This window comes from Carex rostrata, chromosome 22, assembly GCF_964058835.1.
Source record: "Carex rostrata chromosome 22, lpCarRost1.2, whole genome shotgun sequence".
Lineage (NCBI taxonomy): Eukaryota > Viridiplantae > Streptophyta > Magnoliopsida > Poales > Cyperaceae > Carex > Carex rostrata.
Window position 1 is genome coordinate 1278153 of NC_135939.1, and position 72089 is coordinate 1350241.

A 72089-nucleotide genomic window follows, 5' to 3' on the forward strand; every position below is an offset into this window, starting at 1 on the left:
AAACTCAGCACCACTATTTCTAAGTGTTGAGTCTGATAGATCCTCTATCGCCCGATTTGTTTTAAAATTCATGTGTATCAGATCAGCACAGATATTGAAGTGATACATAGATCTGAAAGCATATTAGACGATAGAGGAATTCAACGGACTGAATAGTTACGTTTGTCAGATGATGGAAGAGATATCGCTAGCAATGGTACACGAATGAATTGGTGAAAGAAATCTTGTTTAATTAATGTGAGAAGGCCATTGTTAAATTTGCGGGACATGACTCGAAGTCTCTCGGTCTCTTGAGTTACTCGATGTAGCCTGTGTGGCACGATATTTTGTCTTAGCTTCTTTCAACTGCAGCCTGTAGCAGGATATTTTGTACGAGGGTATTTTGTCTTAGCTTCTTCCAGCTGGAGCCTATAGCAGGCTTGCTTGTGATGCACGGATGACTAGGACAATGCAGCAATCGATTATGTTTCTCAAAAAAAAAAAAAAAAAGCAATCGATTATGTTTCTAGAAAGAAGAAATTGAAATATCCTAATTCCTCTAAAATATGGCCATGACGACATGACGTGGGGTTGGCAAAAAAAACTCATAGCTCGTGATTCGCATCTAATTCACTTGTTAATAACTCGTTAGTTATTAAATCAAATTGTTAACAAATCAGCTTATTACTAGTTTGATCTAAAATTAACAAATTTAAGTTGAGACTTAACTTGCTTGTCAGCTCGGCTAGACATCAATTTGTGAATTTGTATGAATTTGTGTCTATTTTATACTATCCAGCTCGGTTAAAAAGCTTATAAAATTTATTTTCTTCTTAAAATAAGATCTAGTCAGATCCAGCAAATCAACTCAGTCCAACTCGTGACGATTTCAAACTAAAATTTCAATTCGGACCTCTAACCTCCAGCTCATTGCCATCCTAACATGACCCCTATGTTTTCTCAATAAAGAAATGAAAGATCTCCAAGGTCTGCGTGTCCACAAGTGCTTAGATCGAACGGTGCACAACACATCTGTTCCTGCAGTGGCCTGCGCGTGTGTGGCCTCAATGTGTGCACCGATTGCCTTCCAGGCTTCCATCACCCATTCAACCCAATATACCCGGTACGCACAGAACCACAAAATCAACGTTACGAGAAAAAAGATACAATAAAGGAAAGTCTAGCAGCCGTTTGATTCCGATTTCCCACAAATCTGAAAAAATCGAATGGTACAAAACCAAAGCTGGAAAGAGCATTTATTTTTGTTTTAGAAATTAAGAAAATGTAATTCTAAGAGAAAGGAAATGATATATTTTTTAACAAAAAAAAATTAGATAGAACCGTACTAATGATGTGGTTCTATGAGGTGTAATTGGTGCGGTTCCAGTTTTTTTTTTTTTTTTAAACGTAAAATTTCATCTTGATCAGTCTATTATTGTTAGGAATCATTTATTTTCCGAACATAAAAAATGCATTCAATCACTTTTTCAAAGATTTGATTTTTTAATTTCTAAAAAAAAAATCAAGAGCATTTCTCCTTTGCGACTTCTCTCGAGCTCCAAGTCTGATTTCGCCAACATTAAATTTTAATTTCTTTTAATATGCATCTCTCTCTACGAACACAAATCCTTATTTTATTAAAATTGTGATTGTATAGTATTTCAAACAAATATAAACAAATAAACAAAACGCGGTTAGAACACTACAACAGAAAGAAAAATAATATAACAGATCGCATGCCATGTAATCTTCAAACGATTTTCTATATTATTAATGAGTCCATCTAATATTTCTAATTACAAAATTGAGTAGAACTAGGGTGTTCTTAAGTTCATCAAGCTTTTTGGTGAACTTAAGTCTAAAACCTGTCAAATCGGTTTTAAATGACGAATCCAAACCATTGAAACCCGCCTACCCTACAACTGATGCATTTACGTGTGAAAATTTGAAACATTCGAATTAATTTAGTATAAAGTCAAGTGGTAAAAAAAACGTTCAAAAAATGAATGCATTAAAATTAATTTATTAACCTTCTAATTTTGACATATTGACTTTATACAAAATTAATTCGAATGTTTAAATTTTCACATTTAGACATATCACTCGTAAAGTATGCGAGTTTCAACGGTTTGGATTCGTCATTTGAAGTCAATTTGACGGGTTTTAGATTTGAGTTCACTAAGGGGCTTGGTGAACTTAAGAACACCCTAGCTCTACTCTATAAAATTGATTTGATAGACTTCAAATAATTAATCCAAGCCGCAAACCGATTTACTTATAAGTGCTGCGTTTACATGCAATTTTTTTTATATTCTCTAGGTATTTTAGTATCAAATCAAGCGGTCAAAAATGTTGAAAAATGAATGCATTAAAATTAACTTAAAAACTCACACATTTGACTGCTTGACTTGATACTAAATAAATTCAAAAAATTATAAATTGTGTATGTAAACGCACAACTAATGAAATATATAGATGGGTTTGAATGGTTTTAGAGTTGATGTTATATACGCTGAAATGACACTGATGTTATACTAACCAGATTCATTATTAATTTGTACATTTATCCGTAGAAAGAAAACAATCGTGAACCGCATACCATAATTAACACAAAAATAAGAGTGAGTCTATGGTACTATGCATATCACGGATTGTTACCGTGCTACGACTCTATATTCGAGTTTTCAAATCCTAACGGTCGATCCGAACTGTTCATCTTGTTCTCCATATTAATATGTCTTTGGAGACCAAATTTTACATTTTTTGAAATTTTTTTTACTATTTTTTTAGATATTTAGAAAATCACTTGATCTAAAAATTTTGGACCATCCAAAAACAGTGATTTTCAATAAATCTAAAAAAATAGTAAAAAAATTTCAAAAAATGTAAAATTTGGTCTCCAAACACATATTAATATGGAGAACAAGATGAATGGTTCGGATCAATCGTTACGATTTGAAAACTCAAATATAGAGCCGTAGCACGGTGCCAAATCGTAATATGCATAGTACCATAGACTCACTCAAAAAATAATGTACAAGCAAAAGATGAGCACAATTATTAATTTTTATAAAATAGAATTGCCTCAAAAAAATTTATAATTACCTTAATTCTGGGTACCTTTACTGCCAACTCAGGATTGTATGCCTTGGGAAAAATCTGAATTTATTTTATTTAGCTGTTGGCTGTATGGAGCTGATTTAGAAGAATTTTTTTTATAAACCATAATTAGAAAAATCATTTTTATCAAATTAAACATGATTACTTTTTTTTTTACAAAAATTACAAGGACCGAAATGGCATTTTGGTTCTGCATTTTTTTTGGGACCGAAATGACAATTCGGTCCCCATTGATTTCACAAATTTTCGTAAAAAATGGTATGGTCGTTGGTGTAATACACGGGACGTCAAGTGTTTTTTCAGCTACAATCGAATTGATATTTCGATCCCATGTATTTTTTTTTATAAATACCCTTCTTCTATAATTGGCATGGACGCAATGCATAATCAGGTTGGAACGATAATTGTCATGCAAAGAAAGTTTAACCAAAAATTTAATCAATAAATTTAAATCTAAACCGATATTAAACAAATATCCTCATATTCGCCAAGTATAATTTGTGTTATTCTTGAGGCAACGTCAATAAAGGTCCCGACTTATTAATGTCCAACTTATTAATGTAACCGTAACTGTAACTATAATTCATTGAAAACATCATAAATGTAACCATAATTCATTAAAAACATCAACAAAAACATAAAATACTTTATAACTACATTTTAGAATATTTGCATACATAATTCTTGATATATCTTTATGAATTTTGAAAAAATAAATAATAATTATCGTGTAAATGACATATATTGAACAACCATAGATAATTTAAATGATCTTTGAATAATAAATGAAACCGTAATCCATTAAAAAATAAGCAAACACACACAATAAATAGTAAAAGCATTTTAAAATAATTATATGGGTAATTCTTGAATAATCTCTTAGACTTTTGAAAAGAACTAATATCGGTCGTGGTATGTCTATTATTGATAGAAAACTTAAACTGAATTTTTGAGATACTAAACGACGTTCTTTTGCAATTTTGATTATGTCGAGTACCCGGGGGTCATATGCGCAAATATGACTTTCTTAGCCAAAGTTATGGTTGTTTAATTTTTTTTTTTTAAACGATGCTTCCGTGCAGAAACACTGATAATGTACCGATGCTTTATGCCCGGCTGAACGACAGCAGAAGTGCATCGATGTTTCATTGCCAAAATATCGATGAAGCACCCATGCTTTCCAAACGGCCATAACTTTATTATTGCCAAAACATCGATGACGTCAAAGGTCCTAACTCCTAAGGGTAGTTCATCATCCATTTTCCAACACGTGGCCACAGAAATCCAAAACCACAAGGGACCGAATTGCCAATTCGATCCATGGTGTTTTTGGATTTTCTGTGGCCGCGTGTTGGAAAAACTATGAAATTAGTGAGACTGAATTGGTATTTCGGTCCAAAAACTATGAAATCAGTGAGACTGAATTGGTATTTCGGTCCAAAAAAAATGCAGGACCGAAATGTCATTTCAGTCTTTATAATTTTTGTAAAAAAAAAAAAAGTAATCATGTTGGTTTGATAAAAATGAATTTTTTAATTATGGTTTATAAAAAAAAAAATCGATTTAGAACACCCGGATATTGGTCAACAATTATATTTTTGAGTCAAGGATGGTACTTTCACCCCACGCAAGCAGCTGATGTGGGAGGATGATCGTCATCGGTCATACGAACTAATTTTGACTGTTCTTTTTGTTAGGTAACTGAAATAAAAATGAATCTTTTTTCTTATACTAACTTTTTAAATCTTTTGGTTTGGTAACTGAAATAGAATGAAGTTTTTATTTTTATTTTTTTAACAATAATCTGCAGGGGTGTAAACGGAGCGGATAATGCAAATACTATATCTGTATCTATTTTTCAATGAGCGGATACGGATACAGATAATAAACGGATATCAGAATTTAAAACCATATCAGCCTTAAACGGATACGGATACGGAGTTGAATACGGATAAGAAATAAATAATTATCGAATAATTGAGTTATTGCAGGCTTGCAGTATCATCACCAGCAAAAAGATATTAAATTGAAAATCATATTGTATTATTATTTATACCACAATCAAAACTGAAATGAATATGAGATAATATGTAACAACTTCTATCTGGCGTAGTAAAGTTAAAACTGGTTAGAAGTAATTTCGGATCCGGATAATTACAGATACAGATACGAATATTCATTTTCATGAAATTATCAGTATCTGTATCCGCCATTTTTTTCACCATATGCAAAAATTATCCGTATTCGTATCTGTAATTATCCGTTTCTATTTAATTCGGATACAAATAATCTCCGAATATGAAACGAACGGAGCGGATTATCCATATCCGTTTACACCCTCGGTGAGCTTAATTTGACTCAAAAACATATTAAATTAATTCAAAAGACAAACCTCAAACAACTAACTTCTGGAGGGCGAGAGTGACCTTCCTGGGCAAGTTCATTCATTGACTCGAAAAAAAAGATAGGATAAATCATACTTCTAGGATCGTTTATGCAGATTGAAATACCATACTTTGTGTTCTATATCGTGGGATAAAAAGATTTTGTGAAAACACTGCGGATTTCATTATCTTTAACTCTTTTTAAAACCAGACTATTAGAAAGGACCAATGAAATATCCTGGAAAAACATCTATGGTTACAATTTAACAAACTTTACTACTTATACTACATCCTATTTCACGAGTGTTGCGATTACATACAAATTTTTAAAATTTTGAATTAATTTAATATACAATCAAGTGATAAAAAAAATATATTAACTTATAAACACTTTTTTTTTTAAATTATCGTTTGGAGTCTATTTCATAGATCTTAGAATTAAGCTTACAAAAGAATTTGATAAGCTGTTTAAGAATACCCTAGCTTTATTGTGTATATTTTTAAAATATGCATTCGTTTTATAATGATACAGCTGAAAAGCACTATTTTTTTTCTAACTAAAATGAAGCAAATTAAACACAGAACTCTAAACACATACTTTCAAAAATAAATTAATCACGTATACCAGAGATTTTCGAATTAAACATAGTTTTGTGTTAAGCTTGATTGCATCCCATTTTGTACCAACTTGCATAATAGTGCTGCTATTAGTTAGCATTATTTTCCTAACATTTTTTTCTCTCCGGAATAAATTAGTCAACGATATTTTACCAACACAATATTTTGTAGGAACAACATATTAGTATATTAGTATTGTTCAGATCAATATTCCAAATGAACACATCCTATATATTCAGTTCAATATCCTTCTTACATAATAATTTAAATAGCATTATCTTTGTAATGCTCCTTTGACTCGTCAAAGTCATCATTATCTTAATAATCTAAAAGTCGCAATTACCGGTGAAGTCAAACACAATTAACCGTGTGGAAAAACTGCCAACGACTATCTACTGATGACTACTGTATATGGTCTAGGAAATTTTTTTATCTACAGAAATTATTAAAATCACACGGAAACAGAAATAGTGTTTTGTTTTGAACAAATATATAAAGATTTGACTTAATGAATTTGATTCAAATATATAGATTGGACTTAATGGTCCAGATTCATCGATACATTTTATTTAAAAATAAATAGACGTTAATGGAAAAATATGAAATATAGATATCACAGAAAATCAAGTTAGAAATTGATCAGCCTCAATGATGAAGATCCAATTCTGAATTGATTAAATGTGACAGCTACCGATTCTTTTTTTCTACCAAATTTAAAAAAAAAAAATGAATCTTCATCATTGAGACCGATTTACTTAGAATATGATGAAATGTGGAACTTGTATTTATTCTTTTCAACCTTTCAAAAAAATATATATATATATCGATGAATCTAAATTATTGAGTCTGATTCATAAATTTGAATCAGACTTATTGAATTAGATTTTTTTTTTTATATTTGTTGTGAACGAGATGCTATTTATCTTTCCGTTAATAACTTCTATAGATAAAAAAATCTCTATGATTTACATCTTTCATGTGAAAATTTTGAAATTCATGACGAAATGCATTCCGAGAAATTTTCCATGTGATTAGCTAATTTATCTATTCTCCCAAGTCCCGAGTCCCGAGTCCCAACACAGATTTCATATTTTAAGCCACCAAATATGGGACATCTGTATCCTCGGGAAATAAACTTTGCACATGCTTCTCCCACTTAATTTGTGTCCCCATTCCCCAAGAAACGACATTAAGACTTTTAATCCCCAATTTGCTACAAAGATCTCGGTTTTGTCACAGTAATAAATCATTAAACAGTACACATTGAAAAGCCAGCATCTTTTTGTTCTAAAAACAGCATTCATAACGGACGAATTTCAATTTAATTATTTTTTATTACAGCGTAATATTTTAGTCCAAGTTAGATTTGTTAGTCATGAATCATGATATGTAAGACTTTATCATTAAATTTAACTCATTTTTTGGGAAGAAAATGGTTCGGACTCTTTGTTTATTATTTTGTATCTTTCACGGTTGTGTTTCGATCAAAATGGAATAAAAAATCTACACTTCGAGCTTCTACGATATTACACTTTTGACTCTAATTGGTTCCGCTTGGCTCAACTTCCTCCCATCTCTCTCATTCTCTTCTCCTCTTGTGAAGATAGAGACGAGAGAGTGGACAAAATATCGCTATGTGAAAGAAAAAAAATTAGAAATTAAACGAGTGGAATGGAGAGAAGTGAAGAAGGAAGAAGGAAGCGGGACAGCTGGGTTTTCACTTTTTTGTTCTTCTCAAATCTCAATTGAACTAAAGCTGAATTTGTGTCAGAATAAGTACTGCTTGTACAAAAAGATACTAAAGCTGAGTTTTTTTTTTTTGTCAATTTGAACTAAAGCTGAATTTGTGTCGAAATATGGACAGTACCTTGAAGCAAAGGTCCAAAAGACATTATTTTTCAATTAAAGTTGATTTTCTTTTACAATTTGAACAAAAAAGCTGAATTTGTGTTTCACATAAAAAAAATAATGTCTTTGTGGGATAGACATGGTTCTCTACAAATTAAACTTAACACCTGGAGACTTGGATTTGTTTACAAATTCTTTATTAAAATATTTTTTTTAGAAGAAATGTGGGAATCTAGCTCTCATATTCCATTAATAATGACACAAGAGATGTCACAGTTATAAAAGTGGAAATTAAAAATAAAATAAGAAAAAATCTATTAAAATATGATGATGTACTTTCAGGGGTGGAGCCAAATTTTCAGACTATAGAGTCAAATGTGAATGAAAGTCAAGTATATAAAATTTTTCTATTAAGAATGATATCAATTTCACACTATCCATAATATTTTAATTTAAACTATATTAAAATAAAATATAAATATAAAAAAAAATTTGAAAATGGGTGGGTCAATTGACCCCATTCATTACATATGGATGTCTACTTTTGTATTAACATTAACCAAGATAACATAACGTTATAAATTATTTAAAATATTAATTTGCATATAGCAATATTTGGTCGGTGAAAGAAAATAACGCGATTTTCAAAAAGAAAATAACGCATCTTTTTTTAATAAAAAAGAAAGAAAATATACGCGTTTTTTTTGTATACGTACATACCATTTTGATTTCATTATTAATAACAAATAAAGGCTCTTAGTCGCTTTCTTTGACCATTGTCGTTATTAATTTATTATGTAATTTCCCTTACAACTCAGCATTGATGCTTTACTGTCTATAAATAATATATACATTAATATGAGGGCAAGTGGGCAACGACCCTCGTGTTGCTCTTTCAAAAAAAATATATAGTTATACATACATACTACCCAACGGTTATATATATGTCATACACCAAGACACACCTAAACTCAACAACCAATTCCTCTCAATTACAAACAAATAATAGTGTCTATTACGCCTGAATTTAAACATGGACTTTGCACTGAGACCATTGCTGCTATTTATTTTTATTTCTTCCCTCTTCATAGCTTGTGTTCAAGCTAAAGTACATCACCATAAATGGGAGATCTCATACCAATTTAAATCCCCTGACTGTTTGAAAAAGCTTGCGGTTACGATCAATGGTCAGACGCCTGGCCCCACCATATACGCTTCGGAAGGCGACACTGTTGTTGTCGACGTGAAGAACGTCCTTCTGACTGAAAATGCAGCAATTCACTGGCATGGTATCAGACAGGTAAGCATCGGTTTTAATGAATCATATCAAAATATATATCTTGTTAATTATTTTTAGGATTGTATTTTCTGATCGGCATGTATATATATTCTGTCATGTTAAAGATTGGCACCCCATGGATGGATGGTACGGAAGGGGTCACGCAATGTCCGATACTTCCTGGCGACACATTCACCTACCGATTTGTAGTTGACAGAGTAAGTGTTTTTACATTCAAAAAGACTTTCATTTACTACCTTAACATATATTAAGCACTAGATATTGATACGAGCTAGTCGATCTTCCCGGTTAAAATTGTCAGGCTGGTACATATATGTACCATGCGCACTACGGCATGCAGAGATCGGGCGGTCTGAATGGCATGATTGTTGTGAGAGTACCGGAAGGATTCAAAGAACCGTTCACATATGACCGCGAGCATTCGATATTGCTAAACGACTGGTGGCACCAAAGCACGTATGAACAATCTGCCGGTTTGGTTCAGCCAGGGAAACAGTTCACCTGGGTTGGAGAACCTCAGGTATGTATGGTTTAAAATTTTTAAGTTTTGATATTCATGTTTAAAATTACTTGCAAATTTGCAATCACTGCACAAGTTTATAGATTGTTAACTTGTTGATTTTATCTGTCTAGTCTCTCTTGATTAATGGCCGAGGGAAGTTCAACTGTTCTCTTGCTGTCGGTGGCACGTGCAATTCGACAAATCCCGAGTGCGCGCCTTACATGCTAACAGTTGTACCGGGAAAGACGTACCGCCTCAGAATCGCAAGTCTTACCTCCCTTTCAGCACTTAATTTTGAAATAGAGGTACATTTCATAAACATTCTCTTTCGTAATAAGAACAAGTTACAATTTTGATTTTCTAGTTGACTTGTTTTAGGAAACAAAAATAGACTAATGGGAAGTTTGGAAACATAAAAACTCCTTATAGAAGTATACCACAAATTAATATTTTTCTTAACAGCAGTATCAAAACAGATACATTGTTAGGTTTAATTTAATCAGAATCGTATATGAATCGGCTTCCCAGAAATTAATATATATATATAAAGAAATTATGCATGAACTAGCTCTAAGCTGTATCAGATCTTACCAGCAAATGCTTGAACTAATATTTTAATATAGCTTCCCCCGATTAATGGAGGACTTAGTCAAGCCATCAATTAATTAATATCAAAAGTTATCATCGTATAAAATGAAATTACTTATCCATGCATAATAAAATAAGCAATTGCTACGTACAATTACAAATATGTTTCTTCATAAAGGAATCCAGGATCTCTGTTGCAAACTTTCTGACACAGAGATATTGTGTGGAAATTTGTGTAACAGAGAATCCGGATTCCTTTAAAATTCAAACAGGAGCTTTTTCCCATTTCAGGTCAAAGAGATTAGCTCAATGTTCTTGTTTTCTACTCCTCAACTCTATTTTTATAAATTAGAAAAACGCGTAAAACTGTGAATCTTGTCTTGTACTTTTTCTGATTTCCCACCAACTACGCTGTTACAGAGAAAACCAGCTATTGTCTTGTAGTATTTGTAACATGGTAAGTGCACTGAAAGTGATGTATTTTTATTTTTCAAATTGGGTAGACAACTACACATGATAACCAAAGTACGATTCTGTCATATTTTCTTTTCTTTTTGGGACGAAGTAGCCGCGTCATTATTCATAAAATAAGTACAATGCCAGAAAAAAAAGATGGAGCTTCTTTCCCGAAATATAGAGAATAACTTTCCCCTGAAATTTTGTACTAAGCGAAACTTGGTTTTTATTAAAATATCAGCTTCCTCGTTGCTTAGATTTCTTGGAAGTTAGATTATGTAATCAACTTTGCAATAATTCCTACCAAACTATTGATTCACCACCCAACTGTTGTTACAATTCGAATTTGCTTATACTACAAGCAAGTATACAAAGAGAATGCTTCATAATAGGAGAAGTGCTTTTACCTAACGCAACAAAAATCTAGTTTCTATTTTTAAATTTATTTGAATAATATAAATGGAATTTTTTTTGAAAAACTGAAAAATATCACACCCATATACATTTCTGGATAAGGTGAATAAACAAATGTCTTTGTCAATGGTTGTGAAAACTACTAAACAAAACCATGCTTACTATTTCAGGGGCACTCATTAACTGTTGTAGAAGCTGATGGTCACTATGTTGACCCATTTGTTGTGAAAAATCTCAACTTATATTCTGGAGAGACATACTCTGTCATTTTCAAGGCGGATCAAGACCCGACCCGCAACTACTGGCTAGCAAGCAATGTAGTTGCTCGAAAACCCGGTACACCAACAGGAACTGGAATCCTCCATTACTATCGGGTCCCGCGTGGAAGACTCCCTACCACTGCCCCACCAACCGGTCCCCTGTGGAATGATACCATGTACCGGTTTAAACAATCCTTAGCTTTACATGCGCACCCGAGTTTCAATGAACCGCCACCTTCCAAATCAGACCGGATGATCAACCTCTTAAACACCCAAAATAGGGTTAATGGTCTAACGAGGTGGTCAATTAACAACGTGTCATTCGACCTCCCGCATACGCCATATTTGATTGCTCTAAAGAACAACTTGCACCATGTCTTCGAGCAAAGACCGCCACCTGATACTTATGATGTGAAAACCTATGACATAAATACAGTTCCGATAAACCCTAATGCCACGAGGAGTAACTCGATCTACAATCTTGAATTTGGTTCAGTCGTTGATGTGATTTTGCAGAATGCTAATACACTGAACCCGAACAACAGCGAGCCGCACCCGTGGCACTTGCACGGGCATGACTTCTGGGTTCTGGGTTACGGGTTAGGAAAATTCAACCCGGAATTGGATGCAAAGAAGTACAATTTGAAGGATCCAATTTTGAAGAACACAGTTGTGGTCCACCCGCTTGGGTGGACCGCACTTAGGTTCAAGGCGGATAATCCCGGTGTATGGGCATTTCATTGCCACATTGAATCTCATTTCTTCATGGGCATGGGGATTGTGTTTCAAGAAGGTGTTGATAAATTGGGGAGATTACCAGAATTCATTATGGGTTGTGGAGAATCAAAACTAGGGAACTAATTGACGCAAGGTAGCCATTGAATCATTGAATTAATAGGTCGTGCCACTTCGACCCGTTTTACAGGAGAGAATTGGGTCTGGTAGCCATTGAATTAATTTTTGCGTGACATGAGCATGTCAGTATGCGAATTGGAGACTGTTCGATATCAGGTTAAAGCAGTCTGATTCGTATCACAATTTATACGAATTAAGTGTATATAAATTTTAATGCAGATCAGACGGTCTCGATTAGATATCAGACTTGGTCCGAATAAATAATTGACACTTTATAAATTTATTAAGATTTAAAAAAAAAATAAGACATACAAAATCACTGTCACTTTGGTTCATTAATTATTATTAATATTAATTGTATGTTTAAAAAATATTTATTTTTACTAAAAAATGTTCATTCATGTGTGAGGTATACTTTAAATGTACAAAAAATAATTAAATTATTATGTGATTATTTATATATTTAAAATTAATTTACTTCTCCGAATACGAACTTTTTTTTGAACAAAATCCAAAAAATTATCGTAGTTGTACATTCAAATCTTAAAAACATATTACTCAACACATATTGTTGCTTCAATTCCACAACTCCACGAACTCTCATCCTTTACCCAAAAATATATATTGCTACATTTATTCCGTATACTAAAAGATTAGTATAATATCGAATAATTGTAAGCTGTCTGCATACCATTGTTCAAATATGATACTTACTAGACTTGTATAGAAAGTGACACATTGAAATTTTCCAATACCAACGCACACCAATATTGCCTAACAATTAAACTTTTCCACAAGGACAGTGACCCATAGAAATTTGAAAGTTCCTCCAATAAAATGTCTAGAAGATTTTACGAAAGAAAAGTAGAGCGGAAATTTTTATTAATACCCTAAAAAAATAAAAATTTAAAAACTGCCCTTCGATTTCATTTTTTTTTTATAAATGTCATAACCGCTAAGTCCACGGGCGGCCCAGAAATGCCACCAGACTGCCAGGCCCACGGACAGGTCACAGCAGAAACGAACCCCCCCCCCCCCCCCCCCCAATGGGCTGTTCACTCTTTTTTTTAAGAGATCTTAGTATTTTGATTTAAATACTTTTGTGAAGAAAAAGTTTTCATGTTTAGAGTGTATGCCAAAAAATAAGACATTTGATATATTTATGAAGTGATGTCGTAACTCTTTATAACTTTGATTTGGTTTGTCAGTTAGATATCATAAGTTTAAAGATAACATTAATTAAGGACTTTGCCTTGATTCTAAAAAAATTATTTTATTCATACATAAGAAAATATAGTTAGATTGCCTCAATGATATACATATACATATATATACATATATTATACATATATACATAGCCCATGCGGCGCATGCGGCATTTGGCCTCTTTTGGTAAATCAGCAAGTCTGGACTGATACAGGGACCAAATTATAAAAATGATTATATCAGCATATAGAGCATTAAAAAATACACATAATTGACACAAATTTCAATTTATTTGGATTTTTCTACAGTTAGTTATGAATTTCTAAAATTCAGCTTTTCAAAAAAATTTAAACATTCATAACTTTAGATAGAAAAGTCGAACTTGGGCATATGACCACTTTTCAAAAAAGAGAGGACTAGACGGATCCAAATATCATCTCAGGGGATAACCCTTGGATATTCAAAGCATCATAATTTCAAAAAAAAACGTCGTTTAGTGTCTCAAAAACTCAGTTTAAGTTTTCGTTCAACGGTGGACATTAAAAAACAGCGATTTTCAAACCATCTTAATAAATAATAAAAAAATTCAAAAAAATGTAAAATTTGGTTTCCAGGCACATTTTAATATAGATTAAACATCTAACGGTTTGGATTGGCTATTTGAATTTCGAAACTACAGATATGGGCGCGAATTAAAACACCCCGTTTAATTCGCGAAGTATCGTAGCCTTACTCTACATGTATATATATGTATATTATATATAAAATATATAATATCTAATAGAGAAGGGTTCAAATGCACCCAAATTTTTGTGCACCCAAATGCACCCTATCTTTCAAATCATTTTCTCCGTTTTCAAAGTCCAAATAGTCAATCCGAACCGTTAGATGCAATCTATATATTAAGATGTGCTTGGAAACCAAATTTTACATTTTTTGGAATTTTTTTTACTATTTATTAAGCTACTTTGAAAATCGCTGATTTTACATTTTCTGGACCATTGGATCAGCGATTTTCAAAGTGGTTTAATAAATAGTGAAAAAATTCCAAAAAATATAAAATTTGGTCTCCAAGCACATCTTAATATATAGATCGCATCTAACGGTTCGGATTGACTATTCAGACTTTGAAAATGGAGAAAAAGAATTTGAAAGATAGGGTGTATTTGGGTGCATTTGAACCCTCCTCCTCTATAATATATGTTTATGACTTTATAAATATATACATATAGAGATATATTATAAAAAAATGAGTTTATAAAAAAAAAATTGTATATATGTATATGTGTATATGTGTATATGTGTATAGGAATATGCTACGCGTAGCATGCTAGCATATTCCTATGTATATATGTATATATATATGTATGTATCTATGTCTATGTCTATGTCTATGTCTATGTCTATGTCTATGTCTATGTATATGTATATGTATATGTATATGTATATGTATATGTATATGTGTATGTATATGTATATGTATATGTATATGTGTATGTGTATGTGTGTATGTGTGTATGTGTGTATGTGTGTATGTGTGTATGTGTGTATGTGTGTATGTGTGTATGTGTGTATGTGTGTATGTGTGTATGTGTATATATGGAGATAGGCTAGTGTGTTTTCGGTAGCATATGGGCCGAAATACACACGGTCCAAATTTGAAATTTCAAAATTCAAAAAGTCGATCTGAACCGTTCATCTTGTTCTCCATATTAATATGTGCTTGGAGACCAAATTTTATATTTTTCTGAATTTTTTTACTATTTATTAAGCCACTTTGAAAATCGCTAATCCAACGGTTTTACTGTTTTGTTAAGCCACCGTTGGATTAGCAATTTTCAAAGTGGCTTAATAAATAGTAAAAAAATTCAAAAAGGTAAAATTTGGTCTCCAAGCACATATTAATATGGAGAACAAAATGAACGGTTCAGATCGACTTTTTGAATTTTGAAATTTCAAATTTGTATTGTGTGTATTTCGGCCCATATGCTACCGAAAGCACATTAGCCTATCTCGTATATATGTATATGTAGATGTATATGTATATGTATATGTATATATGTATATATGTATATGTATATATGTATATGTATATATGTATATATGTATATATTTATATAGAGATGGGCTATGGTGCATTGCAATGCATAGGCCATAGTGTGCATTGGACCATAAATCACCGATTCAAAGTCCAAATGACCAATCCAAACCGTTCATCTTGTTCTCCATATTAATATGTGCTTGGAGACCAAATTTTATATTTTTTGGAATTTTTTTACTATTTATTAAGCCATTTTGAAAATCGCTGATCCAACGGTGGCTTCTGATTTTACTGTTCCAAACAGTCACCGTTGGATCAGTAATTTTCAAAGTGGCTTAATAAATAGTAAAAAAATTCCAAAAAATATAAAATTTGGTCTCCAAGCACATATTAATATGGAGAACAAGATGAACGGTTTGGATTGGTCATTTGGACTTTGAATCGGTGATTTATGGTCCAATGCACACCATGGCCTATGCATTGCAATGCACCATAGCCCATCTCTATTTATATATGTATATATGTATATTTATATGTATATATGTATATAGTATACATATATTATAAAAATCGAAAAAAGAAAAGAAGATCAATAAGCTGTCAGAACTTAGAAATTTTTAAATAAAGGCCAAGTCCTTAATTAGTGTTATGGCATGGCGGTCTGGTGGCATTTCTGGGCCGTCCGTGGGCCTGGTGGTCGAGGCATTTATAAAAAAAAATGAAATCGGAGGGCATTTTTAAAATTTTCTTTTTTTAGAGTATTAATAAAAATGACCTAAAGTAGAGCTTGTTTTGCAACTAAATTTTATTTTTAGAAATTTAAAAATCAAATTGTCAGAAACAAGATAGATTATTGGAGAGACCAATGGGTTGATTTTCACAATTTTACCACACTAATTGCTCCATAATTTGCAAATCAATAAGACTGAATAAAGAAATACCCCAAAAACACTGTAACTTACAAAAATTATTAGAACCGAACTAATAGCTCTATCTCAGTAGTTCTTAAGTTTTATGTGACAAACTCACTGCAATTTACACTAAACCATAAATTCGGTCGCAGGAAATACCCCAATAGATTGAATCATTGGTTCGGTCTTATCTTAAATAAGAAAAAATAAAAAAATCCATCTTGTTTTTATAATTTGATTTTGTTTTACTTCTACAAAATAAGAAAGATTGTTCTACAATTGGAGTAAGGGGGAACATTTTAGCTTAAGCCAACGCGCTATCATTTTGAAGTCTATCCTTTCCCCCCTCTATTAGGTATGAAATATTCTAAGTCAAGCTCGCGCTTGTTACTTTACCTGATCAGTTCAAGCCTTCAAGGGCTCCCTCAGTCCAGTTCAAACCCAACGCAGTCAATAAAAGAAGATACCCTTGGTTTCGTCCTTTACAGCTTGCTTTGGTCGATTATGGTAATTAAACGGAGACTTTTGCAAAGAGTTCAAGTATATGATTATAAATAACAGAAGCTTGATAATTTTGTTGGGTGTTCAACAGTTCAAGTATATGATTATTATTTATTACCTGCAAAATATGCACTGAACGCAAGCATATCATTGAAATAAATATCATAATTTCTTTTCTTTTTAGAGAAATTTAGATATATACCCATCATAACTTCATCAATTAGATATTTCCCCATCAACACTTCAAAATTAGTTATTTGCCCATCTAAAATTATCTATTTTGGATATATCCCCATTGAATGTTATAATTAATAAAAAAAACTAATATGACATTTTTGCCCTTCTCTTCAAATCTGATATGACGTTTCCCTTAATATTGGTACGCCTGATGACTCTAGTTGAAGAAAAGAGAAATATAATCCTTCTCAGCTCAACTAGTATTTCAAGATAGAGAAAATCATAATAACAAGTGTTGTAGCTCTTCTAAATACGCTACAATTACACACGCCCTTGCATTACATTTGCTGTTTTATTAGAATACTTTATTTCATGCACTATTAATAAATCATTCTTTTCCTTCATTCTCTTCTCTCTCTCTGTTCCTCGACAAAAGTTTTGGACTAAACAATGTCAGGTACAAGACCTGACGAAGCTCAGAAATACAAGAACTAAACAAACAATTCAACAATTTGAGTTAATTTCAAGAAAAACTGAAAACTGGTACAATGGCGTAAGAGTTGATTTGAGAGGTAAAAGCACACAAAGTCTTATTCAATAGCATAATCTCAATCCATACAACGTTTTGTCTTATATAGGCGATTCTAACGTAACATGAATGACTTAAAATCGTTTACTAGGTCTTCCTATTCAATGACGATACGACACCTCAGCGCCAACTCAGTGAAATAAAACTGAGATATCCGTTATTGATTCTTCAGCGTTTTCCTCACTGCTCTCGAGTTTTACCTGTTGCGCTCTACGAACCAGTCCCATTATTCAGTGACACTAACTTGTAAGTTGTAACAGTTGCAGGTAGAATTCAAGTAGTGGACCCTAGCGACAGCCTTATATTCTTCAAACGTTCCCTGACCGACCTGCCCTCTTAAACTCGTCTCCCTCTTCTATCCCTTTGACCGAGTCAAAATTGATTCCGTTTTTCTTCTAATTTGATTTGGGGACGTAGCAAACAATATCGAGAGCAGTAACTAAACTAAACTTTTTTTATGGTTTACCTTTTCAGAAAGGAGGTCGTGTTTAAATTTTACTAATTGCTCATCTCCTATGAGACTGGTAGAACAGAGTCGGATCAGGTCAGCTGGCTCTTCTTTTAACCCAATAAGCCCATCTCCCCATCTCCCGAAAAATTGTCACTAATTTCTCTAAGGAAAATCATGTGATGGTAACAAGGATAATTTCCATGCGTATGCTGCTGAGTTGTAGTAGCAATGATAAGTATTGTCACTTTTATGCTCCATATTTTGAATATGCTTTGATTATTAACTAAAAGTTGAGTTAGACCAATTAAAATGAAAAGTGGACAAAAAAAAGAGAGAGAGATTTTTTAGGCCATGGCATCGTTCTCATATTTCATTTCTTGTTTCTCTTTACTTATGATTGTCCAATCAATTGATATTCTTGCTTGCTTGATTCTTTGCGTGGGCTTATAACAATATTTAAATCGCACTAATGCATTCTTCAGTTCTGTGTTAAAGGTTTCATTACTAATGTAGGTCTTAGTCCACATTACTGGGACTCATGCTTGGAGAAGCAGTTGACAAAGTTTCTTTGCATTAGAGACGAATATTCTGAGGTATGAGAGGTAGAGGTAAGGGCAAAAATGACATATTATTTTTTTAATAATATTAATCACTTTTTTTAATTGATTAAAACATTCAATGGGGATATATCCAAAATAGATAAGTTTAGATGGGCAAATAACTAATTTTGAAGTGTTGATGGGGAAATATCTAATTGATGAAGTTATGATGGGCATATATCTAAATTTCTCTTCTTTTTATAACTTAACAATAGTCAGCTGTGCACATGTTAATTATTTGATAGGATACAGATTATAAAAATAAAAAAAATGATATATCCATTATTTTATATCTCAAGTAAATCAAATATGATTAAAAAAAACGTTAACCAATAAATTAAATTGGTAGAGAATGAAGGTTGGACATAAAAAGGATTTCATAAATGAGAGAGGATATATGAAGGTGAAATTTTATTAGTTAGAAATGGATGGATGATCTTGATGTAAATGATATAATTAATAGATTTGATCGTTTACATTAATTTTACTAAGAATTTTTTTTTTTAAATTTCGAAAGGCTTCTTTTTATAAAGTAAGAATAAAACAGCTGGCTGATGCCTCTATTTTAAAAAGCATAATAAAATAAGTATGAACATGGATAATCAGCAGCAGGTGCCAAGACAGAAAATATTCTTATGGGATCAATAATAAAGACCACCATAATTCTGATGTAAATATAGTAATATACTTTTTTTTTTTTTTTTTGGAATATAGAGGTCATAATAATCCATTTTTACTAAAATTATGGGGATCAATTTTAAATTTTTGTTCTATACACATTATGTTGAAAAAAAAAAGTACTACACAAGATAAAGCAATTTTGGAAAAAATAAATAGGATCACTTGACTCCACGCAGGGTTTCACATTTACTGTCATATTGGTTCTCTCCTGACCAATAAAACGCTTAAAAAGGTGTAAACGATATATTAGAGCCAGCCTTACTTGGTCCCTTTTGACTTTTCTTAAAAATGATTCTTACTTGGTCCTGTTATTACTCAGTACTGTTCTATGTACTTTTTTTTACTATATCATGGATGCAAACTTTTTGACTTTTCATTACTGTTCTCACCGTGAATTTCACACCATATATATAACCACCAGCACTTGTCCCCTAATCTCATACCAACTACACCTGAACCAATTACAAATAGAGAAAAGAACAAAGCATTACAACCAATTAAGACATGAACTTTAACAAGATATTGCTTGTGTTCATATTTTCCTCTTGCCTCTCATTAGCTTGTGTCCAAGCTAAGGTGCATTACCATAAATGGGATATTACATACCAGTACAAATCCCCTGATTGTTTCAACAAGCTTGTGATCGTTATTAATGGCCAGAGTCCCGGCCCAACAATATACGCATCACTAGGTGACACAATTGTGGTTGAGGTGAAGAATAACCTTCTGACAGAGAACACTGCAATCCACTGGCATGGTATCAGACAGGTACTGTAAAACAGAGGCCTATATATGTTAATGTATCAGTTGTGCTAGTTCTTTTTATTTTGTACTAACCTCAGATGTATCGATTTCTTATAGATTGGTACACCATGGATGGATGGTACCGAAGGAGTAACGCAGTGCCCCATTCTTCCCGGTGACACAATGACATACCGCTTCGTAGTTGATAGAGTGAGTGCTTTTACATGCAATTTCAGTACTGATAAGCACAAACTAAATTCATGTTCTCTAATTCTAACTTGCAAAAATTTTCTCATGACATGTCAGCCTGGCACTTATATCTACCATTCGCACTATGGTATGCAAAGATCAGCCGGTCTCAACGGCATGATCGTAGTGAAAGTACCAAAAGGTTTTCCAGAACCGTTTACATACGACCGTGAGTACAACATATTGCTAAATGATTGGTGGCACAACAGCACAAATGATCAGGCTGCCGGTCTTCTGATGCCAGAAGACCAGTTCAAATTTGTCGGTGAGCCTCAGGTATGTTTAAATCATTTTGCGGTTAAAACATCAACTTGTAAATTAAACTTAATGCTATATTTGTTCAATACAAGTGCTGTGATAATTACTTCGAAAATATTTTGAAATTCTATTGATATAATGAGCAATATTTCATCTCGGCTAACAAATACTCTCTCTAAATGAAATCGTGCAGTCTCTTTTGATGAACGGTCGTGGGTGGTTCAACTGCTCTCTGGCTGCAAGTGGGAACTGCAATGCTTCACATCCGGAGTGTGCACCACTCACACTTACAGTTGTACCTGGCAAAACTTACCTACTCCGAATCGCAAGCATAACATCCCTTTCTTCACTGAATTTTGAAATAGAGGTATTAATTATTCACCCATATTTTGTTCAATTGGCTCTCAAAATAAGAGACACTCAAGAACTGATAAACTAAATGTTACACTTTTCAGGGACACTCATTAACCGTGGTTGAAGCTGACAGTCACTACGTCGACCCCTTTGTCGTGAAAAATCTCTACATATATTCAGGGGAAACTTACTCAGTAATTCTGAAAGCGGATCAAGATCCTACCCGCAATTATTGGTTAGCAAGTAATGTCGTCGGTCGAAAACCAGCCACACCAACCGGAACTGGACTCCTCAATTATTATGGAATCCCTCGTGGAAGGCACCCTCCTACGACTCGCCCGACGGGTCCACTTTGGAACGATACCAATGATAGGATGCAGCAAAGCTGGGCCACACGTGCCCACCCTAATTTCATTGAACCGCCACCGGTAAAATCCGATCGAGTAATCATCCTTTTGAACACCCAAAACCGAATTGATGGAATCACAAGATGGTCCCTTAACAATGTGTCGCATGATTTACCGCATACACCATACCTAATTGCTCTAAAGAACAACTTGCATCATGTGTTTGAGCAGAAACCACCACCAGAGACATATGATATAAAAAACTATGACATCAATGTGCCTCCCCCAAACCGTAACGCTACAAGGAGCACTTCGATCTACAAACTCGAGTTCGGTTCAGTAGTTGATGTGGTACTGCAGAATGCTAACGCGTATAATCCCAACAATAGTGAGACGCACCCGTGGCACTTGCACGGTCACGATTTCTGGGTCTTGGGTTCCGGGTTGGGGAAATTCAACCCAGAAACCGATCCAAAGAATTACAATTTGAAGGATCCGATTTTGAAGAACAATGTTGCATTGCAATCATATGGATGGACAGCAATTAGATTCAAGGCAGATAATCCTGGTGTCTGGGCATTTCACTGCCACGTAGAATCTCATTTTTTCATGGGGATGGGGATTGTTTTTGAAGAAGGTGTTGACAGATTAGGGAAATTACCAGATTCAATCATGGGTTGTGGTAAATCAAGATTAGGAAATTAAACCTTCTGTAGTCTATATTAATGGTAGTTTACAGTGCTGCTGACAAAAATTAGCAGATTTGTTTTCTATTATTCTTTTTTTTATGGTTGTTTTCTACTATTCTTGTAACGTTTTATTTTATTTAATAAAAATTATTAGTTGTAAAGTTTCCTACTACATGAAATGAAAAATACCAATTTCCAATTACTGATGTGATCATGTGATCGAGCAGCATAGGAGGAAACAAGAATTGGTCAAAATTTAGATGAAATGATATTAAATTGAAAATTTAAAGAAGACGAGGAAAATAGTGTCATTCCAAATTTAAATGACACATGTCAAAATTGAGCAGCAGTACTTGCGTATTAAAGAATCTATTATAAAATTTAATTAGCTCAAGGGATTATGTGCTCTTCTTTTAAGGGGCTGCTATTTTGAGCACTCAATTTGCAATATTGAGGGCAAGAACCATTCTCTCCTTTTTATACCGATTATGCCCATACGTAATACCTTCTATTTTTGCTTTAAACTAAATTATACTTAAATGCACAATACACTTTAGGAAATATCTAATGCATAAAAGATAATAGCCTGGTTCTTTACTTTTATGAAATTCTAATTTAAGAATGCAATTTTACAATAGCATGTAGTGAACAAATACTAACATATGGATCGAACTTTACAAATAAATACATATTTCGTGTGTCATTTTCTTCTAGTGAATTTCAACATTATAAATTTCTTACTAGTTAAATACCATTGTACATCTAATTTTAAAAAGATAAAAAAATTCACCACACAACCAAAAAAATGACAGAAGTAAATATTATGTAAAGTACATAATATTTATGTATATTGTTGGAAGTGCATATAAATTTTCGATTATTGTTGTGCTCAAAAGACATACAGAAAATAATTTAAAATCAAGAATAACAAGAAAGAGCAAAATATGAGAAACTTGTAATAATTTGTGATCTCATGCATCCAAATTTTTTTTTTTGGGTCCGGACAATTCACTACTTGGCATAATTAATCAAAACAAATCCTTGGAATTGAAACTAGTATCTTTTCCCTATTTTTTTTTTTTTTGCAAAGATAATATTAATATACCATTATCAAATAAATCATAATCCTCAATAGGTTAACCCAATGGTTATGGTACATTAACAAATTTAAAAAAAAATATTAGAGTAATTACAGCGTACATTTTGAAAAAAAAAATTAAAATCGTTTTGATATTTGTATCAATTTGAAATTCAATTAGTAGTTTATCACTAATTCGTTAAAATTACACGGTTAAAAAATTAAAATTGTTAGATGGAATGGTAAACATAATTGAAATTGGTTATAATATAATACATATGATATTTAAGAAATGGAAATAAATCACAAATTTAGTTTTATAATATAAATAGCGTTTGATATTTTTCAAAATATCAAATAGATAGTATGTTGTATACTTTAATTTGAGGAGGGTTCAAATACTTTCATTTTTTGTGTCTTCATCATGCCTCCATTTTTAAAAACTTTAACAACTAAAAATTTAAAACTTAAAAGTCAAAATAAAACTGTTGGATATGATATACATCATTTTATCTATGCATGTGTAAAAAAATTATGACATTTCAATTTCGTTTTGGTTGTCATCAAGAGCTTGTAAAAATGTACTAATGTGGATAATTTCTAAATGTTGATTTTTCAACTTATTGATTCACATATAAACAAAACCGAAATGTGATAATTTTCTATGAGCACATAAAGAAAATAGCATTGATCACATCTAACGGTTTTATTTTGATATTTATAATTTAAATTTTGAGTTATTAACATTTTAAAAATTGAGACATGGTGGAGGCACAAGAAATGAAGGCAGTTGAACCCTCCTTTAATTTAGGGTCAGCTTAGTATTTTGTTTGTTAATGCATGATGATTTGTTTGTTACGAAGGATGCTGAATTATTTGATGTTAATATATTACTTTTCATGATAGATTATAGTTAACACCAAAATAATGTAACCATAAAAAATCAAATTTCAATTTTTACTTATTTCCATAAAAAAAAGAGAGGCTAAATTAGGGGTGAAAACGGAGCGGATACGAATACGGATACGGATAGTAAACGGATATCAAAATTCAAAACCAAATCCGCCTTAAACGGATACGGATACGGAACGGGTAGTTCACGGATACGTATTCGAATTCGGATATAAAACAAATAATAGTCGGATAATTGAACTTTAAGATACAAATACTAATTAACAAAATTTTAATATGAAAATAAATAATGTATATTAATTTATTTAAGTTTATAATTTAAATCTATGAAAAAAAACAAACTAAAACAAAAATTATAATTGTTTTAAAGTAGATTAGAACAGAGGTAAAGTTTAAGTTTATTTTTGGAGAACATTTATTTTCAGCCTTCTAACTCGGCACGGGTCTCAAAACACAAATAATATTGGTCTCCTGTGCTATCTCGAATAGGCACCAACAGAGAGTAATGGGTTATAGCCCATAATAGCCCATAATAGCATGTGAGTGCTAGAGCTATTCACGTGAAGTTTAATAATAAACTAATATAAAAGCTAGCTGCAATCACGTGAATCCCTTGGAGTCTGTTCGGTTCTGTGCTTCTCTTTAGTCCCAACACTTAAAATCAAAAGAAAGAATGTTTCTTAGAGCCTATAAAATAAGTCTCATGTTTTAGAGAAGATTTCACTTGACTGGATGTATATCCGGATGAGTTTATTGGGTTCTCAATTTTAAAAAAAATGATTCGGATACATGCGGATATCCGATCCGTTTATATATTTTTATCCGAATCCGTATCCGTATTTGGATACTGTTGCAACCTTTTAAAAATTATCCGAATCCGTATCCGGAATTATCCGGATCCGTTTAATCCGGATTCGGAGCGGATATCCGTCGGATAATCCGGCTCCGTTTTCAGCCCTAGGCTAAATAGCTGTGCAGCTATTCCTTTGATTCTGTTAATAGATGATTTTCTTTAGAAAAAAATAATTAACTCTAGAACAAGAAAATTAGAATAGCATTAATTAATTAGGGGCAAATGTGGTATAACAGTAAAAATATTGAGTTGTGCGCTGAATATTTCAAAACCAGCCCTGAAAATAGACTTTTTTAATTGAAGATTTGAAGTGACATCTGATATTCATATTAGGAATAAGGCAATCAGCAGAGCTTTCCATTTTACATATTTTATAAGATGAGAATCAATCTGTTACTTTTTGAAAGTCCTTAATAAAATGAAGAATCAGTACATATTAAAATAAAATAATTAATTAAGATTCAAGTATATTATATATTCTATATATATATAAGTATTTTACACATAACACAAAGGAGAACAGAAAAAGAACAGATAAGAAAGCCTTAAAGAAACTCCTCTATCTTCTATACAAAATCCTAACAGGAAACAGCAATTAAATTTGCCTCACACTCACAATTCACAGTTGTCTTTAAAGTACTGGAGACTCCAGTTCTCATTTGAACCTCTAGTTAGCCTGATCAAGCAGCTTCACATAACAGAGCAAGCGTTGGGGTTTTCATCACTGAACATGTTAGAGAGTTTATCCTCTTGCCTTTCCTCATAGCCAAAGACCGTGACGGCCTCCACATTTCTCACATAGCCAGGTGGGGCCTTCTTGTCATAGGCTTGTGCAGAGTATGGGTGTGCAACTAGATTGTATGGAATGTATGGCCATATCTCTGCTTTCTTTCCTGTAGCCTGTACCTTTCTGAGAACCTTGCCCGGTTCGATGTAACCCGTAACCGTCACCTTGTTTTGCTTCCTATTTATATCCACTGATTGAACTCCTGAAAATGGTACAACGAAACTCGGTCAGCTGTCAAGGTTAAAGAATAGAATGACAATGTATGTTACATTATTATTCTTATGTATGTCAGAAATGATGCAATAAGTTAATATTTGTTCCCTTTTGTTGATTGAATTTATTCTTTTTTAAAACAACCATCTTAAAGCTTCCTTCCTCGGGTTTCTATTTCATTATATATGAGCAAACAACTGTTCTAGATAGACATATTTTTATGTATCATAATTCGATTGAGAAAACAGGGCTCAAGAACTCAAAATTTTGATGGTTTTTACTAGACAAACTTTAGATAAAACATCGATAAACAAAATAGTGTAGTAGTTCAGCTGGACCACTCAATTTCATAAAAAAATAACCAAATCAGGGAAACTATATATGGAAATAACTAATGTTCATGAATCATGAGTAAACGAAATACAAAAAAATATTTGTATATATAATATACCTTTCATGTTGGACACAGCTTTTTTGACCTTAAGCACGCAACCATTACAATCCATCCTGACCTTCAATTCTACTGTTTGAAACTGCTTTCTCTTCTTCTTGTATCCATTGCCAAGTAATCCAGAGAAATACTCCATTGTTCCTTGTCCCATAACCCCTTTTACAATGCTATCTTATCTAAAAATGAAGGGGGATATTGCAAAATCCTTATTAGATATACCCAGTGATTATCGCCTCAGAAAGCAACTTAAAAAAGGTGCAAGAGAAGTTGCAAACAGATTTAGTTTGAATTAGGTAAACAAAACAGAGATACTCTGCAGTGATATGAGAACAGAGAAGAAGAGATAGGTACACAGATATATATAGAGTACAAGAAGCTTTACTAGGGTTTAGCAAGTGTAACTGTGAAGTTTCCTTAGATTCCTTGCCAACCATGCAAAGACTGGTGTACCGCTGTTTCCTTTAAATTTATAGCTCACCACTCGGTTTGCATTTCTTGCTGTTATGTACCGAAGTGCACAGTACCTTTTTATAATAGGAGTTCAGCCAAAGTATCGGCCGACCAAAAAGGTACTGTTAAAAAATTAACTGTGGTGGAACCGTGGAAGTCTTCTCAAGCAGCCAAAAAACAAAACACTTAAATTATACTTTGGTTGTGTACTTTGAAATCAACAGGCAACAGCTTGAGATGCAAGAAATCTGCTGGCGGCAGGGCTCTGTTAAGTTGCAATTCTTAGCATATATGAAGGTTTTAGTAGTTCAATTCGTAGCCAACAAGAGATCTTAATTTTGAGCATAATGAATTGTTTACCTGACAGAACTTATTAAACCTATCTTTGTGTGCAAAATACCGCCATCTCTTTATTCTTTTTATCACCTCATTCTTTCCTAATTAATACAGGGTTCAAATGCCTTCATTTTTGTACCTGTATCTCTATTTTCAAAAACTTTAATAACTCAAAATTTAAAACTTAAAAGTCAAAATAAAACCGTTGGATATGATCTACATCGTTTTATCTATGCACATGTTAAAAATTGTGACATTTAAACTTTATTTTGGTTGTCATCCAGAGCTTGTAAAAACGTACTTGTGGATAATTTCTAGACATTGATTTTCAAATGATCTATTCACATAAAAACAAAATTGAAATGTGATATTCTTTTATGATCAGATAGAAAAAATAGCATAGATCACATCTAACAGTTTTATTTTGACGTTTATGATTTAAATTTTGATTTAATTAACATTTTCAAAAATAGAGATAGTGGGGCACAAAAAATAGAGACATTTGACCCTCTTAATACAATCATAATTAAATTAATATAACTTCAAATATTATTAACTTAGTTATGTTAAATTAATATTAGAGGTTTAATATAACTACTAAATTAAGGTTAACATATGGAATTAACCTAAGGTAAAGAATAACTTTAGTAGTGTATATATGTTCAAAATAATATAAAATTAATTAACTTAGTAATAATGCTAATGCAATTATTATTAAATGTGTTAACTAACCTATTGTGTTAATTCATTAGCATGAATCCTTTGGTCAATCTTCTTATTCTTATGTAATTTTTATATTTGCTTATTCAAGATTCTAAATAGCGATTATAGCACTATAGCATTTAAAATCCAAAAACGCAACCATAATTAACTATTTAGATTATTATAAAAAAAAAAACGTTAATAACGTTATAACTTTTGAGACCCAAAAAAGCTATAGCACAACTATTGCATAGGCATAGCTAGCTACCTAGAACACTGATTCATACTGATAGAAGGGATATTTTGTCTTTCTAGAATATTATTTTATTGTACGAGAAAATGAAAAATCATACCTATACAGTAGGTGATTTGTTGTCCTTAGCTGTTTCATTTTGATTGACTAGTTGAACCATCTCTCTCCTCTAATGTAATCAATTGATTAATTAAGGACAATATGTTCTCTGTGGCAAATGCTTAATGCCGCATTTGTGGGGTTCAGCAGCCATTCACAAAATATGTATATGAAAACCCACTTTTTTGTTCACATAAGGATCTCTTATTAGTGCTTTCAATTTCGTACATAATGTTTCATTTTATTATCCACCTGTCAGCAACTCATCAACTACTGTTCGCGTATCAAAAGGCGGCCATAGAGAATCCTAACACTAAAAATGCCCCTCAAAGGAACCTAATAGTTCCAAAACAGAGCGAGCTAGGAAAGACTATCTTATTTTCACGGCTAGCTTTTACTTCTTGTATGTCAAAATAATTGAACGAATTTTTTAACTACAAGTGTCTAGGATTTATGGCTCATTATTTACATAATTCATTAATTCAAGATATTATGCGAGAAAAACAAGCACTGATAGATGCCTTTAATGATGAAAATGTTTAGTTATTATGCTCTAATGTCCTGACTTCACATGAATCAGTACATATTACAATAAAATCTTTAATTAAGATTCAAGTATATTATATATTTCTATATATTAGTATTTTACACATAACACAGGAGAACAGAAAAAAGAACAGACAAGAAAGCCTTAAAGAAACTCCTGTATCTTCTATACAAACCCCTAACAGGAAACAGCAACTAAATTTGCCTCACACTCATAATTCACAATTGTCTTTAAAGTACTGGAGACTCCAGTTCTTTTTGAAACTCTAGTTAGCCTAATCAAGCAGCTTCACATAACAGAGCAAGCATTGGGGTTTTCATCACTGAACATGTTAGAGAGTTTATCCTCTTGCCTTTCCTCATAGCTAAAGACCGTGACAGCCTCAACATTTCTCACATAGCCAGGTGGGGCCTTCTTGTCATAGGCTTGTGCAGAGTATGGGTGTGCAACTAGATTGTATGGAATGTATGGCCATGTCTCTGCTTTCTTTCCTGTAGCCTGTACCTTTCTGAGAACCTTGCCCGGTTCGATGTAACCCGTGACTGTCACCTTGTTTTGCTTCCTATTTATATCCACTGATTGAACTCCTGAAAATGGTACCAGAAAACTCGGTCAGCTACCCAGATTTATTCTTTTTTATAAAAGCCATCTTAAAGCTTCCTTCTTCGGGTTTCTGTTTCATTATATTTGAGCAAACGACTGTTCTAGATAGACATATTTTTATGTATCATAATTCGATTGAGAAAACAGGGCTCAAGAACTCAAATTTTTTTTTATTTTTAACTAGACAAACTTTAGTTAAATATCGTTAAACAATTGTTTTTTGAAAGCCGTGTAGGAGCTGCACAGAAGTTAAACAAAATTAGTGCAGCGTTTCATCTGAAACACTAAATTTCATACAAATAAACGAAAATCAGGGGAATTATATATGAAAATAACTAATTTTCATGAGTAATCGGAATACAAAAAATATATATATGTATACCTTTCATGTTGGACAGAGCTTTTTTGACCTTAAGCACACAACCATCACAATCCATCCTGACCTTCAATTCTACTGTTTGAAACTGCTTTCTCTTCTTGTATCCATTGCAAAGCAATCCAGAGAAATACTCCATTGTTCCTTGTCCCATAACCACTTTTACAAAGTTATCTTATCTAAAAATGAAGGGGATTATTGCCAAATCCTTATTAGATTAAAGCAACTTAAAAAAGGTGCAAGAGAATTTGCAAACAGATTTTGTTTGAATTAGGTAAACAAAACAGAGATACTCTGCAGAGGTATGAGAACAGAGAACAAGACAGGTACACAGATATATATATTAGTACAACAAGCGTTAAGGAATCAAGGATCTATACTAGGGTTTAGCAAGTGTAACTGAGAAGTTTCCTTGGATATATACCTTGCCAAGTGCCAACCATGTAAAGACTGTGTACGTGTACCGCTGTTTCCTTTTAATTTATAGCTTACCACTCGGTTTGCATTTCTTGCTGTATGTACCGAAGTGCATAGTACCTTTATATAATAGGAGTTCAGCCAAAGTATCGACCGACTAAAAAGGTACTGTTAAAAAATTAACTGAGGTGGAACCGTGGCAATGTTATAAAGCAGCCAAAAAAAAAAACACTTAAATTATATTTTGGTTGTGTACTTTGAAATCAACAGTTTGAGATGCAAGAAATCTGCTGGCGGCAGGGTTCTGTTAAGTTGCAATTCTTAGCATATATGAAGGTTTAGGTAGTTCAATTCGTAGCCAACAAGAGATCTTAATTCTGAGCATAATGAATTGTTTACCTGACAGAACTTCTTAAACCTAGCTAGCTTTGTGTGCAAAATACCGCCATCTCTTTATTCTTTTTATCACCTCATTATTTCCTAATTAGTACCATCATAATATATAAATTAATATAACTTGAAATACCACAGTATTAACTTAGTTATGTTAAATTAATATTAGAGGTTTAATATAACTATTAAATTAAGGTTGACATATAGAATTAACCTAAGGTAAAGAATAACTTTAGTAGTGTATATATGTTCAAAATAATATAAAATTAATTAACTTGGTAATAATGTTAGCTGTATTAACTAACCTATTGTGTTAATTCATTAGCATGAATCCTTTGGTCAATCTTTCTAGAATATTTTTTATTGTACGTGAAAATGTGGCAGGGAAACATAGATTATGTATTTTTGTGGTTCCCTGAGACTGTTGAGCATCTTTTTATTACATGCTCTTATATTTCTTCACTTTGGTTTTGAATTGAGAATCATAATAACTTTGTATTTAATTATTTTCGAGCAGTAGCAACTTTGTGGATAGTATGGTTAACAAGAAATAAAATTTATTTTCAAAACTCTTCGGTACCTGATATTAGAGTAGTAGCTTCTTCTATTATTGCTCTCATATTGATGTAAATCTTGATTAGATAATTCTTATTATAAGTTATCTTTGATTATGCCTTTTGATGTATTTTCTTTGACTCAGATAAGCCCTCTAATTGTACTATCGGACTCAGACATGTTGGACCAGGAACTGCTGGATTCTGACGAGAACCTTGGTCTTGGTTTAGAAAGGTCGGACCTAGCTGAGTATTTGAGTGACAGAGCAATTTATGATACTATTGATCATGCTGCTAGCATTCTGCCTAGTTTTTCATCTTCATCAGCTAGTGCCTCATCTTCTAGTGTTTTCGCCATTACTGATTCCATTTAGTATTACTTGTTCATCATATGATAGTTACATAGTATGTTTTTAGTTGTTAGACTATGATGTTAGTTGTTATTTTGGTGCTACTGTTATTTTGATATGTGGTTAAAGATTTAGTAGTTGTTAGATGTTGATGTTAGTTGAACTATATGTTAACATTTTATTTTGGATCGATTACATGAACTTTATGGTTTCGTAATGAATCAGGTCAATACCATTTTTGCAAAAAAAGAAAAAAAAATTGTACGAGAAAATGAAAAATCCCAGCTGTATAGTAGCTGTTTCATTTTGATTGACAAGTTGTACTTGTTCTCATCTCTGTCTCCTCTAATGTAATCAATTGATTAATTAGGGACAATATGTTCTCTGTGGCAAATACTTAATGCCGCATTTGTGGGGTTCAGCAGCCATTCACAAAAAATGTAAGAAAACCCATCCTTTTTGTTCACGTAAGGATCTTTTATTAGTGCTTTCAATTTAGTACATAATGTTTCATTTTATTATCCACCTGTCAGCAACTCATCAACTGTCGCATATCAAAAGGCGGTCATAGAGAATCATAATGCTAAATTTAAATTTAAATACCCCTCAAAGGAACCTAATAGTTCCAAAACATAGCTAGGAAAGACTATCTTCTTTTAACGGCTAGCTTTTACTTCTTGTATGTTAAAATAATTGAATAAATTTTTTAACTACAAATATCTAGGATTTATGGTTCATGATTTACATAATTCATTAATTCAAGATATTATGCGAGAAAAACAAGCACTGATTGATGCCTTTAATGATGAAAATGCATGTTTGGCCTATTATGCTCTAGTGTCCTGACTTCATATGAATCTGATTATCACATGCGAACAGGAAAATTCCGCCAACATGTTTCATTTGTTCATCTATCCATAATCTGAATTGTGTCTTTTTAAAACTCAAATACTCTTTATATTTCAATTTTTAATTCATTTTTCTTTCATTAAAGGCATCTATCATTCATCTAGTATAAAATTTACTCTAGTATAAAATTTACTCACTTCTGTTGTAAAATTTGTGCGGGGTTCATTTTTTAATTAAATGTACAAAGTTTATTTTCTTCAAGCGAAAAAAAAGGATAAATTTTATACTGAACAAAATCATTACCCTGATTTAAATAACTAAGAAAAAACCTAGATTCATAAAGCTACTTTACATATGTGCTCATTGTAGTTAAGTTATCAATGCTCAAAAGTTTTTTGGTGCTTCCATGAAGAAGAGCATCTCCTTTCCTTTTTGAGTTTTGATATTGCACCTCTTTTTCAATTCTCCCACTATGGTAAAGCAAGATGTTAACTTCTAAAGAGCAAGGGTTTTTCTTATTATTATTATTTTATTTTATTTTTTGGTACAAAAGCAGCCTAGCATTTCACATCTACATTCAATCAATTTATTAAAGCATAGAAATTACACAATTTTAAAATTGAACGTTGAACCAAACATATTTGTTTTTTTTCTATTCCATGGCAGTAGCTGCCAGGATCATTGCAAACAAACATATTTGAGATTGAACTTATTCTATGTCATGACCAATATATATCTCCATTGTCAAAAAAGTGTAAAGAGAGACATTATTTTTTTGCTAACATATCAAAAGATAATAAGCAACTCAAACCTCTGATAGCTTCCAATTAATTAATTTATTTATTTACTTCTTGACTTTATACAAAACAATCACACAATTTTACATATACTACAAAAAAACATAAATATCCGTAAGGTTATTGACACTAATAAGCACTTTTATTCTCACAGATGCAGATGCCCACACATTCTTGACGATATACTTTTATATGACTCTGCATTACTCAAGATATATAAACACAGTATGTGCTTAATTTATAACTCTCTTTATATAGATCATGGCTATTTGTTATTTTAAAGTACATACTTTTTTCTTTATTTCTAATGCTGTATATTTGCGATATATGTATGGGGATTGTCAGTTGCTGAGAAAAAACATCATTTAAGAAAATGTTTAATACATCATTTATTTCAATATTTAGATTGCTCTTTCCGTACGGTCTTTGTCACCCTTTAATCAAAGATTCTTCATATGGAATGCTTTGGAAAAAATAACTAATAGTACAAAATTTACTTGCATGCATAATATTCTCATGAACTTTTCCTGTGTTCGTGTCGGTCTCAGTCTATTTCATTTTTTATGCTAAAGGGTTTAGTCTTCTTTTGTTCCATTGGCAACAGAAACTTAGTCCCTAAGAAAAAATAAGAGGGGGGGGGATATCAAATCCTTTCCATGCTTAACATTCTTTATTTTTAATAATTTAAATACTTATTTTTATTAAAGCATATAATTGTATGATTTTTTTTTTAGTGAACAAGAACAAATCATTGTATTGCATGTCACGGCTGTTTCGAAAATCTCCTAAAATTTCTTTGATTTTCATCTTTTATTATGATTATGTCACAAAAATTCTGACAACTAAACGAACAATAGCAATGCTACCGTTCTTTTAAGACACATTTTATTTGCTTTATAAATTAATGTTATAGGTCATAATTATTCAGTTGAATTATTATTTCAGCTAATTAAATAAAATGACCTTTATTTTTTATGCATTTAATAATGCAGAACAATCCTATTGCTACTTAATTAGCAATTATATTTTTTTATAGTTATAGCATTAAGAGAGTTCCAATATCTTGTGCCTTCCATACCTCATCATGTATCATATTTTATATCTTCGTTTTCAAAGTACAAACTGTTGATATGATATTTGTACTAAAATATGTTTGGGGATGAAACTTTATATGATACGAACCGCTGAATATGATATATGTTCTAAAATATGCTTAGGATGAAATTTTATAATTTTTGGAATTTTATTACTATTTGTTAAGATAGGTAATCACTATTATTAAAATCGATAGTTTAGACTTTGAAAACAAAAATATAAAATATTGAAACTCTCCTCTAACATTAATTGTTAAGTTTTTTTTATTAATTTATTTGTTAAGTTGGTAATACCAATGTTATGGTTTCTATCTCTTATAACAATCATGTCCTCCACCTTATAGAATTTTTTTATTCCATATTTTATTTTTATTTGCATATTATTGTAGTGAATCTTACTGTATTGTATAATCAAAACAAAATGGAACTAAAATGGATTCCATATAGCTTGTTGTGTTGACCGTCTTAGATAAACTAATTTATTCTTCCTACTTTTTTGTAAAGGTCTCTGTCAGATATCTTGTCTTGGTATAAATTAGATCAAAATATTTATGCATCAGCATCATCTTATTTCAGAGGCGAATTTACAGTCTTGGTAAAAGTGCTCAACTATCTCTATGATTTTGAAAAAATTTAGTCATATGTATGGAAATTTAATTTAATTTTTTTTAAAAACAAATCTGTATAATTTAACTCTCATAAAATAGTAAATGTGTGTTTATAGTTTAGTGATAAGAATTTCAATATATAATTGTGAAAACTTGAATTTAAATTTCACTGTCACACATTATACATTTTGTGTTCAGCCACCAATCTAAATTTTGTAATCCTGCAACTGCATATTTGTGCTATATATGTTTCAAGGTGGTGGCAGTACATTTATTCCATCTAGGAAAATAAAAAAAATAAACAAAGCTGTTTTTATTTAAAAATAAAAGAAAAGCTCATAGATTAAAAGCACGAGGAGATGCTGCTAGCTGGATTGAAATTGGGTCCCTGGTCCCTGGTCCCTGATTCCCTGGGGAGAGAACTAGATTTTAAGTTTATTATCATGTTAAATTAACTTTTTAAAAGAAATCGAGCCAAAGAACCGCGTGAAAATGATTTAGTATGATTAATTTTGCGCAAATTGAGGAGAGATGCGCAGAAGGAATATATATATATTGGTTCAATAAAGACCTCGTACCAAACCAGCATTTTCTCCTCTCCAATCATTAAACAAAACCGGTTATGTATTAAGAGTTTAAGACTATATCTCGCCGCGTACACACAAAAAAAAGGTTCATTTTTAATGCCTTGTCAGGTGGTCTATATTTTGCTAATTAAACCCCTGGAAACTACGCTAAGCATTGTTAGAGTAAGTTATTATATGGAAATCCTTTTAACTAGATAAAATAATTTATTTTGTTAATAACTACATACTATGTAATCGTCAAGGAAAAAAATTACCATTATTTGGAAAGACCTATCAGTTATTTAACCATCTGATTAGTTGACAAACTTAATATTTGAATTGTTTTCTAAATAATTAACAAGCAGTGACAATAATTTATTGAATACATGTTGTTATTAACATTTACCGTAAAGAATATATATTTTTTTTAAAGTTTCATAGAATGCCATATTCTGATATTCATATTACAATGCAAGGTGACCGAGACCGACTACGTGAGAAAGTTTGGATCAAACTTTCAAATGAGGGGAAAGTTCATGAAAATTATTTGTTGAATCTACAGAAGCCCCAAAAAGCCCATTTATAGAATTAGATGGGTCATTACAGGCTCCAATCCACACATTCTCCTGCTCTATTACTATGGCCGGAACATTTTATTTTCTTTTCTTAGAAAAAAAAAAAGAAGAAGCTGAAAACAGCCCAATTTTATTTACCAGTGAAGAACAAAGGAGCTAACTTAATCAGCACAAAAAGAAAGAAAAATGACCCGCTATAAAACCCTGAGAAACCTTTATTGTCTCGGTCATACACACACTGGCATTCTTAACTAGCTACTGAATCTAACTAACACTCATTAGATGGCCCGGATCAATAACAAGAAGAGCCTACGAGCGTTTTATAAGAAGGCCCAAAATGCTTCTATCTAGGAGACTTAATTTTCCCTTAATTAATGAAGTAACTGAGCTCCCTAATAGAAATAAAGAGTTTTTTTTTTCTTTGAATTTGAGATGAGATTCATGTTCTAAATTTGTCATTGAATTTTGATGTTTATCTAAATTTGATCATTTCATTATTAATTGACCAAAACAATACCAGTATCGTTAATAGAGCTCCAAACAATAAATAAAAAATCTACCAAAAAGGAATAATTTTCTGTTATCCTCTTTCCAATTCACAAAATTGACATGGGTTCAGGAAACCTTAACCCGAAACGCTAAAGCCAAAATTCATGTGCATTCTTATCAGATTTCAACATAGAACATCTTTATCAGATCTCCATTCTTGTACTTATAAAAAGTCAAATACTAATTAAGACAACCAAAACTCTCTTAGTAATGCAAGTATGAAAAACGCCTCTATGCATTTCCAATCATTTTCATATCTTATCTTTCGACACGGAAAAGAGAACCCCGCACCTATGGAAACAAGAAATAAAAAAAGTTAGAATGAAACTCACTGTAATTTTATAATTTTTTTGAATGTAAAAAGTATATTCTAGAACAAAAATTAGAAAAACATAAAAATAGAAAGAAAAAAAAAAGTTTGCATCAGAAGGGACACTTGCGAATTGCGACCTTCTTGTAGTAAAATTATGCAGGTGAAAGAGAATCAATACACCACAAATTAAAGATTGTAATGGTTAAACAAGAGAAAAGTAGTACATAATAGAAGAAGAAAATCAAACACAGCATACTTACTTGGGAAAAAAAAAACATAGCAAAGAGAACAAAATTTAGGGAACAATTGTAATATTTATTTATTTACACGTATATAGAGGGAAGGTAACTTAATCGAGCCCAACTTACGTATAACTTGTACCAGCAACTGAAAGTAGGTGGTATCAAAACCAGCTTTTAGAGACAATATCTGTTTTCTTTCATCAGTTTGAGTATTAAAACACTGGAGAAGCATTTTTCGAAGAGCAGCCCATGCTGCATACCTAAGAAAAAAGAAGTGATCAATATATGGACTACACTTAATCAACTTCCATTGAAGTTAAATTTTGCATAGAGTCACTCCAATACTCAATTTTTGGTCCCAGAGAAACAGTTAATTAATATGCAAGATTGAGATTGCAATTTGGGTGCGAAATAGTACAAAATTAAATAGAAAATAGCATACCTCATCTGTCTTCTGACAAAGAAATGTACATGATCTTCCTTGATATAGCCTTTGTTAACACACCACCTTCAAACCATAACGACAAAAAAATTAGTAGGGGCATACTGCATAAATATGGATCACACTGCACATTTCAGCTCTTGGAGGGGTGTAAACGAAAAAGGAAGAGCTATGACATGAATTAGAAATATAGTAGGGTTGCATAGAGAAAACGCACAGCTTGCTGGTGGCGGCGTCGTCGTTGGTGGACTGAACAACAGCAGTTCTGCTGTGGGCCCCACCACCATGGCCTCGCTCCATTATCTTTCTCTCTTACTCTCTCTTCCCTCAACACTTCGAAGGGGTGTTCTAAATCATACCCATCACCTCGCTAGCTTTGCCTGGACCGCTCTTGGGAGGGAGAATCGGTCTTCAGGGGGTTGGATTCGACCGACTGGGTCTGGTGGATCTGCAACTGAAGATGTAGCAATCTGCCAAGCTGAAGAAATCTCTCAATGCTTCAAGTAAACCATTTAGGCAAACAGAGTAGCAAATCGCATTCCTCTTTGGATTGATTTACTTCAACAACAAAACAAAAAAAACACAGCACTATTGGTTAAATTTGGGAATCTTCGAAGAAGAGCAGAAATCCTGATAAGGCTTAAACTCGTTCAACCAATTTGAAAATTGGCCCTTCAATTTTTCCAACTCCTCTTGCTCAATTTTTCCCACCGCCATTTTTGACAAATCAAAAGCCATTCTTACTGGGCCAATATCAAACAACTCTGGCCCGGCCACATCCGGGTCAGGTTTTACCTGATCACATGATGACCTGGTATTGACCCCGCAGACAAAAGTCTCATAGTTCCCATCTCTACAACCACTTTTATCACCTCTTTTCATTTTTTTTGACCTAATAATATCGCAGTGAGGTTCATAAACAAAGAACGGTTTGTTTTCACTGGTTGCCTCGGTGTCAGCACTCAAATTGGCAGGAAAAATGCTATCATGAACCTCTATACATCTCTTGTCTACTATTGTACCATCTCCTTCAAACGAGAAACACGTACCATTTCTCTCTCTCTCTTCTAGTGTGAGAAGAACCGGCACGGGTAGAACAGGCCCCACAAGTTTATCTCTAGGTGCTTTTGTTTTTTTAGACCATCTCTGGCCTCTTCGGTACTGCTTTGTGACAATTAAAGGCTGTTGTTCACCAGAAGTCGAACTTCTAGAGACATCTAGAAGCTGAAAGTTTGTCTTTTTTTGGTTTGGAAATATGTCCGAGTATTTTGCGAAGGCAAGAGGAATGAGATCTGATTTGAGGCCATTCAATGTGCTCTTATATGCTATTTCAACTATACTGGACGGAGCAGTGGCATTGTCTATGAAGGGAGACAGTGAAGGTGTGTAATTCATGGAGTCACGTATTAAAGCCAACTGATCTTCACTGAGAGAAGCTTTGCATGATTGGCTGTTATCCATGGGAAGGATTTCTGATAGATCACCATGAACATATGCATTGAGATATCTCAAATCAAGCACATAACGCCTGATAGGTACTTCCTCTCTCATACAATCAGGGCATGTGGTTACAATATCACATGATCCTGACATACCTTCTTCTTTGGTGTACGTTTTGTGACCTGGCATTATTTCTGAATGGCCATAATTTTGCACCTCTAACCTTCCAAAAGACATTACCCGAATCACAGTAAACCCACTTGAATCGGGTTCGATCAAAGAGTGCTTCCGTGGAATCACAAGAAATCCCACAACCATTTCTCGTTTTCTGAGCCAAGAGATGTCGTTTACAAATGTACTCTTCTCAGAAAAGAGCTTGTCTACAAGCTGATTGCCAATCCCACTACACTGGCCAGATAGGTATATACCAGATGGAACCCCCCACGCACACAAGGAAGAATCACTGGATGCCTCCTGCTTATTTATCGATCCATAGTGAAACAGCTTAAACTCGCTGGTAGATAATGAACCAGCCAAGATGGAAAAACCTGATCCTGGTAATGGTTCATGCCCATTTGAAGGTTTCAATTCCTCTAAATTAAGCATGGTAATGTAATTAGGGTCATCAAGTCCATGTTCCCATGTCAGAATTGGGTGCAATGGCCGTCGCACATCAAGTAACATCAACTGATACTTGGTTATTACTGAGAAATGGTAATTACTGTAACTCGACTTACAGAAAACCAAAAAATTCTCCTTCCTTTGCTCCAAAAGATTCATATTGTAAGAACCCAATTTCTTGGGTTGAAACAAAATCCTAGTTTGTCCCTCTCCTGGATTCCTTAAATCAACCAAAATAATATATTTTGCACATGCAACAATAATTATCCATGGTTCAGCACCATACTCACAGCTTACAAACCGACCCGTCTTCTGACCATTGTTCAAGCTGACCCTAATTCTGCCAGATCGCTTTGAACAAATGTTAAACAAGTAAAGCTCGCCACTTTGTAGGAGAACCGCACTCTCCTCCTTGATATGCGGGCTGAAGCATGCATGTACTACCGGGTTTTCAAACCCGTGATTCGCCAATGGCACCAGAAAGGGTCTTTGCTTCTTTTCACAATCCAACTGAAAGGGCCCAGTCTCGATCCGAAACCAATTCACTGCATATAGTGTAGTAGCCAATAGAAATCCTTCAGAAACTCGATTACCCAATAAGGACAGACCTGGAACTGAACCCGCTTCAATGCCAGAACACGGTGACACGGAGAGGGAAGAAATTCGGTTGAGAGGATGCTTGAAGCCTTCGGTCTGTTTGAAAACATCTCCAGTGTGGTCGAGTGTAAGCTGGTAAGGATTTGGCGAGTTTGATATTACGGATGTAATGGAAAGGAAGCCAATGGCATGGGCGTTCTCTCCAGTTGGGAAGAAAAGGTGTAAGGTGCGGGGGAGGTAAGAAGGGAGGGAAACTAGGAGGTTAGAGGGAGGGGAGGGGCGGGAAGGTTGAAGGGAGGAGGGACTAGGGGAGGGGCGGGGGACTTCGGGGCGGAGGAAGGAATGTAGGGTGTAGAAATGGAGAGAGGTCGGAGTGGAGGAAGGGAGGTGAGGGAGGAGGGAAGGGGAGGAGAGGAGGGTGAGCGGAGGAGAGAGAGGGGTGAACGGAGGTAAAGAGGAGGAAGAGGGGAGGTTTGGAGGGTAGAAGAGAGAGTCAAGGGGAAAGACTGACCGAAATTCACCGGAGATATCCATGAAGTGAGGTGGTGGCGGCGGTGATTGGAACGCCACGGGAGGAGTTAAAATTTGGGATTTTCCGAGGGTTCTTTAGCTAACCTAAAATTCAAAATCATCACTATTTATAAGAGAAAGTTTTATATATGTCCATCGTAACTTCTAGATTTAGATATGTACCCATTGTAAATATCTCTATTTCTTAATTTATACTTATAAATAAAATTAATATTAATAACACATTAAAAAAGACAGTTTTACCCTACTTTCTCGAAGTCTTTAATCGAATAAATAAAGCAAAAACGTCAAAATTGAATTATTAAATCCACCTTCGATATTTTACCGTTCGGAGTGATAAACCACTCCGTTCCGTTCTTTCTATATTTTGATATTTTATTAAATTCCTCTTTTATTTTGATATTTATTTTTTATTTTTCTATTAATAAAATAATCGGTAAAGTTTCGCTTATATTTTTTAAAAGACAAATACACTGCAAAGTGTGTGTTTTTAATCATTTTTTGGTAATTTAATCAGATTTTTTTTTTTTAGAAATTTCATAAAATTCAGGAAATGGATGAAGTGTTTTAGTTTTCAAATTTCATAGAAGGAATCATAGCAAATTCATAGAGAATCCTTAAATTACGCTTAAAGGAACTAAATTATTGTTTTGGTTTTTTCTATATGAAATTGAATAACCAAAATTATCCATTCATTTTTCTATATTATTTTTGAAGAAATAAATTAAAAAATTCTGGAATAAAAAGATCTAAAAGTAATATTTTCACTAAATTTGAGGCGATTTTCATGTTCTTATAGTTTGTTATTGAATTTTGATGTTTATCTAATTTGATAACTTCATTATTAATAGATTAAAGGAATACTTGTATCGTTAATAGAACTCCAAACAATAAAAAAAAAATCAATTCTACAAAAAGGAAATAATATTCTGTTAACTCTTTTCCAACTTAAATCAATTTGCCTTCTCTCTATATGTTTAGGGGCTTTAGGTCATTGAACAATGCAGTATCTTAGAAAGAAAACATAAAGTCAGAAATAAATTTAATGAAACACAGACAGAGTAAAAAATGAATTGAAGTGTTGGGAAAATAATAGAGAGAGGTTAGGAGTTTCTAACAATATTGCAGTGGAATTGTCTCCCTTGTCTTGGTGATTCTTTCAATTAAGTGGAGGGTTCATCAAAAATTTCAATTAATGATTGGTTCTGATAATCAATCTAGAATGATTTTTTTTTCAATTAATGTGGTCATTTTACCTTTTTAGTAGTCATTATCAGTTATCAGTCAACTCAATTTCTTAAATGAGGCACAGTAATGACTACTTTAGACCAGTTACTTTAAGTAACTTATCTGCCACTCTATTTCTTAAATATTTTCCTTTTTATTCTAGAATATGTTATCTGATTGCTGTAGTGATTGTCCTACTCTAGTTATGCACAATTTTGACATATGTATTAACCGTTCTAGCTTCTTGTGTAGCTGAGAATTTTGTGAGCTTGACTTATTCTTTAATTATGAATTTACGATGTAGAAGTTCTAGTAATCAATCAGATAGACTTGCATTAATTCTTCTCATACTCATCCATATCATGTTCTCCAGCTTTCATACAAACTTTGAAATCCACGTGTTAACTAAATATGTTGTTGTTTTTAGATCGGTAAACTTAACAGAGGATTCAAATGTCTCATGTATTTCATACTTCATTGCATATCTTTTTTTTATTTTTTTTTAAAGTCTAAATAGTCGATTTGAATCGATCAACATGATGTCTATATTAAAATGTATTTGAGACAAAACTTTATATTTTTTTAGATAGGTACAAAATCGTTATTTTTGAATGGTTCGAAAATAGTGATTTTGTACCTATCTAAAAAATTGTAAACAATTTTGAAAAAAATATAAAATTTGGTCTCCAAGCACATTATAATATGGAGATCATGTTGATCGGTTCGTATCGGCTATTTGAACTTTGAAAATGAAAATAAAGCATATGAGACATAATAAGACATGAAAGACATAATGTGAACCGTCGTCAATTTCAAAATAAATTAGAACACAAATATTTAATTTATATTTGCTATGAGCAACTGTATGACAAAATTTGCAGTCATATTATCTTGATTAGATACCTCATAAGATACCTCATAATATGGTTATAATCCATCAAAATCGAAGTCAGTATACCGAATGATCTCAATTGTGCATACCTCCGCATGTCGTGGAGTAGCCTTTTAGCTATTGACCAATAATGATCCACCAAATATCATATTATTCGAATCAACAGTTTAGAGTAGTCTTTTGCTATACCCGAAACGGGTTAAACCCGTTTTACCCGGCCCGTACCCGTTACCCGTTTGACCCGTACCCGTTGCCCGGGTCAAACGGGTAGACGGATACGGGTAATATACGGGCCGGACAAGGCATTTGAAAAAAAAACCCGTTGTACCCGTACCCGTTTACCCGCCTACCCGTACCCGCCTACCCGTCTACCCGTACCCGTACCCGTACCCGTTACCCGTACCCGACCCATTACAAATTTGAATTTCAAATTTTTTTGGCGGCCTCCTTTTAAATTTCAGATCCAGTGCAATCCTAAGGGATTGTAGGGTCCCTCCAATTCCAAATCCAACCTTTTATTTAAATCTGCTACAATCCTAAGTAAATCTGGGCCGTTCGTTTCTATTAAACAGAAAAAAAAAAAAAAACCCGCCCGGACCGGACCCGTACCCGTGGTACCCGTACCCGTCAACCCGCAACGGGTACGGGTAATAAACGGACCGGATAGAGGTTTTGGGAAAATTACCCGTCTACCCGTCACGGGTTTTACCCGTACCCGGCCTACCCCTTTACCCGTCCTACCCGTTACCCCTAACGGGTTACCCGGAACGGGTCACGGGTAACCTGTTAGCAAACCACTAGTTTAGAGTTTAAAAATAAAAAAGTAAAATATGAAATATTATGAAGTATACAAAACATGGGATTCAAATCTGCTCATTTTCTTAAGAAAAGGAGCATCCTCTTATTCTTCCATCCGAGCTGTTCAAAATCAATCATACGACTTCAGTTATATCTGATTTATTTTAATATATTATATTGATATAAAAGAAAAAAGTAATTGAAGCCGTATGATTAATTTCAAACGGCTCGGATCAAAGAATAGGAGGGTACTTCTTTTCTTAAACAAGGTATTAAAACCGTCCTCATAAAATAAAATGAATTTCAACAAAAGATCTCACTTTGACGAGATGTTGTTGAAATCAATTCATTTTAAAATATACAAATACCTCTTATTCAAACTTAAAATGAAGCATTGAAAATACCTCTTATCCCTAAACCCTAAATCCTAAACTCTGATGGATTGAAAATGCCAGAAGCATATAAGTCAAAACCTAGAGAGATGCACTCTATAAAATTAAGAAGATCTTTATACGGACTAAAATAATCAGGTCGAATGTGGTATAATCGACTGAGTGAGTACCTTCTAAAATAAGGATATAAAAATAATATAATTAGTCCGTGTGTTTTCATTAAAAGATCAAATTTAGATTTCACAATCATTGTAGTGTATGTTGATGATTTAAACATTATTGGATCTCCTGAAGAGATTGAGAATACTGCAAAATTGTTAAAGAATGAGTTTGAGATGAAAGACCTTGGTGTAACAAAATTTTGTCTCAGCCTGTAGATCGAACATCTAAAGAATGGAATATTTATCCATCAATCAAATTATGTTGGAAAAGTATTAAAAAGATTCAATATGGATAAATCTCATCCTTTGAGCACACCAATGGCCGTACGATCGCTAAATGCAGAAAATGATCATTTTCGCCCACGAGAAAATAATGAAAAAGTGCTTGATCCTGAAGTATCATACTTAAGCGCAATCGGGGCATTATTATATATTGTAAATAATACAAGACCCGATATTGCATTTGCAATAAATGTGTTAGCGAGATATAGTAGTTCCAAACCAACCAGAAGACATTGGAATGGAATTAAACAAGTATTTGGTATCTCTGTGGAACTAGAGATATGGGGTTATACTATCAAAATGATAGAAAATCCAATTTAATTGGATATGCAGATGCTGGATATTTATCGGATCCAAATAAAGCACGATCCCAATCAGGATATGTATTCACCTATTGTGGAGCTGCAATTTCATGGCGATCGACAAAACAAACTCTTACGTCTACATCTTCAAATCACGCCGAACTGATCGCCTTATACGAGGCAGGTCGAGAATATGTTTGGTTACGATCAATGATTCAAAACATTCAAGAAGAATGTGGACTTGAAAACATCAAGGAAAATCCTACTCCGCTATATGAAGATAATGCAACATGCATTGCACAAATCAAAGAATGATATATCAAAGGAGACCGAACTAAACATATCACGCCAAAGTTCTTTTCGACACATGACCTACAAAAAGAAGGCATAATAGATGTTTGTCAAGTCCGATCAATCGACAATCTGGCAGACCTATTCACAAAATCTTTACTGACAAAAGTTTTTGTACAACTCACAAGGAAGATAGGTATACATCGATTGAAGAATATTCAATAATATCAAAATGAGGGGAAGCATTATACGCACTGTACTATTTTTCCCTTAACCGAGTTTTTATCCCAATGAGTTTTTCTTAGTAAGATTTTTAATGAGGCAGTACATGATTCTGAAACATCATGTTAATCCTGAAGTATCATATTAGTAGCGTATAATGAATAATGAACATCCAAGAGGAAGTGTTGTAAATCAAATTAATTATGATTTATGTGGATGTTCATAAGATTGTTTCCTGGTTTTCTCATAAGATTGTTATTTTTTTTCTCTATATATTTTTATCTCCCTCTCATGTAAAAGAGACATTAAAAAAAAAAATTATGAATGAAAGATAGCCATCTTATACATTCTCAATATCTTGTACATTTTTTTTTATATTTATTTTACAACAACAATATATTTATTTATTCTCAGATACACTTATCGGTAAGTAAACCATATTTGAACCAAAATTAAAGGTTTAAGCTGAAGAAACGATTAGGTGCAGCATTAACAGATTGACACAGATACCTTGGTCTAGGAGATTTGGACTTAGCGTTCTGAACTCTCTTGATGTGTCCAACACAAGTTTGAGACGCGCCAATTAATGTTTTTGGCTGTTTGCACAGTACAGGCAATGCATAACGGCAGAAAACCGAACCGGCGTTGCGCGGTCCACAAAGTTCGGCGTTGTCGCCAGTCTAGCCACGGAGCACAGGCTCCCTAAGAATCGCTATCCATGCGCGGTCTACGATTCGACCGGCGGATGGAAATGGCGCCGGTTCATACGCGGCTCACTGTCACTCGACACGAAAAAATGGAAAATTCACGCCGGTGTACTGGAATCCGTATCGGAGAGGTATTGCAGAGGATCGCCCTCACTTTACGGTTTCAGATTCAATTTCAACCGGTTTGGTTTTTGGGCTGCAAAGCCAGTATTTTTGGGCTTTGAGATTCGTGCCAAGTTAAAAAGAACGGTTCAGATCTAGTAATTGTAAAAGATTCCCTTATCAGGTATTGGAGAGGATGTGAATTCGGTGTACTGTGGTGTACCGTCAAATTTAGCGCCGAATGACTGGAACTATATCTGCTGTTATTGTGAGAGAATAACACGAACCTGTTATTCCGATCCCAACCGTTCGCATTTTTCCATGCGCGAATAACATATTTTCAAGCCCGAATTTCAATCAATATTAACGGTTGGGATTGAAATAACCGGTTGATGTTATTCGTTAAGAATAACATCAGATTTATTTCCCGAAGAAGTTACGAGATTCTAGTCTTTGGAAAATCTGAAATTATATCGTACGAACAGAGGTTCTAATATTTTTATTTTCTGTGTGTTTCACCGTGTTTTTTTTTTTTTTTTTTTACTTTCTACTAATATTTTTTAAAATTTTATAGATCAAGATAAAATTGTCATGCGTGATGTTATTATTTTTCTTTACGCGTACATAAAAAAGTATCGCTCTCAATTTTGTTTTTATATAAAACATTAAGTTAAAAAATCAATGTCATCCGTGTATTTTTGTTAATTCTCAGTACCAATTAAAATAAAGTCGAAATGTCGTAATCTTCTACATGTGTATAGAAAAAAATGATATAGATCATATCTAAACAGTTTTAAATTTTGATATTTTAATTTTAAATTTTAAATTATTAAAGTTTTTAAATTAGAGATATAATAGAGACATAAAAAATGAAATAATTTGAACATTCATATATACAAAATAAATTACTAAATAAATAAACAAAACAGAGTTACTCAAAATGTGCAAATAGAACATAAGTTGCATCAACATGACAACTAGGGTTGCTAATGATTAAGGTTCGGCTCAAATTCGGTTCGATTTAACGAGAGAAACAAAATGATTCAGCTCTAACTTAGCTCGTTTTTAAAAGAAAAAGCTCGACTCGACTCGCGAGGTGGCTCATATTTTTACTTATTTTCCTAGATTTATTTTTAGAATGTTGTTTTTTTGTTATTTTTCTAGATCAATCAAAACACACTTGCCTCCAAATTTCGTAACTGAATTCCATAAAGGATGACATTCACAAAAACTGCATCGATTCCACTCTGTCACATATTAATTGTCAGTTAATTTATAAGAGCTGGTTTCTCCGAAATTTTAGTATCCACGGTAGTATAAAATCCAGACTCAGCCTTTCAAAGATTGTTTTTTGTAGATGTCACCAGCAAAGAGCTGATTTTTCCACCGCTTTCACATTTTTTTTAACAATTTCAAATTTCAATTTTTTTTTTGTGGCAGCCCTCACGCTTGGGCTCCTGCTCAGCCGACTTGCTCCCGCTTTTGCGTGGCAGCCCCCACGCTCGGGATGAAATTTAAAATTTGAAAAAACATTGAAATTTAAAAAAAATGAAATTTGAAATTTGAAATCGGTGAAAAAAATGTGAAAGCAGTGGAAAAATTAGCTCTTTGCTGGTGACATCTGCAAAAAATAATCTTTAGAAGACTGAGTCTAGATTTTAACTGACAATTAATATGTGACAGAGTGGAATTGATGCAGTTTTTGTGAATGCCATTCTTTCTGGAATTCAGTTACGAAATTTGGAGGCAAGTGTGTTTTAATTGATATAGGAAAATAACAAAAGACAACAACCTGAAAATAAACTTAGAAAAATAGGTAAGAATATGAGCCAAAATTTGGAGGCAAGTGTGTTTTGATTGATATAGGAAAATAACAAAAGACAACAGCCTAAAAATAAACCTAGAAAAATAACAAAAGACAACAGCCTAAAAATAAACATAGAAAAATATGTAAGAATATGAGCCAGCTCACGAGTTAGCTTGTGAGTCGAGTCAAGCCAAGTGTTTACATGAGCCGAGCTGAGCTTTTTTCTTTCAAAAATTAACTGAGTCGAGTTCGAGCTTTTTTCAATTTCAAATCCGATTCGCTATAAAATATTGAGCTGCTCAACTCATTGATTTACGAGCCAGTTTGACTCATTAGCAACCCTAATGACAACATCCACTAAAAATGTTGACGATGAAGTCCAAAGAAAAGGAATGGGCCGAAGCCCATTTGGCATTACGAAAACTTACCGATTAAAAGTTTAGAAGCGAATTTGCTTCTGTTAAGTGTTAACCGTCGCTGACTCTCCCTCTTTAATTGAACTTGAACCAAACTGCGGGTCTCGTATCTTTCGATTCTCGACTCGAGCCAAGTGAAGTGAAGTGTCATCTCTGAGATACTTTCTCTAGAATTTTCTCTCTTATTTCAATACATCAAATACATTTGATAATCTCATAAATTGATGCATAAAATCGTAAGAGAGAGAGAGAGAGAGAGAGAGAGAGAGTTATTAGTTCTATTATATTCTTGTATTGTAAAGACTCTTTGTTGTAATGATTTTGTATCTTATTTCTGTGATTTTTCCGTAAAAGTTTATCCCTAAAATCTTGACTCTCTTTTATTTTTTGTATTCTATTGTTTACTGTGTTTGTTTTTCGTGTGTCTTTCATATTTCTTAATTTGATTGAATATTAGTGTATATCGATCGGCAACACATTTGACGAAGTTACTCACGGCGAACTTGCAACAGATGCACCCAACCAATCAATAGTTACACTACTATGCATGACAATGTGGGTTCCATATAAATAAATGCACCAACCAATCAATACTATGCATGTCACAATTGGCTGCCTCTACATAGGCAAAGGCTATGCTGCTACGTGTAAGGATTGAGTAAAAATTGAATCACTTGATTTTAAAGCATTTTGTTTTGGTTATTGTGGACAAATAGTGCAGTATTGGATGAATAAGTACTGCATAAAGAAATATAAAATATGATACTGACTATTTAGTATTACGTGTAATTAACATCAAAGCATATCACTACTAAATGTGCATTGTCACCAACTTGTGATTATTTTGTAGCTCTTGACAGAAGAATCTAATTTTTCACAACAGATTTAATGTCTTGTAGTGAAAAGGAAAGGGCGTTCAACGAGCCATTATTTTGAAGTCCTGCTATGCTGGTTATTTCACTGGATTAACATTACTTCACCTCACGGATCCCCTAAAGTAACATAATTTTTGGGTTTTAGATCGGGACCGTCCGATTCGAATTCGTCGCTCGAGATCGCTTTGAAATTCGGATTCATTGTTCGGGATGTGTGCGCTCCACTTCGGATAGATTATCACGGATTCGAATTAGACGGTTCCGATTTGAAATTCAAAAATTGAGTTACTTCACTGGATTTGAATTCACTTATATATTTATTTTTTCAAAATTTAAACGGTTAATTTAAATATTTAACGTTCTCCATATATTGAATGCAATTGTAAATCAAATTTTACATTTTTTTTATCATTTTTATTATTCTTTATATAGGCTGAAAATTACTTGATTTAAAAGTTTCAGAACATTCAAAATCATTGATCTTCTAATATCTAAAAAATAGTATTTTAAAAAAATATATATATATATAAAATTTGAGCTACAAATATATTTTGACACGGAAATCGTGTTTAATAGTTTGGATCGAACTATTTAATCCTCCTTGGTTTTGTTTGAACGCAGAAGTTTACGGTGTTTTTATTTAACTTCTCTGGAGAGGAACTAAAGAACTTGTAAAATGGAGAATTATTCATATCAAAATTGCAAAGTATGCATTTGACTTAAAATGAAATCGAGATTTATAATATATTTACGTGGACGTATAAAAAATGACATAACTCACACTGATATTTTTAAGGAGAAATTTTATGTATATCCCTATTTTTTTTTTAAATTATACGTTCCTCTCTAAATTATTATATCATACTTCTTCTAAAGTTTAAAAATTCACAAATTTATCCAATTTTATTGACTCTTTTTTTATTAAAACTCATTTTAATTTATAAAATACTTATTTTACCTGTATTCAAAAATAAAAATACGGAGTTTGGGTAAGAGATATATTCCGTCTTTTAATTGATCGAGGACAAATGATTTATTTCTCTAGTCAAGCATGCAACACAAGCAAGAAAATAAACCACTTGCCCTCACAACAGACTAATTAGAAAAATAAATATTTTTTTTGAACAAACTACATATATATTTTTTTTTTAATAAGATGTAACATAAGTATTTAATACATTTAAAACGAATTTTGATAGAAAAATTAATAAATTAAGTAAATTTGTGATTTTTTAAAATTTAGAAGGATAAATACGATATTATGAATTATAGATTAAAAAAATTATAATTTTGATTTATTAAAGGGTATACATGAACCCTTTTTTCTTAAATTTCAAATTATTAAAATTTCAAAATGAACGCAAAATGAAAATACCAAAATAGAATCACTTCAAAGTTCAAACCTTGTATATATTTGGTTAATAGGAAAAGTAAATAACGGGAGGAGCAATCTATATTTTAGGGCTAGTTACGTACTTTCTCTATTCCAGTTTCGATCGCGCGAGAGGGGATACGAGTTACAAAGAAAGGAGAAGAAAGAGAGAGGGAAAACCCAGAAAAAGGGGGAGGAAAATAGAAGGGGAAAAAATCGAATATATTCGCGCCTCTCAAATCCTTCGATCCGACTTCTACTCCTACCCCGTTCAAGCTTCTGTGCAAATCCTTCGGTAAGGCGTCTCAATCTTTGTCGAAATTCCACCTTCGCTCTCTGTCTAAAGGATTTCACTTTTCAGATCTAATTCCATGCATTTTTTAACTCTAAATCTTGTTTCTTTGAGGTTTTGGAGGCTTTCTTCCAAATGGGTTTGTTGTTTTTAGATTCGAATTAGAAAGGGAAAAGTGATTTTTGCAATTGTTCTTTGTTTTCTTTCCAGTGTCTAATTGATTGTCGAGGCTATTTCCCACCTTTCTTCTCTCTTTCGCCTTGCTCGGCGATTTCTTCTGAATTCCATGAAGAGAAGAGAGAACAGAGCAGAGTACTGCCTCTTCCGCCGCTCCTTGTCTCTTGGGCGTTTCCAGTTAGACGAGCTCTACGTCCTCGTATCTTCGCCTTCCTACCTGGGATTTTAAAAACCCTAGATCTTAACACTCACCTCCTCGCCTAAGCAGGTCTCTCTCTCTCTGTCTTGACTTGACTTAGTCTTCTTTGTCGTACTAGTTAAGCCCTTATTCATTTAAAATCATGCATTTTTGGAAAGTGTCGAGTTTAGGGGGGAGTTCTAGAAATGCATTTTTTTTTCTGATTAAGTCCTTAAACTATATCTTATTATTGTTATTGCTAAATTTTGTGTACTGTTTAAATACATCCTGTACTTGATAATCGGATAATGTATTAAGTATATGACAATGGATTCAAATTCGGAGTGGTTCTAGAATTTGTTCAATCAACTTAGATTTGCCTTTTTCATTAGGAGCTGAACCAAGATCTACTTTTCACCTTCCCGAAAGCCTCAAAGCCCTAATTATAATGTTTCAAACCTTTTTGTGTTCTTTTTGCTAGCCTGCTGATTATAGGGCAGTGCAAACTGACCCTCCTTTTGTAAGTTAAAATGTATTGCATTCTCTATGCATCTTTTTAGTTGCCTTCTTTCGCTGAATAATTGATTCTTTTTTCCACTGTTTGTTCCAGTGAAGGCATATAATCATGGCATCTACAAGGAAAACAAGAAAAGTGCATAAAAAGTTTGCTAAGGTTAATGATGAATGGCCTGAGAAGGAAGGGCCTAGTGCAGCTAACAAAAGCAAGAATAAGGTAAACTTATCCTGCACAATTTAGCAGTATTACACTTTTAGGCATAGAACCTTGATCTGTTTGTACCTATTTCTTGTGACCTAGTTAAGTTTATTATGAGTTTTGTTTTATTCGACTGGAGCTATGAATTTGAATTTCTCCCATGCTTGAGAAGTGAGTGATATATTTTGAAGGTTGGCAGTCTTGCCATTCGTGGTGAAAATGACATGTCTAGATGGGTGTATTTCACACTTTATTTTAAAATAAATCAACGTCATTGTATCAACGTAATTCAATAATTGCATCTTTTGCCATTTTGGTTACCATCGTTTTACATTTCATAAGACTTCAGTTTTATCTGTGATTGTTAGATTTCCAACTAATCTATTATGCTTTGGTGTAATGATTCTAGAAGAGGAAATTGGTTGACCTGCTGGGTCCCCAGTGGAGCAAAGAAGAGCTCGAGCATTTTTATGATGCCTACCGTAAATATGGAAAAGACTGGAGAAAGGTCCTTAATTTATAGCAGTACACTTGTGTATTTTATAGGCTATTTTTAAATGGTTTAGGGATGTGCTGAGATTGTTTGATTGATGCCCCTTTTTTTAATTTTTTTTATTGTTAGGTGTCTGGTTCAGTGCGCAACAGAACATCAGATATGGCAGAGGCACTTTACAATATGAACAGGGTAAGCTTTGAGCTAAGTTTCACCCGACTTTTATAAAAGAAAATATGAGCTCCATGGATATGTTATATCATATGTGATTGCTAAGATGTTGGTGTATTTTACACAGGCATATCTTTCCCTCCCAGAAGGAGCAGCTACAGCTGCTGGGCTGATAGCAATGATGAGCGATCACTACAGTAATTTGGTACTTTTTAATTGATTTCTCATTTTTTTACATGCTAGTCCTTTTGTAACAAGGAAAAGAAGTAAAAACAATAAATTGTGTTGATCATATAGGAAGGAAGCAATAGTGAAAATGAAAGTGACGAGTCACCTAAGAAGGCACCTACTAAGCCACCACTAAAGCGTGGGAAGGGTAAACAAAAGACAGAATCCAAAGCTTCAAAGTCGCAATTTACTGACCTACTTTCCTATGAGCCTGCATCCTCTAGCTTTGCTGCCCCGCCAGAAATAAAGAAGAGACGCACTGGAGGTGAAACTTTTGTTTTTTTGAAAAGCTAATTTTCCTAGCCTATTTCTGCCGGGGTTGGTTTGCCAAGGATGGCCAATGTTTTGTTTCATTTGCTAATTTTCTCTTGCAACTTTGGATGATGTTTGCAAATATGGTCAAACTGAATGTTATCCGCAAAAAAAAAAAAAAATTCTTATTTAAATTCAATGCAAGATTTAAGTTTCTGTTTATAATGAGAGAGAAGACCTACATGCAGGCACCAGACCTCGTGCTGTTGGAAAAAGGACCCCTAGGGTTTCTGTTGCGAGCATCCAAAACAGGCTCGGCTCCCCTAGTACAACAGTAAAACCTGAGGATGACGAAGGGGCCCACGTGGCAGCAATGGCTCTGGCAGAGGTTTTCCAGAGAGGTGGCTCCCCACAAGTTGCTCATACCCCCTCTCGCCATGCTGCAAAGGTTGGCGGTAAAAAGGTAAAAGTGTCCTTTCCTTTTTAAAAATTTCTGGTGCACAAGATATAGTTGTAAATCAATTTAAGCATCCCCGCTCATTTATTTTCCTATGAAGCTTCAACCCGATTACTGGGCCAAATAGTTACTGGTTAAGGTAGTACAGATCTTTTAGATCTCAGATTTTAGCACTGATCACTGGAGCACTGCTGATTTTCCTTTTTCCTGTTGTTTTCTTGGTGTATTATTTCAGTTTTGCTTTCTAAAAATGTTGATGTAAGCTGCTGTGCTGAATGCTGTATTGTTGTGTGGGTTCATATTAAAATGTTGATGCAAATTGATCTCTTTCTTTTTAAATTTTATCATCACCTAATATTTTTTTGAATAAAATTCAGAATGAAGACTCCGAGAGGGACAGATCAAAAGCAGTTGCATTTCATGCAGAGGGAGAAGGTAGCCTTGGAAGTAGAGAGGCTGAGAATGAAGATTCCCCTACAGGCCCTTCTTACACTCCTGGAAAGGGTGTGGCTGCTTGTGGTGGTAAAACTGGTCCCAAGTCAAAGAAATCTCAAAAGAAAAAACAGAAAGGCATAATTGCAAACAGGTCTGACGATGACAAGGAAGCATGCAGCGGCACTGAAGAAGGGCATAATAGTAGTAGTGGGAAGGGGCTGAAGGATGCTGACGATGAGGATACTAAATCTCCTTGGGCTTCTACCTCACGGAAGAGAAGCCGTCAGCTCTTCTTTGGAGGTTCATTTTTTTTATTTCTAATCACTTTTTGGTTGGGTATTTGTTAATATTTGCTTCATTGTATGAAAAGTAGGTATAGCTGGTGTCAGTTGCACACGGTGAATGTCCTTTTAGAAATGTACTAATCATCAAACATTTCCATATTATCTGGTTAAATTTACTAAAAAATCAGCTTAACATGTGCTAAATGATCAATTCTGCATAGTAGGGAATGTTGAAATCCAGAACTGACCAAAAATTAAGTTGCCATTGCAGATAACATTGCTGTTTTTTTTTTGTGTCTTGAACTTCCATTGTTCTTCATATGTTCAAAATATAATTTCAGACGACGAAGCTGGTGCATTGTCTGCCCTTCATACGTTAGCAGATCTTTCGGTGAATATCTTGCAACCAACTCCTATTTCTGAATCAGGTGAGAGCTAGGTTTCTCTTTGGTATTTAAAATGATATTGCAGTAAACAATCATACTCACCATTTCCTTTTATTATTAGATTCAACCCAGGATAAGGATGATAACAAGGAAATTGATTCCAAAGAGAAGCAATCTAAACCTAAAGCCTCAACAAAGGATAAAAGAAAGGCTGACGGTGTGGGGCCTGATGGCGGTGCTCGTAGAAGGACTAAAGCTGCTAAAGAAAGTGCCACTCCTGAAACTAAGGATAGTACTCTGAAGCCTGAGAAAGGAAAGAAACGCAAGCGTACTCCTTTGAAGGTAGCATGTAATAGCTATCTGTCGATTTTGCTTAACCTATTTGAATTTTACTTGTTAAGCTATGTTTTCTTTACTTGCCTTTTTGTGCACAGATCTTAAAAGATGAAGGTAAGGCTGAAATGCCTGGAGGTGAAGTTGAGAAGGAAAAGGTACTAAATGCTTTATCTTCTTAATATTTTGTTGTACTTCTTGCAAAGTTTACATATGTAGGTTAATTTTTTTATCTTTCTAATCTTTTTTTGTACTTGAGAAGGAAAAGGTACTAATTACTGGCACTGTGCTGTATATGATAGGTTAATCCTGTAGAGAAGTATATTATGCTTTTTACTGTTTTGTTATAGGCCTTCCCATTTCATCTGTTCATTGGTATAGTGTTTGCACTGGTCTTTATCTGATCAATTTAATGATTCTTATGTAATCATAATGTTTTTATGTTTCAAGGGAACAGATGAATTATTTATATGGATGTGTATATGGTCATGTTTGGTTGTGGAGTAAGTAGTGGAGTAAACCCTTTACTCCACCTTTAAGTAGCCAAACGAGGAGTAAATTTGAAGGATTAAGATGGAGTAGCATTTGAGTTAATCCGGAGTAGCTTAGTCCACCTGTAGGTCCCGCATTTAGAGTAACATCCAACTTATAATTTTCTCTCTTCCTCAACTTAATCCATCAATCTTCAACCAAACATGATTAATTTAATCTCTCTTAACTTGGAGTAAGCAATTTAATCCGGAGTAACTTTATTCGGAGTAAGCAATTTAATCCATCTTACTGCTTTTCAGGTACCTGTTGAAGAAGAGAAGGCTACTTCTAGTAAAGGTAGACGTGCTAGCCAGGCTAGTCCTGTTTCCAAACCAGCAGAGGGATTTATTAATCCAGTTGAGCTTTCTCCCTCTATTTCTGGCCCTGCAAGAGTTGTCTTAGATGTGGGCCAGACTTCACCTACTGGTAACCCAGCCCAGTTGCGAATCAAGAGCAGGAGCCGCCGCAAGTGTAGTATAACGAAGGCATTCTCTAAGAGAGAGAGCTGGCGTGGTGAGACTACTACTGCCAACAAGAGGTCTTCCTATATTCCTAACTCTCCTGTTGATCTTAAGGTAATATATCACTCCATAGTCTAATTGGTAGCAATTTGTTAGTTTCTACTTTGTTTTATATAACTTCTGTTCTCCTTTTGTTTACTGTAGGAGAAGCTATCTCATTGCTTGTCAAATAGCCTGTTCCGGAGGTGGTGCAGTTTTGAGTGGTTCTATAGTGCTATTGATTATCCATGGTTTGCTCAAAATGAGTTTGTGGAGTACTTGAATTATGTCAAGCTTGGCCACATCCCCAGGCTCACGCGTGAAGAATGGGGTGTTATAAGGGGGTATGTGTGATGTGTCTAATCTATTCACTTTTTCTTCTCTGTTTCACTTATCCTTCTTTCTTCCTAACAATTATTATTGTTGTTATCTTGTTGTGTAGATCTCTAGGTAAGCCACGTAGGCTGTCGGCCTATTTTCTGAAGGATGAGAGGATGAAGCTGGCTAAGTATAGAGACTCAGTAAGGGAGCATTACTCATCTCTGCTGACCGGAAAATTAGAGGGACTCCCCACCGATCTTGCCCGTCCCTTGACTGTGGGTCAACGTGTCATTGCTTGCCATCCCAAATCCAGAGAATTGCATGATGGCAGTGTACTCACAGTTGATGGTGACCGCTGTAGAGTGCAGTTTGACCGCCCTGAATTGGGGGTTGAATTTGTCTTGGTAGTGTTCTTTCTCCTCCCTTAATAGCAACTAGAGGAGGGTTCAAATACCTCCATTTTTTGTGCCTCCATCATGCCTCCATATTTTAAACGTTAATAACTTATAATTTCAAACTCAAATATCAAAATAAAACCGTTAGGTTTGATCTGTATCATTTCCTCTATATGCACAAATAAAAAATTATGACATTTCGACTTTGTTTTGATGGGGTATCAAGAGCTTGCAAAAATACATTGACATGGATAAATTCTAGACATTGATTTTTTTTCAACTTATTGATTCATATAATAACAAAATTGAAAGTGTTATAATTTTTTTTGTGTATGTAGAGAAAATAATATAGATCACATCTAAGGTTTTGTTTTGAAATATAAATTTTAAAATTTTTGGTATTAGAAAATTAAAAAATGGAGGCATGACGGAGGTACAAAAACTGGAGGCATTTGAACCCTCTAGCAAGTAATATGCTACTGATTTAAGGGTTAACTGGCATTGTTTCAGCATGATATGGACAATATTTTGACAGAGCTGCCCGTTTTTAATATCAAATGCAGGATATAGACTGCATGCCATTGAATTCAGTGGAAAATATGCCTGATGCTCTTAGAAGAAATGTTTATGCAAGCAAATTTGGTGACCCCAAATTTATGGTTCGAGCTAATGATTGGAGAGCTGGGGCTCTGAACTGGGTTTCTCCAAGTCAGAGTTCAGAGGCCTTAGGTGGGCCCTCTCATACAATTACTTCTCATCCAATGAGTACTCTATTGAAGCAAGCTAAGGTCGCATGCTGCTTTCACCTCATTTATTATATGTTCATTTATTTCCTTGTATTTCAACAATCTGAAAGTATTTTTAGATTAATATTTAACCTGGGGAGGAATGTGTTAGCAGGGGGACAACATTGATTCGATTGCACAGGCCAAAGCTACCTTGAATGAAGCCATGGTTGTCAGGGCATTGTACAACCAATCTTGCACTATGTCACAGATACAGGAAAGAGAGGCGGACATAAGAGCTCTTGCTGAGCTGCACCGTGCTCTTGATAAGAAGGTACTAAAAGTTAATCTCTGAGATTTAACAATCTAGAGCATTGTTTTGTAACATTTGGATGTCTATTGCAGGAGGCGCTGTTAAGAGAGTTGAGGTACATGAATGAGGAAGTCTCGGGAAAGCAGAAGGAGACAGATACCTTACCTGACTTGGAGCATTTTAGAAGCCAGTATGCCACAGTACTTGTCCAACTCCGGCAGGCTAATGATCAGGTGCAATTGCTCTTAGGGTTTGAATATAAGCAGTTACAGAAATAAGATTTAAATTAAAACAGTATCTAACAAACTTGCTTCTGCAGGTTGCTTCTGCATTGCTCACTCTGAGACAACGCAACACCTACAATGGAAATCCAGCAAACCAGTTACCCAGGTTGACGGAAACTTATGGAGGACCTTCAGATTCGTTGAACAATGCGGGATTCAATAACAGCCAAGACACAGGTACTCAAGTGGTAGAGATCATAGAGAACTCGAGACGTAAAGCAAAAATGATGGTTGATGCTGCTGTCCAGGTATGACAACCTTTTGGAGGTTCCAGGTGAAGTTATGTGAAATGATAGGTGTCAATGCTTGGACTAACAGTACCAACTGTTTCTGGCTTCCTTTTAACAATTTAAAGCACCTTATGTTGTTGAAAGCCTAGCATTGTGTTATTAATTTTTGTATTTTTTATATTTTTGTTTTCTGGGTGGTGATTACAAAAGGTACCTCTTTTAATAGGTGGTGTGTACTACAAATGAAGGTGAAGATTCTCTTGTCAAGATAGGAGAGGCACTGGATAGCTTGAGCAACCGAAATTCTGGGTCTGGTTCAAGCATTTTGGGGATTAGGCGCATCCCTCCTGACTCAGGTCATGCCAACTCTACTTTCCAGCAGGAGAATGTGACCTCAGCAACGTTTGACCATTCTGCTGTGCATGCCGAAAGCCCGAAGATGCGCATTGGATTTGAAGGGGAGGTCAGACTTCCTTCAGAGCTTATCTCGGCATGTGTCTCGACTTTACTAATGATACAGGTACACCTTTACACATTTCATTCCCCTTTTTTTTTTTTTTTACTAGAAAGGAAAAAGAATAAAGTTTTGATAGGTGAGAAGCGCAAAGGAGTTTGGAGTCATTTAATTGAAGTATACAAACAATTTTGTTTGCCCTAATTTGACATTTAATTGGGTTGTAGTGAGATAATTGAACTGAGAACAAATACGAAGATATGGTGAGATTATTGAACTACCTAGCAAATAGTAAGATTTGTTAAAATTATTGAGGAACTTCTACACAAAATTCAATTCTTTTTGTCCTTTAGCCATGTTAACATTGTGGAACTTCTACACAAAATTATGCAGTATTTTGTGCAAATGATGAGGCTACGGTACTATATGTAGCGCAGATTGGTCCGTACTATGGATCAATATCTCTGTTTTCAAAGTCCAAACAGTCCATCTGAACCTTTCAACATTATCTCCGTATGAAAATGTACCTGTAAATCATTTTTTTTAATATTTTAGAATGTTTTTCTTATTTTTTTATATGGGTAGAAAATCACTTGATCTAAAGATTCTAAAAAGTAGTGATATTTTACATGTCTGAAAAAACAGCAAAAAAATTCAAAAAAATAAAAATTTAGTATGCAAGTACATTTTCATATGGATACCATGTTGTACTGTTCATATTGACTGTTTGGAAATTGAAAACGGAGATATTGTTTCATATATGGACCAATCCGCGCTATGCATAGCACCATAGCCTCACTCTTGTGGAAATATACGGAGTCCCCTTTTTTCTTGGAGAGGTATGTTTACATACATTATTATTAATTTGTGGCAGAGTTGTACAGAGAAGCAACTGCCACCAGCAGAGGTGGCGCATATACTGGACTCAGGTCTTGCAAGCGTGCAACCGTGTTGCCGAGATAGTGCAGGCGTGTATCGGGAGATAGAGATGATGATGGGCATTATAAAAAACCAGATGCTCGCTCTCGTACCCACCCCCACCCCTACTCTTCCCACACCCATTTCTCTTCCTCATCCTCACGAGCTCCCTTCTCTCTAGTTGTATCGGGCGTTCTTATTGTCCCAGTCCAGAGATAGCTTATGGCAATAAAGTAGGATTTTATACTTTTCTCTGTATGTGTTGATTTTTTTTTCCTTCCTGAATGCTTGTTCTGTAAATGTTGCTTCAAATAACTGAGCAATGGAAAGAGCTAGATTTCTTGTTCTGTATGTGTCTCTAATCTACTCATTGTGCATATGGATCTCAAGTTAACTTAATAAAGCTGCTTTGTATTTCTTTCTTTATCTATGGCGTACACAAATTTCACATATGCTTGCGAGCACACAGGTTTGGACCGCATAAATAAAATCCAACTCGACAATTTAATTAAACACAGCTGATTTCGTTAGCCTACAAATTAAAAATAAAGTGTGTTTTTGTATGTCATTTTTTTTTCTGTTTATGAGAGCCCCCGTCAAATTATATATGAAAGATCAAAAGTTTTTTTTTATTGAGAACTTGACAGTGGCTGTCAAGGGAGTGAAAGATCAAAAGTTTGTAGGTTATTTTTCTCAACCTCTGCTTCAAGAACATCTTGCATATAGTTATTATAATTATACCATTTTGAATTTTGTATTCTATCAAATATTTATTTTACATCACCGTTGGACAGTCTTATACAATGCTCGGTATAACACATAAGATTGCACCAAATTTATTTAAATTAAAATTAAAAATTATCGTAGAAATTCGCTGGGTTTATGACTTCTTCATGGGGCATTTGGGCATGTTTCTCTTTCGAAAAATAATTGCAGAACTCAAGGATCGCAGTTTTTTTATTCACAAGTACAAAACAATCTCTTTATACATTTTTTTAATCATTAAATATTGCAGACAATCTTTCTCTCTTTTATTTATACATCGACACATGCCGCTGATTTCATGTTTCTATGGCATATATTTGTTGTCATCTGAAATATATTAGAATGATAAAAAGAGTAGTGTTCAAATGCCTCCATTTTTTGTACCTATTATGCTTTCATTTTTAAAAACTTTAATAACTCAAATTCTAAAACTTAAAAATCAAAATAAATCCGTTAGATACGATATACATCATTTTATCTATGCACGTGTAAAAAATTATGACATTCCAACTTTATTTTGATTGTTATCAAGAGCTTGTAAAAAATGTACTAATGTGGATAATTTAGAGACGTTGATTTTTCAACTTATTGATTCACATAAAAACAAAATTGAAATGTAATAAATTTTTATGAGCACATAGAAAAAATAACATAGATCACATCCGATGATTTTATTTTGACTTTTAAGTTTTATATTTTAAGCTATTAATTTTTTTTAAAAATGGAGGCATTTGAACCCTCCTCTAATAAAAAAATATTATTATAGATATAAAAACAGACAAATAATACATAAAATTAGGATACTTTTCAGTAGAATAACAAGAAAGTTTGAGGTAGTAAATTCGATACGATAGATAAATAGATGGATAGATGGATGAAAGACAATCAATATAACATAAAAGTCATCAGTAGTACAAAGGCATTATAAAAGACAACTGGTATAACATAAAAAAGACGCCAGTAGTAGATAAAAGACAACCAATATAACATGATAGACACTAATACAAGATGAAAAACAACTAAAATAATATGAAAGAAAATCAAAAGAAATGAAAGATAACCAGTATAAGATGAAAGACAATAAGAAAAAGATTAAAGACAAATTAGTAGAAAATGAAATATAACAAATACAAGATAATAAACAACTAGTAAAAGATGAAACACAACCATAACATGATGAAATACAACTAGAAAAAAATGAAATACAACCAATAAAACATGAAAGACAATTAGTAGAATATGAAATATAACATGTACAAGGTGAAAAACAAACTAGTAGATGATGAAATACAACCAGAAAAACATAAATAATATGAAATATGACTAGAAAAAGTGAAAAACGCATTTCCCTGACGGGAGACCTTCTAGAAGAATACGCTTTTCTAGGAACATTGAGGAAAATGTTGGAGATACATAACATTTCTATTAATTGGAGATACATAACATTCCAATTAATTGGTGACCTCTAAATTGGAGATACTTAGCAAAACTTTTTAAATAGTTGCTGCAGCTACCGATTTTTTTATTTTTATCCAAAAATATCATTATTTTAATTAAAATACCCAGCTTTTCGCTGGAATTTTAAAAATACCCAGCCCGTGGAAAATTTCCACGGGCCGAATTTCCCCTCCCCCCGTGGATAAATTCCACGGGCCGATATCCCCATTCCCCCCGTGGATAAATTCCACGGGCGGGACCTTTTTTTTTTTTTTTTTTTTTTTGCGCTTTTTCATTATAAATAGAGAGAGAGAGAGGCAGAGAGCTTATTCTGAAAGAGAGAGAGGGAGAAAGAGAGGAAGGAGGAAGAGAATTGTTCGACTGCTAAATCAGGTTTTTTTATGCATTGTTATTTACTATTCATTTACTATAGATTTATGTATGTACTGTTCACATACGTATTTACTGTTCAGATACGTATTTACTGTTCATATACGTATTTACTGTTCGTTTACTATTCCTTTACTGTGCATATACGTATTTACTGTTCATGTACTTTAATTTACTGTGCACATACGTATATACTGTTCATGTATTGTATTTACTGTTCATGTACGTATTCACTGTTCATTTACTGTGCACATACGTTTTGTACTGTTCATATACGTATTTACTGTTCATATACTATTCATTACTGTGCATATACGTATTTACTGTTCATTTGAAATCAGTAAACTTACAAAATATTTCCTTCTCCGAATGTAGTTTATTGGCCATGCCTATTGGAATTTCAATACATTTTGGGGGGAAATTCATTTTTGACCAGAATGGGGCACGTTACTCCAAACCTCCAGTAAATACGTATTGGGTTGATGAAAATTTCTCATTTGAGCAGTTGCAATCGCTTATTTATGAAGTGAGCGGCTACAATAGGAATCGTTGGGAATTACAGATTCAGGCCCGAATGGTCCATGCAGGAAGGTATGTCAGAATCGCATTGGGTGATGACGGGGCATTGGAGGCCTGATCGCGCAGATTGTGCGGTCCGGTGACCCATTATTGGAAGTTTTTGCATGCAGAATTCACGGAGAGTCAGTGGCTGGGAGTTCAGGCGAGAATTCGGTTGCAGAAAATGATCAACCCAATTATGAACCACACACTCCTTTTATCTCAATGCCAGTAGCAGAACCGGAAGCAGAAATATACCGTAATTCACCTCAATCTCCACCTTTTGTCCCACCACGAGTACAATCTCCACCTTTTATCTCACCTATATCCATGCATGGAGGTCCTTCATCCTTACCTGGGCCTGAACCAAGTCCTGACCCCAGACCGGCACCAGTACATGAAGATCCAAACGAGTCAGAATTTGAATTTATGAACGAGGTACCGGAGGAAAATCTGCAAACTGGCGATGAATGGGAGGAAGGAGACTGGGACATTAATGATGAAGGAGATGAAGAAGATGAAGAAGAATACACACAGCCCACTGTGAGACAAAATAGAGAGAATATGCCGTTAAGTGGCCGTTCTGAGACTCACCCGTTTGTAAACTTCAATGACACATCTGCTTTTCGAGAAGCAGACGTTTCTTGCTACGGTCGTCGGATTGAATACAGGAGTGAGCTCGCAAAAGGCCAATACTTTCCTAACAAAAAACAACTGACCAAAAAGATCAGAGAGTACCATGTTGACAAGAACAAGGAGACATATACGAAGAGAAGTGACACATCCCGGCTGGAAATTAGATGCAGCACTTCGGGTTGTCATTTCAAACTGAAGGCAAAGGCAACAAATGCAGGAGATACATGGATGATAACCGAGCAATTTTTTTATGTTGCAATTTTTTTATGTTGAGACCTTTTTATGTTGCAATTTTTTTATGTGGAGACTTTATTATGTTGAGACCTTATTATGCTGAGATCTTATTATGTTGCAATTTTTTTAACTATTATTTTTAAACAAATTGTAGACGAGAATGATGGACGGTAACAATCGAGGAAAGAGAGAGGAAAATGAAAACCCCAAATGCGACATTTGCGGAAAGTTTAGAAATGCCAGAGATGTGTGAAGATAGATGAATTTTTCAACCGGAATGACATATCTGATGATGACTTTGTAGAAAACCCCTACGGCTATGGATTGAGGAAAAAAAAGGTTGATGTGCAGACGCCTACGGCCAAGACTAAGGCCAAGACTAAGGCCAAGACCAAGGCTAGCACGTCGTCTGTTGTTACTGATCTGAATTTGTCAACCTCTGACGATGACTTTGTTCCATGTATGTTCAAGCCATATTGTAAGAAATAGTATGTTGTTAAGTTTGTTTGGAATTGAGATTAGTTTGAATTTTTGAGTTTGAGGTTTGTACTAACTTTATTTTATGTTGTGAACTTAACAAGTGATATTAGTTCGAGGTTTGTATGAACTTAATATATTAGTTCGAGGTTTGTATGAACTTATTTTAGGGTTTACGCTAAAATATAACGAAACATGAAACTATAAAAAAAACATAACAAAGTGTTCGCTTCTCAGAGTGTGCTTACAAAGTTCCAAATACAACTAATTGTACTTGTTTTAAACCTTGAATCCACTCACGTCTAGGATTGCAAGTGTACAATCCTATCCGTGTAGTAAAATAAGGTATCGATCCTCAGGGACGGTTAAACTCAATTCTAGACTTTCACAAATCCAAGTTAGGTACTAGAAGTTTGAAGAATTGGGTTTGATTTGTTTATGTTTCCTAATTTCAAAAGACAATTCAATTAAAGGTAAATGAAAGCGATTAAAAGATTTGGTTTTGAATCAATTATAAAAGGCGTTCTTAGGGTTTCAGACTTCATCTCAAACTTTTCCTTCTCTGGACCTATCATACAACTCGCATCATCTCTGATGCGACCTGCGTGATGCGACTCGCATCATCTCTGATGCGGGTCGCATGGCCCTCGAGCAGAGCTGACATGAGTTCGTATCTGAGTTGATTTCTTGTGCGAGGCTTCAACCTGTGGCTCTCGCCTACTGGTATCTATCCTAAATTGATTGTCTGGTTAACTAGAAGTATCTATAACCTCTCGATAATAGAAATTTCACCTCTCGGTTACTATTGATCTTAGATCTACTTCAAGTGCTCAATTACAATTGCAAGATACATCAAGGCCTAATTACTAGAAGAGATGCTATAGACATCTAACAGTAGACAATCAAGAATCAATCAAGAAATCACAATCAAGCAAACGATGAATACTCAAACAACAATCACACAAGTTCAACATTAGATCAAAACATCATTCAACTCAAAGAAAAGGTTTAGAGATTAAATCTTAACCCTAAGAACTAGAGATCTACTCAAGCATAGCAAAAGAAAGCATAAAATAGAGAGAGAATAAGCAAATCATGATGGAGCTCGAAGATCCAAAGTAGATTGGAGAGGATCTTGAAATCTTCCCTTCTCTTCTTCTTCAATCAATCTCCAATCTCCTTCTTCTCTCTTGATCTTCGCTCTTTTTGTGTTCTGGAATGTAGAGGGGGAAAAAGCCCTCGAAATTCTGGCATAGGACCTCCTTATATAGGCAACAGAGCTGACTTTGGCCTTGTCAGGTTTAATTTGAACTGGGCGGCAACAGTTGATGCGACTCGCATCAGATGGTCTTCAAGAGAGAGCAGTGAGGGTCGCATCGCAGGTCGCTTTGGGCTTGGATGCGACTCGCACCAGGTGAATGCGACTCGCATCAGAGCTTCCTGAAGTCTGCCTTTTGCCTGATTTCACCTGATTCCTGCAAAGTAGGAACCAAAACATAACAGTACCACATTCTAGGGATATTCAATGTAAAAGGTGCTATTTGTTGGTTCAAAATATCATTTTCTGTATGGAAACAAGTCAATATAATAGGTCTAATAATGTGACATCAAATTACCCCAAGCTTAACCTTTGCTTGTCCTCAAGCAGAAATCTAAACATTGGTACCAATCTAAATTCTAAATGCGAGTTTCCTAAATGTAAGAATTTATATGAGTTGTTTCAATTGGGAACTTTTAAAAATCATGTTGGTATAACTTGGACTTTCCTATTTAACCTTGATTCTCCACACAAATCGACCAACCAAACTTCAAATTCTGAAATATTTGAATACTTGTAAAGCTGAGCACTTGAATCAATCAAGTTATTATTTATCTATTTAACTATTGTCCTCATTTGTGGAGATTTTCCCTTTTCAACCCCCCCAAGCTTGGAACAAGCTTAGGTCAGAAAGTTGCAGACTTCGCGTGTTGATATGTGCAAAATTTTCTTTCTTTTCTAAGTGGGAGACGAGCTCAAAGGCGCCCTAAAAGGACTTATTGCCAGTACTCTTATGTTCTCCGTCTTTTCATTTCTTCTCTTTTTTTTTCTTTTTTTTATTTTATTTAGGAGATGAGCTCAAAGGCGCCCTAAAAAGGACTTATTGCCAGTACTCTTGGTTTCTCCATCTATTATTATATTTTTATTCTTTTGCACATATCATGAATACACACATCCTTTGATATTCATTCATACCAAATGATATCCCAAACTTTCTTTATCAATAACCCCCATTTCCCTATTTGAGAAGGCACAAGTCAATTTCTAAATGAGTTTCTCAATACATTTCAAGTTTTCATTATTACAAATGGTCAAAACATTCGTCCTCATCAGTTTGTTGGTCAATTATGGGATAGTTCGAATCTCCTAGGGTCATCCTGATCAACACCAACAATTATTCAAAAAGTTTCCAATTTACACAAGCACACAAATTCCTACCTAAAAAATGCAATAAACAATTAAACATGGCCTAAGTAAGAACGAATAAATCCTAAAAATCCTAAAGTCACCCCCCCAAGCTTAGTCTGAGCATTGTCCTCAATGCTTCAAGACGCTAGGATAAAGCAAAGGGAAGGGGAAAAGAAAAACAAACCTGCTCAGTCAGCGGAGGGGTCGAACCTCCAATCGCGCAGAACATCCTCAATGTCTCCCACCCGGCGCTGTAAGTCGTAGAGAATGGCACCCTGCTCAGACCTCATGTCATAGACGAGGCTGTAGATATCCTGGATAGTGGGTGAGGGAACTGGTGGTGGATAAGAAGGACCAGCATATGAAGTGGAGGGGCCAGCATGATAGGGAGATGGGCCTGCCTGGAAGGTGGATGTGCCTGCCTGAAATGTGGAATCAGGAAGGTGCATAGGAGAAGTGTAAGGGTGGGCAGGAGAGCGAGGGACATCTGGCATGGCGACATCCTCCTGGGCTGGAGAAGTGGTCTGGATAGGCGGAGAAGGTGGTGCTGGCACGTCTGGTAGTGGCTCAGTGAAAAACCATGTGCTCTCATCCTCAAAGGATAAGGGTGCAAGACGGAGAGGCATCAGATGCGAGCCATGACCCTTCAAGGTCCAGAAATACCGAGAACGGTGGCCAGCAGGACCGCGCTCAATCTTGAGAAAAGTGGCCCGCTCGTAGGCCCTGGCATCCAGGGTGAGATGGCCAGTGGAGAGAGTGAGGCCTGCGGTGGAGATGCCCAGCCGATCAGCGATCAGGGTGACATAGGCGCCAATGCGGACAGCGCCACCCACCTTCGTGTTGCGCTGGAGATCCACCCAGTGACGGACCATGAACAACATCAGGTCCGGTCGCACCAACTCAGCCTCAGGACGGAGCATGTGGTCCATAAGGCAAAGGTCCTCCTCATTGACTCGGGCTGCAGTCTCCCCGCGTGCGAAGATAGAGCAGCCGATGGTGCGCTGGATGCACCGCAGTACCGGGTGAGAGATGGCAATGCTGCGGTACTGGGCACTGGTGGCACTCATCATCCCAGTGATCAGACGCCAGAAATGAGCCTTGTCGAACCCCACGCGATGGTCAAGGAAATCGGTATCGGGGTCGCTGTCAAATCCGAACCACTCACGGAGTCGGACCAGAGTGAGCCGGTGCGTCTGGTTGAGCATCTGGAACTTGATGTAGTAGTGGCCATGCACATCCTGACGCAGCTTGAGAGAGGAGAGGAACTCGAGGGTAAGCTCTGTGTAGCAGTTAAGCTCGATTGCCCAGAAGGCGGGAGTGAACCCGATCCTTCCAGTGAGACGAAGGAATTCCTCGCGAACCCCAAAGGCATCCAAAGTGTCGAAATCGACTCGGCCCGTGTTCTCATAAGTGCGCTGCCTGAGGTAGAGAAAGCGTTCCAGCATACCATGGCTGGAGAGAGTGAAGTGAGGGGCTGGGTAGTCTGCTGCTCGGGGGGTTTCTCTACCCGAGATGGGGTCAGAGTCATCAGAGTTGTACTCTATAGTGCCCAACCCAGCCCCTGCTTGTGCGAGAGAAGGGTGATATGAAGACTGAGAAGAATGAGAAGAAGAAGAGTGAGAGGAGTTACCACTGGTGCGAGCTGAACTGGCGCCTAGCTGAGACCAGTCGTGGTCCTCAGACTCTGAAGGAGAGGGAGTAGGGTCCGGTATCCCCTGTTGGATACGGAGATCCCTCTGTCGGCGGAGCTCGGCTTGACGTCGCTCAAAGTTATGCTTGGTGCGACGCTCGTTGAATGTGGGAAAATCTGGTGCATCTGACATGGCTGTGATGCGAGTCGCACTGTTGTTGATGCGAGTCGCCTTGAGATGATGCGAGTCGCACTGGGAGTGATGCGAGTCGCACTGACTGGTATCTGGTGACAGGGACGATCCAGCAGAGGCGGAAAAAGAAGGAAGGAGAGGGTTTTGATCGTGAGTGGAGAAGGTGATGGAGAAAAGGGTTAGGAGAAGGTGTTTCGGCAGGGGTGGATGGAGAGTTGATCGGTGAAGAGGTGGTGAAGACCGACGGGTAGGAGAAGAAGGGTTTAGGGTTTCGGTGGAGGGTTTCGTTGAGGCTCGCACGGAGGTGATTCGAGTCGCAACGAAGAAGAACAAGAAGAAGGAGAGGTGGGGTTCGCTGGGCAGAGGAAGAAGAAAGGAACGGTGCGAGTGAGAGATATAAAGTGAGACTCGCGTCGTTTGGACGCACCCTTTTGATGCTGCGTCGGTTCGCATTGATGCGAGTCGCATCGTGTTGGATGCGAGTCGCATCGAGTGATGCAAGTCGCATCTGAGTTGATGCGAGTCGCATCAAGTGGAAGTTGGTAATTCTTTTCGGTAAAAAGGAAAAATAGCTAACTAATCTAACTAAAAGTAAACTGAAAAGGCTTGGGTTGCCTCCCGAGAAGCGCTTGTTTCAGGTCTCAAGCTCGACCTTCGTTGTGCTAATCCTTTGATGAGATGGGATCGGAGAGGTCTTGAACAACCCGCTCCTGATAGTCATGATCTGCCACATAGTGCTTGAGACGCTGACCGTTCACTTTGAAATTCCCACATGCGTCATTCCCAATTTCAATTGCGCCGAAATGGTGCACCTTTCGTACCACAAACGGACCCGACCATCTGGTTTTCAATTTCCCAGGAAAGAGTCACAACCTGGAATTGAACAAGAGGACCAGATCGCCTTCCTTGAAGTCGCGAGACATGATGCGCTTGTCATGAATTCGTTTGGTTTTGTCTTTGTAGATCCTCGCATTCTCGTATGAGTGCTGACGCATTTCTTCCAATTCGTGCAAATCGAGGATACGCTTCTCTCCAGCTGCTAACAAGTCCATGTTGATAGCTCGAGTGGCCCAGAACGCTTTGTGCTCAATCTCAACTGGCAGATGACAAGGCTTTCCATACACCAGCTTGAAAGGGCTCATCCCAATCGGTGTTTTGAATGCTGTACGGTAGGCCCAGAGTGCGTCACTCAATTTCAAAGACCAATCCTTCCTTGTTCTTTCCACGGTCTTCTCCAAGATAGATTTGATTTCCCTGTTGGAGATTTCAGCTTGGCCGTTCGACTGAGGATGGTAAGAGGTGGAGACCTTGTGCGTCACTCCATGTCGCTGCAGGAGATTGTTGAATTGACGGTTTATGAAATGCTTCCCTCCATCACTGATGACAGCTCTTGGCACTCCAAAGCGAGGAAAAATGACATCATTGAATAATCGCTTCACCGCGTCTGAGTCAGCTCTTCGACAGGCCACTGCCTCGACCCACTTCGAAACGTAGTCAACCGCAACTAGAATGTACTCATTTCCACATGAAGCTGGAAATGGTCCCATGAAATCTATGCCCCACACGTCGAAGACTTCGACCTCAAGAATGGAGTTGAGAGGCATCTCATTGCGATTAGTGATGTTCCCAGTGCGCTGACACTTGTCACATGACATCACCAGGGTTTTCGCATCTTGAAAGAGAGATGGCCAGAAGAAACCACATTGTAAAACCTTGGCGGCCGTTTTGGAGAACGAGGCATGTCCGCCATAGGCGGATGAATGGCAGTGCTCGAGAATGGAACGTGTCTCTTCATGTGGTACACAGCGTCGGAGGATGCTGTCGATCCCTAACTTGAAAAGAAAGGGATCGTCCCAGAAATAGAATTTTGCGTCATATTTTAGCTTTTTCCTCTGCTGGTAAGTCATGGCGTTTGGTAGGATCCCAGAGGCAAGGTAATTGGCCATGTCTGCATACCAAGGGTCTGGATACCTGCTCAAGCGGGTCGCATTGACTCCCATGCGAGTCTCTTACAGCGCCGGGTGGGAGACATTGAGGATGTTGGATGCGAGTCGTATCCAAGCCCAAAGCGACCTGCGATGCGACCCTCACTGCTCTCTCTTGAAAGGGTTAAATTCTTCCACAAATGAGGACAATAGTTAAATAGATAAATAATAACTTGATTGATTCAAGTGCTCAGCTTTACAAGTATTCAAATATTTCAGAATTTGAAGTTTGGTTGGTCGATTTGTGTGGAGTGTCTTGCGACTCGCATGGAGTGTCTTGCGACTCGCATCCACTTGATGCGACTCGCATGGAGTGTCTTGCGACTCGCATCCACTTGGGGGGGTTGAAAGGGTTAAATTCTTCCACAAATGAGGATAATAGTTAAATAGATAAATAATAACTTGATTGATTCAAGTGCTCAGCTTTACAAGTATTCAAATATTTCAGAATTTGAAGTTTGGTTGGTCGATTTGTGTGGAGAATCAAGGTTAAATAGGAAAGTCCAAGTTATACCAACATGATTTTTAAAAGTTCCCAATTGAAACAACTCATATAAATTCTTACATTTAGGAAACTCGCATTTAGAATTTAGATTGGTACCAATGTTTAGATTTCTGCTTGAGGACAAGCAAAGGTTAAGCTTGGGGTAATTTGATGTCACATTATTAGACCTATTATATTGACTTGTTTCCATACAGAAAATGATATTTTGAACCAACAAATAGCACCTTTTACATTGAATATCCCTAGAATGTGGTACTGCTATGTTTTGGTTCCTACTTTGCAGGAATCAGGTGAAATCAGGCAAAAGGCAGACTTCAGGAAGCTCTGATGCGAGTCGCATTCACCTGGTGCGAGTCGCATCCAAGCCCAATGCGACCCGCTTGGAGCATGATGCGACTCGCATCAAAAGCCAGACAGAGAAACCCACTCTTGAGCTCAAACCTCTACCCGCCAACCTCAGGTATGAGTACCTTGGACCAGATCAATCTCTCCCCGTTATAGTGAACGCAAAATTGAGTCCCGAACAAACCGCCAAGCTTTTGGAGAAATTGAGACTTCATCGAGGCGCGATTGGGTATTCGATCAACGACTTGAAGGGGATCAGCCCGTCCATCTGCTCACACCGAATCTTCTTGGAGGATGATCACAAGCCATCTGTTGAGCACCAAAGACGGCTCAATCCGAACCTGAAGGAGGTAGTCAAGAAAGAAATTTTCAAGCTTTTGGACGCCGGTATTATATACCCTATCTCTGACAGTATGTGGGTGAGCCCAGTCCACGTGGTGCCAAAGAAAGGAGGGGCAACGGTGGTAAGAAATGAAAAGAACGAGCTGGTCCAAACCCGTGTGGTGACGGGACATCGCATGTGCATCGACTACAGGAAGCTGAATGCGGCCACACGCAAGGACCATTTCCCTCTGCCATTCGTTGACCAACTCCTCGAACGACTTGCAGATCACTCCTATTTCTGCTATCTGGATGGTTACTCTGGTTTCTTCCAGATACCGATTCACCCACAAGACCAAGAAATGACCACTTTTACCTGTCCCTACGGTACGTACGCGTACCGTAGGATGCCATTTGGTCTGTGCAATGCACCAGCAACCTTTTAGAGAGCCATGATGGCCATCTTTTCAGACTTCATTGAGAAAGAGGTTGAAATTTTCATGGATGACTTCTCGGTGTATGGAACATGC

General features: G+C 35.0%; 6 protein-coding genes across 22 annotated transcripts; 3 read left to right on the forward strand and 3 right to left on the reverse strand.

Annotated features, from left to right (window-relative positions):
* The first annotated feature begins 8897 nt into the window (after positions 1–8897).
* LOC144574112 (L-ascorbate oxidase-like) lies at positions 8898–12365 on the forward strand. Its single transcript, XM_078323975.1, has 5 exons — positions 8898–9249; positions 9354–9446; positions 9551–9769; positions 9883–10056; positions 11380–12365. Exons 1-5 carry the CDS (start codon positions 8983–8985, stop codon positions 12328–12330), a joined length of 1704 nt encoding a protein of 567 aa, XP_078180101.1. The 5' UTR covers positions 8898–8982; the 3' UTR covers positions 12331–12365.
* A 7526-nt stretch (positions 12366–19891) lies between these two features.
* On the forward strand, positions 19892–22229 carry LOC144574113 (L-ascorbate oxidase-like). Its single transcript, XM_078323976.1, has 5 exons — positions 19892–20248; positions 20342–20434; positions 20531–20749; positions 20925–21098; positions 21187–22229. Exons 1-5 carry the CDS (start codon positions 19985–19987, stop codon positions 22135–22137), a joined length of 1701 nt encoding a protein of 566 aa, XP_078180102.1. The 5' UTR covers positions 19892–19984; the 3' UTR covers positions 22138–22229.
* Positions 22230–25398: 3169 nt separating this feature from the next.
* On the reverse strand, positions 25399–26709 carry LOC144574418 (heavy metal-associated isoprenylated plant protein 23-like). The gene is made up of 2 exons (XM_078324385.1): positions 26416–26709; positions 25399–25953 (listed from the first exon to the last, which is right to left on the reverse strand). Exons 1-2 carry the CDS (start codon positions 26564–26566, stop codon positions 25655–25657), a joined length of 450 nt encoding a protein of 149 aa, XP_078180511.1. The 5' UTR covers positions 26567–26709; the 3' UTR covers positions 25399–25654.
* A 2340-nt stretch (positions 26710–29049) lies between these two features.
* Positions 29050–29993, reverse strand: LOC144574419 (heavy metal-associated isoprenylated plant protein 23-like). Its single transcript, XM_078324387.1, has 2 exons — positions 29788–29993; positions 29050–29389 (listed from the first exon to the last, which is right to left on the reverse strand). Exons 1-2 carry the CDS (start codon positions 29933–29935, stop codon positions 29091–29093), a joined length of 447 nt encoding a protein of 148 aa, XP_078180513.1. The 5' UTR covers positions 29936–29993; the 3' UTR covers positions 29050–29090.
* Positions 29994–36552: 6559 nt separating this feature from the next.
* LOC144574157 (TATA box-binding protein associated factor RNA polymerase I subunit C) lies at positions 36553–40797 on the reverse strand. Of its 2 annotated transcripts, XM_078324027.1 has the most exons (4): positions 37748–40797; positions 37531–37596; positions 37215–37348; positions 36553–36824 (listed from the first exon to the last, which is right to left on the reverse strand). In XM_078324027.1, exon 1 carries the CDS (start codon positions 40720–40722, stop codon positions 38119–38121), a length of 2604 nt encoding a protein of 867 aa, XP_078180153.1. In that variant the 5' UTR covers positions 40723–40797; the 3' UTR covers positions 36553–36824; positions 37215–37348; positions 37531–37596; positions 37748–38118. The 2 variants fall into 2 exon arrangements, with proteins under 2 accessions (XP_078180153.1, XP_078180151.1); XM_078324025.1 differs by lacking the exon at positions 36553–36824 and having other exon boundaries at positions 37047–37348.
* A 9839-nt stretch (positions 40798–50636) lies between these two features.
* On the forward strand, positions 50637–60063 carry ALY3 (DNA binding protein). Of its 16 annotated transcripts, none has more exons than XM_078324149.1 (21): positions 50637–50860; positions 51068–51302; positions 51823–51945; positions 52337–52435; positions 52550–52612; positions 52719–52796; positions 52889–53084; positions 53320–53534; positions 53906–54263; positions 54583–54675; positions 54755–54975; positions 55068–55124; positions 55758–56072; positions 56163–56341; positions 56440–56722; positions 57277–57501; positions 57614–57772; positions 57844–57984; positions 58071–58283; positions 58492–58785; positions 59594–60063. In XM_078324149.1, exons 3-21 carry the CDS (start codon positions 51838–51840, stop codon positions 59816–59818), a joined length of 3522 nt encoding a protein of 1173 aa, XP_078180275.1. In that variant the 5' UTR covers positions 50637–50860; positions 51068–51302; positions 51823–51837; the 3' UTR covers positions 59819–60063. The 16 variants fall into 16 exon arrangements, 13 of the variants coding, with proteins under 13 accessions (XP_078180275.1, XP_078180278.1, XP_078180280.1 ...); XM_078324152.1 differs by having other exon boundaries at positions 54589–54675; XR_013518149.1 differs by having other exon boundaries at positions 50668–50860; positions 53308–53534; positions 58476–58785.
* Positions 60064–72089: the final 12026 nt, after the last annotated feature.

Bases quoted from the DNA above. Each gene is read 5' to 3' on its own strand.
- LOC144574157 (XM_078324027.1), bottom strand. From the start codon at position 40,722: ATGGATATCTCCGGTGAATTTCGGTCAGTCTTTCCCCTTGACTCTCTC.
- LOC144574113 (XM_078323976.1), top strand. From the start codon at position 19,985: ATGAACTTTAACAAGATATTGCTTGTGTTCATATTTTCCTCTTGCCTC. The intron at 20,249-20,341 runs GTACTGTAAAAC...GATTTCTTATAG, and splicing joins ACTGGCATGGTATCAGACAG to ATTGGTACACCATGGATGGA. The intron at 20,750-20,924 runs GTATGTTTAAAT...GAAATCGTGCAG, and splicing joins AATTTGTCGGTGAGCCTCAG to TCTCTTTTGATGAACGGTCG.
- ALY3 (XM_078324143.1), top strand. From the start codon at position 51,838: ATGGCATCTACAAGGAAAACAAGAAAAGTGCATAAAAAGTTTGCTAAG. The intron at 56,342-56,439 runs GTATGTGTGATG...CTTGTTGTGTAG, and splicing joins GAATGGGGTGTTATAAGGGG to ATCTCTAGGTAAGCCACGTA. The intron at 58,786-59,593 runs GTACACCTTTAC...AATTTGTGGCAG, and splicing joins CGACTTTACTAATGATACAG to AGTTGTACAGAGAAGCAACT.
- LOC144574112 (XM_078323975.1), top strand. From the start codon at position 8,983: ATGGACTTTGCACTGAGACCATTGCTGCTATTTATTTTTATTTCTTCC. The intron at 9,447-9,550 runs GTAAGTGTTTTT...TAAAATTGTCAG, and splicing joins ACCGATTTGTAGTTGACAGA to GCTGGTACATATATGTACCA. The intron at 10,057-11,379 runs GTACATTTCATA...TTACTATTTCAG, and splicing joins CACTTAATTTTGAAATAGAG to GGGCACTCATTAACTGTTGT.
- LOC144574419 (XM_078324387.1), bottom strand. From the start codon at position 29,935: ATGGGACAAGGAACAATGGAGTATTTCTCTGGATTGCTTTGCAATGGA. The intron at 29,390-29,787 runs GTATACATATAT...TACCATTTTCAG, and splicing joins AGCTCTGTCCAACATGAAAG to GAGTTCAATCAGTGGATATA.
- LOC144574418 (XM_078324385.1), bottom strand. From the start codon at position 26,566: ATGGGACAAGGAACAATGGAGTATTTCTCTGGATTACTTGGCAATGGA. The intron at 25,954-26,415 runs GTATATTATATA...TACCATTTTCAG, and splicing joins AGCTGTGTCCAACATGAAAG to GAGTTCAATCAGTGGATATA.